This window comes from Microtus oregoni, unplaced genomic scaffold, assembly GCF_018167655.1.
Source record: "Microtus oregoni isolate MIOR12 unplaced genomic scaffold, Mior012 000063F_ref0000156, whole genome shotgun sequence".
Classification (NCBI taxonomy): Eukaryota; Metazoa; Chordata; class Mammalia; order Rodentia; family Cricetidae; genus Microtus; species Microtus oregoni.
In genome coordinates, this window is record NW_024543873.1 from 7035742 (window position 1) to 7107830 (window position 72089).

At 39.8% G+C, this 72089-nt stretch overlaps 1 protein-coding gene across 1 annotated transcript; it reads right to left on the reverse strand.

The window, feature by feature from the left end:
• Positions 1-4145: 4145 nt before the first annotated feature.
• Positions 4146-43574, reverse strand: LOC121439879 (brain mitochondrial carrier protein 1-like). The gene is given in 11 exon segments (XM_041640495.1): positions 4146-4268; positions 5852-5932; positions 10315-10450; positions 11744-11868; positions 27664-27759; positions 30576-30661; positions 33329-33423; positions 35883-36030; positions 37696-37789; positions 43444-43538; positions 43541-43574. Coding segments are annotated over 11 exon segments (1032 nt in total). The 3' UTR covers positions 4146-4226.
• Positions 43575-72089: the final 28515 nt, after the last annotated feature.

Below are 72089 nucleotides of genomic sequence, written 5' to 3' on the forward strand. Positions count from 1 at the left end.
CCACACATGAACAGACAGCACTGACATAACTATCTCAAGGAAATGAAAGCACATACATTGCTGAAAGCATAAGCCATCCCAGGAAAATTGGTTTAGGTTAGGACTGATTTGATTTACCAGAATGAAATATTTTGATACACCCTGCTATCAAGATGCTTAACCCATCTCCTGAAACACAGAAAGCTGGACTACAGAACACGGTAGTTTGAGAAAACCCTTCCCTGTGACTCCATCAATACAGCACACAGTGTGATATCTAGAGAGCTGTCAGTTTTGGTGCCATCACTCAAAGTTTTCTGAGGCAGTCTGTGTATAATATCACAAACTGCTCAGTGAGCCTGAGAGCCAAACATTTACACAGAGAACAGGGAGGTGAGACTTGGCACAGTAGAAGATGAGACGCTGGAGTCTTTAGGAAGACTGAATGAAAAGGAAAGATGTGTTCTGTCTGATGGGTCAGGCACGACAGGATAAAGTGCATGAGTGTTTAACATGCTACCCAGCCATATGGCCCCTGGGTTTACAAGCTGTTAGGATCACAATCAGTCGCTGGGCTCAAGCAGCCCTCTCAGAAGGAAGCCTGGAAACAACCAATGCAGCCGTTAACGGTCTAAGATCTCTTTTTACAAAGCACCCCCATTTCTTTAACCTGCACACCTTTATGGTGGGGCATGCAGGATTCATTTGCTCCTGAGGGCCAGAGGAAGTAAGATCACACAGGGTAGAAAGCCTGAGGAAGGCTTCACACATTTGTTCTGTTTTGATATATGCTGCCTGACAATCTCATGCTTTAATCCCATTGCCAATTCAACATAATAAATGTGCATCAGTTCCAGTTCTGTCTCAATTGTGTTGACATGAAGGCACTAAACAGCTGATAAATACACCGAGATAGCACTGTCTTAGGTCCTGTCAATGACTGTGCTGCTTTACAAAACTGGTAAATGTATTTTTACAAATGTTTTCATCGAGACAGTCAACAGATGTGAAAACTCGTCACACAGAGGAGCAATTGAAGGTCCTATCAGCTCAGCAGTAATTTGGAAAAAGGGTGAGAGCAAAAACCAATAAATTACAGCAGAATGGCTATGAGCTTATTTCAAGTGTAAAACACTGATTCAGAGTTGAGTGGCTCTTAGACTATTACACCTCTTTAAGATGACATGGTCCCCTCATAATCTTACATATAGTAATATTAAACTGTTTTTCTTACTTACTAAATGCATGATAGGGACATAGATGCATTAAAAAGTATTTATAATGTGGGGCGGGGATGGTACATGCCTTTAATCCCAGCACTCGGGAGGCAGAGCCATGAGGATCTCTCTGTAGTCCAGCGTGGTCTACAGAGTGAGTTCCAGGACAGTCAGGGCTACACAGAGAAACCCTGTCTCTAAAAACCAAATATATAATAGGTAGATAGATAGATAAATAGATAGATATAAATATATTGGAAGAGAGGGCTAGAAGTCTAGCCCCATTTCCAAATTAAAAATTTCAACACTTCATCTATACTAATAACTCCATGTTCTAAACATCTTTCTGAACCCTGCTGTGTTACTGGCTATGAACTGTGCTGGCTTTGACTGGAGGAAGAAGGGATAGAGTGACAACGAAGGTAATGGAAAAGAGAGGGCGACAAAGGAATGTAGTAGGAAGTGGAAAATAATTGGGGAATAATATACATACAGTCAAGGTCTTCAAGAAAACCATCAAAATGAAGTATTACAGTTAAGTGTCGAAGAGTTAACAACCACAAAAATACTATAAAGATTGGGGAATTCATGGAATCAGTATGTTTAGTGATCACCTGCTATAAACTTTACGTGGCTCCTAACAAGGTAAGTCAGTATACCTCTCCAATAATCATAATAAACATGAGCTCATGAGCTAGACTTTGGTTAGCATTTGCTACTTTCAATGAGCAAAGTACTTCACTTTCCTGTGTGTCAATTTATAATCTGAAAAAAATAGGACCAGTACCTGCCTCGAAGGGTGATTTTAAGGATTTCATTTTATAAAGACAAGACATTACACTTACAACAGTATCTGGTACATAATAAATCATTGAAGTCGCTCTCATGTGTGTGCACACGCACACACACACACGCACGCACACACACACACACACACAAATCTACAGTACCTATTAGACTTGATCAGAGATGTGGAGTAGGCACTGGCACTGGCACACACACACACACACACACACAAAAAAACCAAACTAGTATGCAGGCAAGGGGAAAGGCATGGGCTGAAGATGTCCATCTGGAAGTCATCAGTATATATATACATACAGTACTTAAAATAATGGCAGTACTGCCCTTCTATTGGCTCAGGTTTGAAGTAATCCTTATCTTAAATCATCTATCTGTTAATTCAATTTTTAAACAAACATATACTATAGTACCTTATGAACCTTTATTCTATTTTTAGGAATTGTATCTGATACTTTCGCTACAGATTAATTCATTTACTCATTTGACAAATATTTACAGGTCCCTTCATCTCTTTTTCCTGCTTCCTGGCTACTACAAAGCAGATAGCTTTCTTCTGTCATGGCTTCCTGCCACAATGGGCCTCATCACAGCACCAAAAGCATGGTCAGTTCACCTAATTGAGCTGAGACTTCTCCAACCATGAACCAAAATTAACCTCTCTCCCTTTAGGTTTCTCTGGTATTCTGTCACAGTGGCTTATGCTGTCTAATGTAGCACTAAACCAAAATGAAATATACAGCCATCAAAAGATCTAGAACAGGGAAAAAGAGATGGATCAGTGGTTAAGGGCATTTGTTGCTCTTGCAGATGACACAGGTTCAGATCCCAGCATCTACATGGCAGCTAACAATCATCGGAAACTCCAGTTCCGGGGATCCAACACCCTTTCTTGGCTTCCAAGGAGCACTGGTGGTACACAGACATACAGTGCAGGCAAAAACACATGCACACAAAATAAAAATAAATCTCTAAAAGACACAGAGGACAATTAAAGGACATCACTACAGGAAAGGAGCCCATGTGAAAGGCTACTGTATGATTCCAATTATGATACTCTGGAAAAGGCGTTACCATTGAGACGGTAAAAGTCATGGTGGTTGCCAAGGGTTAGGAGGATTTGTAGGGTAATAAAACCATTCTTTATGATTCTCTAATGGCAGATATATGTTGTTAAACACTTGTCAAGATATATAAGGCCTTATCCACGTGGTACCATCCCCTCGTCCTTTGGCTCAGTTTAAATGTCAACTCCACTCTGAAGCTTTGGCAGAGCCTCTAAGTAAAGCTTTCTCCTCCATCCTCCTGCAGCTCTTTGATTGTCCCTCTCATAGTACTTAGAGCCAACTATTATTGTTTACTCTCAAGCCAGTTTCTACTCTAACGTGAGCTTAAAAACCAGAGACAGGATCATTCTTCATATCCCCAGCATTCAGGAAGTAAAGGACATATGACATTTGAATAAACACATGAGCAGATGATTATGAAGACCTTAACTCAGACCACAGGGCTATTTTGTAAACCGTGGTTAGCATTTTATCTGCAGAACCTTCCAAACGATCCACTTGCTTACTTGTTTCACATTCTGGAAAGAACCACTGCCCTGATGTTTAGAAGCAGGTGGCATTCTGTGGACAAATTTGTGTTTTAAGAATCCCATCTCAGGCCGGAAGGTGGTGCTGCCGCCTTTAATGCCAGCACTTGGGAGGCAGAGGCAGCTCCCATAAATGTGTTGTAAGAGTCCAGTCTCAATTTCAATCACTTTCTCTGTTTCAGTTTCTAGAAAAGGCAACTTAGAGTTAGGAAAGAAGAGAGTAAATGAAGACAAAGTCAGAATGATTCAGCCAATAAATAGTTTAATGAGAACCAAGGTCTATAACATACATAGCAGGACCTGTGCTGGTCGCCTTCTGCTGTAACCTGTCTGGGGATAACCAACTGCATTTAACCCACATTTGAAAAGAAGGCCCTTTTGAATGTCACCCATCAGTATCCATCTTCACAGAAGACACCAATCTGGGGTCACACTCTCAATGTGAATACTTCCTCTTAGGGAAGAGGTAACACAGATGCATAAACAACCTTAAGTCATCCTACTACTCTTCAATAAGAGGACCCTCGGGAGACCACTGGTTCTGTAAACACACACGTCTTTGTCAAAATACATTAGGAACACAAAGGAGAACAGTAGAAAGGGCGGTAGTGTTGGGTCCATGGATTTTTCAGTTCTTAGATCTGAAGCCTCTTGAGCTGCTCGTATGTAATAAAAAACTGAAAAGTGAGTCATGGAAGATTTCTGAGTTGACACTGAAAGTTAAACCCATTTTGAAAATTGTACATTGCATTTTCTTAAATTAATGTACTTAGACTAAAGGGGGTTTCCTTCAAAGACTTTTCTATTTAAACTGGATTTTAAAAAATATTTATTTACTTATTTATTTAATATACAATATTCTGTCTACATGTATGCCTGCAGGCCAGAAGAGGGCACCAGACCTCATTACAAATGGTTGTGAGCCACCATGTGGTTGCTGGGAATTGAACTCAGGACCTTTGGAAGAGCAGGTAATGCTCTTAACCACTGAGCCATCTTTCCAGCCCTTCAAAGACTTTTCTTAAGATGAGATGTGTTGGGCCACGCAGTGGTAGCACACACCTTTAATCCTAGCACTTGGAAGGCAGAGGCAGGCAGATCTCTGTGAGTTCAAGACCAGCCTGGTCTACAGAGTGAGTTCCAGGACAGATAGGACTCTTACACAGAGAAGCCCTGTCCTGAAAAATCAGGAAAAAAAGATAAGATGTGTTGATTGCCTACTATTTTCCATTATGATCAATGGTACTGAGCAATGAAAATGAATTATAATATAGTTATAGTTTTCAAAAGCAAACAGAACAAACACAACACAATACAAAACCCAATTCCAAAGAGAGAAAGAGATGTACTCTCTGTTCAGTCTACAGATTCCAGAAGGGTGGGGAATTACTTTTCAACCCTGCCAAGCTCACAAGTACACAAAGTATCCAGTGCATGGCTCTACCCATACAAGGCACTAAAGCACGGCTGAAGGAGAGAAAGGCACCCACGATAATAGAGTCCTACTTGGCTGTGGTTTTGTTCACTCTACCAATGCTTTGTGTCCTGCTGGCATTTTCTAGCTATTTGGGTCTCACAGTTAAGAACTCTAGACCACAAAAGCATGGAGTTTCCAGTGAGCATCTTCTATCAGTGTCACTAAATTTTGTTTTATTAGATTTATTTGCTTACTTATTTATGTATTTGCTGGGGAGGACATGTGCCTGCCAGAGTGTGTGCATGAAGTTCACAGGACAACTGGCTGTGCTTGATATTTTGTTGTATTACATTTATTTGGTTATTTGTTTGTTTGTTTGTTTGCTGGGGAAGGTATGTACCTGCCACAGTGTGTGTGTGTGTGTGTGTGTGTGTGTGTGTGTGTGTGTGTGTGTGTGTATGTATGTATGTATGTGTGTGTATGTGTGTTTAGAGTTCAGAGGACAACTTACAGGAGCAAATTCTCTCCTTTCACCGTAAGTCCCGGAGATTAAACTCAGGTCACCAGGTATGGAGGTGAGCACCTTTACACACTGAGCCATCTTAGACATTTTGATTTAAAGAGGAACATCTGGCACATCTTTTCTGTCCCTTTAAGTATATGTATTTGCCTCCAAGGGAAAGTTATTTCTCTACTTGGTTCCATTCACACTGGTCTCCAATGGGATGCTTGAGTTTCTTACTTTTCTATAAAGGATTTAATAATCAAAATTATCTTCCCATAACCTAGAAATACCTGGGACTTTGAAGGACTGGCTTGTATTCTCAGTTTCTAAAAGGATACAATGATGTTCCAGGGTCCAAGTCGAAGCCAGTTTGGCCAAAATCCTTTATAGAGGGCAAAAAAACCCTCATGTTTCCACATCTGAGGTAAAGACATAACGGAAAATAGTGAATTTCCTTTTTTTTTATTACATTTGACAACCATTTTCCATGCCCACTCCCAGAAACTTTGGCTACTATGAATGGTCTCTTTTCCGAAGATATACTTCATAGTCTAAATAATTTGAATCTAAATGCATCAAACCATTATTCAATATTTATTTCTTGAGCACCCCACATATACAACACATACTTCTTAACTCTGGGAATATAACCATAAGTAAGAGCTGGGCATGGCAGTACATGCCTATAATCTTAGCACTCTGGAAGCAGAGAAAGTAAATCAGGAGTTCAATGCTATCCTTAGCTATACAGTGAATTTGAGACTAGCCTTGGTCTCTACATGAGACCCTGTCTCAAAACACCCTAATTAAATGTAGTGGGTCACAAACAAATAAAAACAATGAGAAATAGGAGTTGTTGGGTATTAGAAGGGAATTTTGAGGGAGCGGGACAGAAATAAGAGAGGATAATGCAAGATAATCGATTCAAGTACATTATATGAACATGTGAAATGAAATTGTGAGAAATAGTAACTTCCCAGGCAGTATGTCTGCAGTAACTAGAAATAGCTACATAAAGTGACGGCACACCTAAAGGACCCTATCCTTGTCATCCATGTCCTTGTGCAGCTCTCACATCATATCAGGACTGTTGAACAGAGCAGAAATTAACACTGCTAGATTATAAAAAAACATTTGATAGATAATGAGGTGTCTATTGCCTCCTCTCTTGAATTATTCACTCTGATGGAGACCAGCTGTCATACTATGAAACGAGGCCTACATCATAGGGAGCTGAAGCATTTAACTAACATCAATGAGTCACCTTTGAAGGAGATATGCTAGCCCCACTCAAGCCTTGATGATGGCTGAAGTCTTGGTTGACGTACGGCCTCTTAAGAGGTCTCACTCTCGAATCATTCAACAAGGCTGCTTCTTAATTCCTGATCCCCCAAAACTGGAAAAGAATACTGTACTTTTAAGACACTGAGTTTTAGAGTAATTTGCTATACAGCTATACATAGCTTATACAATCTGTGCCTCTACTGAATGTATACTCTATTGTGGTAAGCAAATACACACATCGTTTCGATAGATAGATAGATGATGGATAGATGGACAGATATTGGTAGATATTATATTGATACATATTGTATCCAGAAATGATAAAAGGGATGAAGAAAACCAAGGAAAGAAATAAGGACTTGAGAAAGTCACTTTCCTTCTCTGACTCTGTTTTCTACTTTTAAAGTTACTGTGACTCCACGGGATATTTCAGGTGAGTGTTTGGAGGACTATGGGTGACGAACAACATGAACTGCTGTGTATTGTGGTGCCCTGACTTACATAGCAGGGGGTCTCTATATGCACCAAATGGTCTCAAGAACTAGATGACTGACTTAAGGCCAAAAGCTGATGCCATATGCTGAATTCTGCCAAAAAGTAGTTTATATAATAGACAAATATCTATAAAGTAATGGCAATATGTCGGGTGTTTTGTCCGATACTGAAAAATGTTGTTCTGCCTTTCAGTGGTGAAATGAATTTTAGCACTGTTTTGAGAAATGAACACATTTTAATAAGATAATAATATGAGAAGCCAGATTTAAAAGTATCTCTTTTCTCATCCTGCAAATTAAGAACCTAGAAATAAGTGTCTTTATTAATCACTTGGGGATGGGAAAGACAAATAATAACATAGTAATAATACTATTGATAGACAGTCATAAATAATATGCTTCTACCAATGGACCTCCAGCAAATACTGAAACACTCAATCCAAAATTCATGTTTTAATTTTGAAAATTATCCAAAATAAAGTTGAGATGCAGATAACCTAAAAACATATAATTAAATGACAAGAGACCTCAGAGATTATCCAATTATCATTATCTCAATTATCACACTAAAATCCTAATTGGTTTAAGATCTCCACCTACCAACTAAAATCAACTTTTAAGAATTATAAATCAGACTATACGACAATCCTACTTCAAAGTTCTCAGGTGGCTTTCATTCTAATTCTAAATGCTTTGTAGCGACCTCTAGGATCCTACATGATTTAGACTATGTCCCTGTCTGCAAATTCACTTCCTATGACTTCTTCTTTGCTTACTGTACTCAGCCACACAATCCTTATTTTTAACTCTAATAAAGTCAAACTCATTTCAACTCAGGCCTTTTATAATCTGTTCTTTATTTATGAAATGGTTTTCTCAAGATTTGCGTGTGGTCACCTCCTTCCCATCATCCAAATTATCAAAAAAAAAAACCCAGATTTTATAGGGGACATGGTTTTTGATGCTTAGTTTGATGTGTATGAGGAAGAACTCATAGTATTTGGAGATATTAGGCTTAAATTGGTAGAATTCTGTGGTTATAGGGAAGCGTTCTTAGGATCATTAACATACAGATAGGTATATAACCAGAGAAGGTTTACAACATCTGGTCACCAAATCCAGACCCGGGAAGTCATCTTCGACACACCCTCTTCCCCACACATCTCCATATCATCTCAACAAAACTCTATTATTCCAATTATTCTCAATGATTAAATTCTTCTAACTAAATTATTCCTAATTCTGTCCCATCTTCTACATTCCCAGTCACACTGAGGCTCAGGCCTTCATCATTTCTCACTCAGATCACTACATAAAACTTTTAATCAACATTCTTATCTCCAACTCAATGGCTCTTTAAGTCAACTAGGTTAGAACCTTGCTGGAAATATAAATTCTCAGGTCCCATTTCTGACATGCTGAATTAATTCAGTTAATTCTAAAACATGTTAAACAGAGAAGACCTAGTCACTGTCCCACCCTCATCCCCTTAAATTAGTGGTCTTCAAACTTGGATGAACACACAACCACCTGTGAAATTCTAAAACTCTTAATAACCCAGGTTCTGAGTTGACTGATCTAAGAAAAACATGGGAGCTGTGAAATTAATGAGTGATTCCAATGTGTACCCAAGATTGAGACCCACTATCTTAGATACTATTTCCACAAAGACAGAGTGACGTACTTAAAATACAAATGGGACCTGTTTAAAGCTCTCAGTATTTCTAAGCATCTCAATATAATCCACTCAACCTATAGTTACTGATATCAGGAAAGTATCAAGCGTATTAGTTAAGAATGCTTCCTTAAGCCAAAAAGTCTGAGTTTATTGCAGCACGCCTATTTGCTAACTGTAAAATTCTAAAGAAGGTGATCCTTCAGTGCCAAAATATCTATCTCATGGGATAATGAGGAGAATGAAGTGACTGAATGCATGTAAATCTCATTAGAACAGCTCCTGTCATACAACAAAGCATTCAGCAAATGTGAGTTATTTAAAATTCTCAAGTATGGGCCATAATTTCCTACCATAGCGTTCTAGGTTTTATCAGTTATTATGCTATATTTATTATCTATTTGTAACTGTCAGTACTTTAGTAATACCTATAATTCCCTTTAGCTATTAAAATAGTACCTCATAAATAACAAATATATGTTCATTGAAACTGATAACAGCAGAAAAATCATATGGTCCCTTCACATTTTATCCCTGAATTGTTTTTTATAGTAATAATGTAACCAATACTTTTGTAAACATTTATGATATCCAACCCCAACAGAAATACTCAAGGCAGAATGTGATCAACAGAACAACCTGGAACCTAACCCAAGTATTGGGTTTTGAAGCTTCTTAAGTACCAGGACTTCTACTATGGAGTCTCTCCTTATTTGAGGTTGGAAAGCATGGGATATAGTAATCCTATTAAAATTTTTATTTTATGTATAGGTGTTTTGTCTGCATGCATCTCATGCAACATGTGCATGCAGTGCCTATGAAGGCCAGAAAAGGGTGTTAGATCCCCTGGCATTATAGACAGTTGTGATGTATCATGTAGGTGCTGGGACTTGAACACAAGGCCTTTGGAAGAGTAACCAGTACTCTTAAGTGCTGAGCTACCTCTCCAGCTTCCTAATTAAAAAAATAGAATTTCATACACCAGTACTCATTTATATCATTTCCATCCCTCTTGCTCCCCTTTTAACTTCCCCTTCCATGACCTGGGATATATTAAATATTGATAGTAATAATTCTACACAATGCTATTATATGTATTACTATATGTATACATATATGTATTATATGTATCCTGTATTTTCAAGCATTCAAATTGGAATAACATTAAGAAGCACTATGCATTAGCAAATTTTCTGGGAGTGGTTATTTGCCTTTGGATGATTCTCAGAGGCTACTAAAAAATACACCTAATGGTTGCTTAATGTTCAGAATATGTAGCAAGAAGAATAAAATGTTCTCAAACATCAAAGAAAACAGAAACCGTAGCCCAAACCCACAGTGCACATACCTTTAAAATACCATCCAAAGTACCCTTGTAGAGGTCCACATGTCCCACTATTGCCCTCTGATTCATCATTCGTGTTCTCACCACGTCAACCGGGTTAGATGCCAGAGCCCCAGCCAAACCACAGGTAAAGCTAGAACTAAAAGTGACAACTAATTTAAGAAGATTATCCATACTTCAATCACTTGTCCACTGAAACAGAATTTAGGCTAAATGCAAAAGCTCTAATAACTCAGATCCATTAGCTAAAACCTGATAGTCCTTCATTATACAGAGAAAGAAAATCCTTTCTAATGAAAGGCTGTCCCTTCACATGGATTGCCCTTGGAAGGGGAAATAGATGGGATCTCCTGAGTAAACTATGGGCAGGGAAGGGGGTGCTAAAGGGAAGGGGATGGGGCATGAGAACATGAGGGGATGGGATTGTCAAGTTGGGGGAGGGGTGGGGTGGAAGAGCAAGGAAAGAGATATCTCAATAGAGGGCTCCATTATGGGGGAAACTGGATGCTATGGAAATTCCCAGGAGTCCACAAGGATGATTACAGAGAAGACTCCTAGCAATAGTGGACAGAGTGCCTAAACTGGCCTTCCCCTGTAATCAGATTGATGACTACCGTCATCCAGTAACTGATGGAAGCAGAGCAGAGTTCCACATTCAAGCACCAGACCAAGCACCAGTCCAGTCAAAGAGAGGGAGGAGGGATTATATGAGCAAGGGGGTCAAGGTCATGATGGAAAAACACAGACAGATAGCTGACCTAAACTTGCAGGAGCTCAGACTGACAGCTGGGGATCTTGCATGGTACCGAACCAGGCTCTCTGTAGGTGGGCGACAGTTTTGCAGCCTGGTCTGTTTGTGGGACCCCGACAGTATGACCAGGACCTACCCCTAGTGTATGAGCTGGCTTTTTGGAGCCCATTCCAAACGGTAGGATGCCTTGCTCAGCCTTGATGTGGCCGGGGGGGGGGAGGAGGGGTAGGACAGGAGACACTTGGTCCTGCCTCAATTGAATGTGCCAGGCTTTGATGACTCCCCATGGGAGGCCTTACCCTCCTGAGGAGTGGATGGGGGTGGGCTTGGGAGAGAGGGAGGAGGGGGGAAGGGGATCTGTGGCTGGTATGTAAACTAAATAAAATGAAATAAAATGTCATACTGAAACACATAATCTTCTAAAATGAATATATACTAATTAAATAATGAGAAATGTAAATAATAGGAAATGTCACAATAAAACCCACTATTTTATATAATTAATACAGAGCAATAAATTTAAAAGTATCAAATATTCAGAAGGCTTGAAGTATTGGTGACAGGAGACAAGTATTAAGGCCGTGAATATCAGTTATAAATCTACCTGAGGACATCAGTAAAAGAGGCTTTTTATGTTCAAGCTGCTGAATCTGGAGAATGAATTAAACACTGCTCACTTACACAAAGTGTGTTAAAATGGTGTCTCCCAGCATTCCTGACAGTATCAGGTGCTTCTTGGTAATATCATAAACTGGCAACTCTACTCCCACCACGATGGCAGCACGCTGAGCAGTTGGGACCATGCCCTACAAAACCAAGGTGATATCAGACACCTGAGAAATACTGAGAGTGATATATATCTTAAAGTGAACAAAAATGAGTCGATGATGGAAATTGCCAGAAAAATAAACTCTGAAATGTATAGTTCATTCTGTCAAATAAGTGACTAATGCTGGGATGTTTCTAATTCCCAGTCCACATGCTGTACTACAAATAAAAGCATTCATAACTTCTAATGCACAAGAGACAAAAAAATTGATAAAATATGTTAAGATAAACTTCACCATAATTAAAAACTTGCAATTTAAAAGATATCATGAAGTGAGTGAGAGAATAACCCACACAAAGGAGAAATACTTGAAAATCATAAAGAATTCAGTCATTAGAAAAATGTACATCAAAACCACAATGATAGTCAGGCAGTGGTGGTGTGTGCCTTTAATCCCACACATGGGAGGCAGAGGTGGGTAGATCTCTAAATTTGAGGCCAGTCTGGTCTACAGAGTGAGTTCTGGGATAGCCAGGGCTACAAAGAGAAACCCTGTAGGAAAAAAACCACTCACAGTGACATGCCATTTCACACCTCCTGGGATGACTGTAGTCTTTTTTTTCTTTTTTTCGTAAAATAGGAAGTCTTGGTAAAGGTGTGAGGAAACTGGAGCCCTTACCACTGCTAATAAGTGGATACAATGGAGCGCCAGCATGGCAAACAATTTGTCATCTCCTCAAAGCATTAAACAGAAAATTACCAGATGACCTAGCAATTCCATTCATAGATATACACCCAAAAGAAATGAAGGAACATTTTCTTTTGTTGTTTTTGTTTTCCAAGATGGGGTTTCTCTGTGTGACCCTGGCTGTCCTGGAACTCACTCTGTAGATCAGGCTGGCCTCAAACTCACAGAGATCCGCCTGCCTCTGCTTTCCAAGTGCTGGGATTAAAGGTGTGCACTGCCACCGCCCGGCCTGAAAACTCATTTACATGCAAAAATGTACATAGCAATGTTCATAGCAATAGCTAGCATATTATTGAAAAACACAAAATAATACAAATGTTCATTATCTAATGAATAGATAAATAAAAAATATAGCATATGCCCAAAATGGAATTGCTATTTGGCCATAAAAAGAAGTGATATTCTGGGACTCAGGGCTTGGCTCAGTGACAGAATATTTGCTTCGAAAGAGAGGAGAGAAGGAAGGAGAGTGTGCATATCTACTCCCTGAAGACTGGCATCATACAATTCCACTTGGATGAAATATGTGAAGTAAGCAAGAAGAGTAGTGGCTCTATAGAGTTCTGAGGATTACCACTGATGGGAATGACTATTAAATGGTAGGGAGTTTCTTTTTGGTAGTGAAATTTCCTCAACTTAGACAATAGTGATGGTGGCATAAATCTATGAAACCACCTGATAGAACTGTATATTTTAAAGATAAAAATTTTTGGAATATGTGAATTTTCCTAAGAAAGCATTTAGGACAAAATACAATGATAAAGGAAAAGGCACTGAAGAGGGCAGAGTTCAGTGGTACAATGGCAAGTCAGATATCTCCATCCATAGGACTCCCAAATTAATGAGTCAGGGCAACAATGGGGAGCCTGTATGATGAGGACAGAAAGAGAACATGAGGAATCAAGAAAGAGGTGAAAAGACAGGCAGAAAGACACAGAAATACAGAGAAGTGAAGCAAAGAGACCAAAGGAACAGTTCGCAGCTCTAGTACCATCAAGAGGGTGGGAAATTAACAAGCAGTAACCACACATAAGCAGTAGAGTCCAGGCAGCCCAAGTAGCAGCTAAGTGGCAGTCCTGCGAGCCTTAAATCAAACATGGAGATTTGGGTTGACACTGAGTGTTCCTGGATGGCAGGCTAACATGGGAGAGGCAGTCCACTGCATCACTCCCCAAATGCTGGGGTGTAATAATCAGGTACCATCTTGAGAGGGGGCCTGTTGTTTGACTGAGCTATTCTACAGAACTGAAAAATGGGAAATCACAAGCTCAGGAATAGGGATACCTAAGACACCTAGAGATACCCTGTCACGGTGTCTGGATGGAAGATGCCCATCAGAAGAAGCCACATAGAGAGCAAATTAGACACAGACATACTGAATTTTAAGTGGAAGGAAGTGTGAGGCATGGAGGATGAGGATGGAATCTGCTCCCATCCTCCACAGTAAGCAGTGAGTCCTGTCACCCATGGATTACATCAGAGGCTGAAAACTCTAAGCTCTTACAGAGGACCTGAGTTCAGTTCCTAGCACCTACATCAGGTAGATGACAACTACCTGCCTTCCAATTCCAGAGGGATCCCCCTACCTCTACTTTGATGTGGTGAGTCCTCTCTGTGTGCTGTGATTGCCACTGATGAATAAAGAGGCTGCCTTGGCCTGTTGATAGGGCAGAACTTAGGTAGGCATGGAAGACAGAACTGAATGCTGGGAGAGAGAAGGGCAGAGTCAGGGAGATGCCGTGGATCTGCCACTGGAGATAGACGAGCTTTGCCAGTAAGCCACTACCACACGGCGATACACAGATTAATAGAAACGTGTTAAATTAAGATGTAAGAGTTAGCCAATAAGAAGCTAGAGCGAATGGGCCAAACAGTAATTTAATTAATACAGTTTCTGTGTGGTTATTTTGGGGCAAAGCTAGCCAGGTGGCCGGGACGAACAAGCAGACCCTCCTCCTACACTACTTTAACCTCCAAAGGCATCTGCACTCACGAATACATACCAATACATAAATATAAACAAGTATACATAATTAAAATAATAGAAAATATTTTAAAAATAAATAATTATGAATCCTTAGGAAAGAATAAATTTTGATAGAGCATGTAAATAAGAATTAGGAGAGAAGAATCAAACACCATTAACTTTTGAAATGAGGTAATGACTAAGATAAAGAAGGGACAGATGAGTATATATGTTTGCAATAACAATATTTTTTGAGACAAGGTTTCTCTGTGGCTTTGGAGCCTGTCCTGGAATTAGCTCTTGTAGACCAGGCTGGCCTCAAACTCACAGAGATCCGCCTGTCTCTGCCTCCTGAGTGCTGGGATTAAAGGCGTGCGCCACCACCAACCCAGCTGCAATAACAATCTTAAATGCAAATGGTATTTAGTCACTACTTTAAAAGCCAGACTGGCTATAAGAAATTAAAAGAATAACAACACTCAAGTCCTAATTGTTTGTTATCTGTAAATGACTTGCCTCACTAATAAAGACATACTGAGACTAAATGAAAAGTAACAAAAAATGAAATTCAAACAAAGAGAATCTAAAAGCAAACAGAATTAGCTATTCCCATAGGTGACAAAGCTGATTTCAAAACAAAATTATTAAGAAAAACTAAAGACGGTCCCTGAATGGGGTTATGGCTTAATAGTACACTATTTGTCTGGCATATGCAAGGCTCAGAGTTCAATCTCTAGCAAAGATAATAAAAAGATGTTTATCACACATTAATAAATAGAATAATCAACCAAAAAGCATAACAACTGTAGATATACATGCACCAAATATTGGTATAGCCAATTTCATAAAACAAACACGGCCAACATAAAGTTACAAGTAAGTACAGATACAATCATAATGAGTGACTTCAGTAACTCATTGCTACCACCAGATTTTATCTGGGCAAAATAGTAAAGAAACCAGTTAAACAACAATACAGATAAAATCGACAAAATAGACATACTCATCTACAGAATATCTTCCCAATGGCTGTATAACACAAATTCTTCTCAGTAGCCCACAGAACTTTCTACAAAATACATCATATTTTAGGCCTTTAGAAAAAGTTTAAGGGGGCCAGACATGGTAACACCACCTTTAAATCACAGCACTCGGGAGGCAGAGGCAGGCAGATCTCTTAAGTTCAAGACCAACCTCGTCTACATAGCAGGTTGCAAGCCAGCCAGGGTTATATAGTTAGAGTCCTATCTCAATTACAAACAAACAAACAAAATATCCTATGGAGCTAAAGATGGCTCAGCAGTTCAGAGTACTGGCTGCTCTTCAACAGGATTAGGTTCAATTCCATCAACTATGTGGCAACTCACAAGAATGTGTAACTCCAGTCCCAAGTATCCAATACCCTTGCCTGGTGTCTGCAGGCACCAGGCACTATGTGGCAAATAGACACACGTGCAGGGAAAATATCCATACAAATAAATATAGTTTTTTTTTATTTTAGTAGGGGCTGGAGAGATGGTTCAGTGGCTAAGAGCGTGCACTGCTGTTGCAGAGGACCTGAGTTCGATTCCCAGCACCCATGTCAGGTGGGTCAAAACTGCCTGTAACTCTAGTTCCAGGACATCCATTAGTACAGCTTCCAAGAGCACCTGCAAACACACACAGATACAAACAATTCAAAAATAGTAAAACTAATTTTTTTAAGTAAGGGGCTGGGTAAATGGCTCAATCAGTGAATTGTTTGTTATACAAGCATGAGGACCTGAATTCAACTCTCAAAATCCACTTTTTTTTAAAAAAAAAGAGGGGTGTGGTGATGCACACTTGTAATCTCAGTATTGAGGAGGAAGAGAGAAAACTCCCTCCAGTGAGGGGCCTGGTCTCAAAATAATGAAGTAGACAAAAGAATGACAGCCAAAGTGATTATTCTCTGTCATCCACAAAACACTTACACACACCACACACACACACACACACACACACACACACACACACACAAGATATTAAAGCAGAAAGGGGATAATCTGTGACAACGAAGGGAATTAGATGCAAGTACATACAACAGGGATGAACATAATCAAAGCATGCCATATGCATATATGAAAATGTCAGCACAAAACACCTTTTCTATAAGATACACTGACAAAATTTTTTTAAATGATAGGCCTGGTGATATAGCCTTGGCAATTAATCCCAGATACTCATGATGCTGAGGCAGAAGAATCCTAAATTCAAGGCTAGTGTTGATTACAGAAAGAGTTCATGGCTAGCCTTACCAACTGAGTGAGACCCCATCTCTCAAACTTCTTTGCATAGGATATACAAGGCCCTAACCTCAATCTGAAATACTAGAAGAAGAATTTCTCTAAGCAAGGTGAAACATGAGTCCACACTCATTACAATGACAAAATAATAAAAACATTGGCAGCTGGATGTGATAATGCGCACCTTTAATACCAGCACTTGGGTGGCAGAAGCAGGTAGATGATGTGGGATATCCTTCTATATGTGTGTTACTTTTATTGGTTAATAAATAAAGCTGCTTTGTCCTATAGCAGGGCAAAATATTGCTAGGCTGGAAGGGATATATAGAGAGAGCAGGTGGAATCAGGGAGATACCATGTAGCTGCCGAAGGAGGCAGATGCCATATAGCTTCCCAAGAAGCAAGAGGTATCAAACCACGAGCCTTGTGTTAAAATATAAAATAACAGAAATGAGTTAATTTAAGATGTAAAAGTTACTTAGTCAGAAGCCTGAGCTAATAGACCAAACAGTGTTGTAATTGATATAGTTTAGGTGTGATTGTTTGGGTCTGGGTGGCCAGAAATGAATGAGCACTCTCTACCTACAGGTAGATCTCTGTGATTTCGAGTCTACGTAACAAGTTCCAGGCCAGCCAGAACTACATGGTGAAATTTTGTCTCTTAAATAAAAAAAAATTTAAGAGACAAACAAAAGTCAGTTAGGAAGGGAAAGTTTCCAGTGTGACTCCCAGAATTTGAGGATGAGAAGAAAGGATGACACTAGGGTGAAAGAAGTGGAAGAAGCTGGGGAAAGGGCAAAGGAAAGCAGTTCTTCCTTTCCAGGCCCTTCTGCAGTGAGAAAGAAGTGAACCAACAGACCACAGGCTGCTGGTAATGCACGACAAGTCAGATTTTTGTTGTTATCCCAGTGATGGGAGCAAAGACAAACAGATCCCTGGGCTTTCTGGATACCCACTCTAGCCGACTTAGCGAGTTCCAGGCCAATGAGAGATACTGTCAAAAAAATGGTAGATGACACTTGAAGTTGTCCTGATGCATTTTTTAAAATGCATGATATGAAATTATATCAAGCACTCCTATTCTACTTGAGACAGGGATAGTGGTGCCACATGCAATAAATCCCTCCACTCAGGAGACAGAGATAGGTGGATCTCTGTGAGTTTGAGGTCAGCCTGGTCTACAAGAACTAAATTTAGACTAAAGGAAATATACTGTTCAGAAAAGATTAGAATGGAATATATTAAAATATTCTCTTTGTAGGATTAGAGATAAAGTAATTTCATTTGTGCTTTCCTTTTTCCATTTTTACTATATTTTAATTTTGTGTGTGCCTGTGTTTGTTATATGTGTAAGTACACATATGCATGCTACCCCTGTGGATGCCACAAAACAACTTGCAGGAATCAGGTATCTCCTTCCACCACGTGGGTCCTAGAAATTGAACTTGGATAATCAGGCTTGGAGAGAGGTATCACTGCCCAATGAAACATCTCACTGGTCCCTCATTTTTATGCCTATCATTTAAAAAACTACAGTGAATGTTTTGCCTTTATAAGTTTAATTGAACATTACTCCTTTTGTGTATGGCCAGGGGTGTGTGAACAATCCTCTGGTGCTGTCCACCTTGACTTTTGAGACTGGGTCTTTCCCCGAGACCTGGGCCTCACATATTAGGATATACTGGCTGGCTACTCCTCTCTGTCTCTCCAATATACTGGGATTGAAGCACACACAACAGTGCCTGGCTTCAGATATTTTTTTATGGGGATTATGGTAATCAAATTCAGTTCCTCATGTTTGTACATCAAACATTTTACCAACAGAAACATCCCACAACCCGCATTACTCCTTAATTATGTATAAGGGATTTGTCAAGAACACTTGCAAAATAGAGAATCAAGGAAAATCGATAAACTTTAAGAAATGAAAATAACATCTCATGTAGGTGATTGTTTTCTGAAGCAACTTTTATATTAAAGTACTTCATCATCTCTGAATTCTCAAACCCCATTTTCAGGTCATGAGACTACGCCAAGGTTGATCTTGCTGACCTAGCCTACCATTAGCTTGTTCGACGTCTCTCCCCATCTGCTTCACTCTGCTAAAAAGAATGACCATTCCCATGGAGACCAGTAAGATCCTATAATTTAGGACTATTGGCTGACATAAGTCCACAGATATTATTTATGTAGCTTATAGAACATTTCTAAAAGATTTAGTTAGTTGTCAATTAAGGGATTTCACATAGATATGCAAGTTTCTAGTTTCTCCTGAACAGTCAAATCACAGGGCTGGAGTGATGGCTCAGAGGTTAAGAGCCCTTGCTGCTTTTGCAGAGGAACCAAATTCACTTTCTAACACCAACAACTTTCCCTAACTCCAGTTCCAAGGTATTCGGTGCCCTCTTCTGGCCGCTGCTGGCACTACATGCATGTAGTACACTTACATAACATTCTGACAAAAGACACATAAATATAAATAAATAGAAAAAAGAGAAGCCAAAATTCAGCCACACGCAGATTCCCACTAATGCACGACAGAAACAGACTACAACTAAGGAGTAGCTATCCTCTTTGAACCAGTAAGGTGCACTCCAGCTCACTAGAAAAGCCTTACCACACAACTGTCTCTCCAAATCTTATATAAGTTCCATTTTGCTGCCAATTCTCCATATGGAGGAGTTAGGCACACCATGAAATATTTTCAGGACCAAATGTTACAACCAGGCAGGAATATGAGACAGACTGAAGGGATCACATATTGGGGGGTGTATTTCTTTGTTGAAATTTTTAAAAAAATATTTGAAACAAAATTGGAGTTTATTTTAAGAAAGGTTTCAATATAGATTTGTGTGCAGGCATAGCAGGGACTGGAATGTATAGATTCATGAATGCTAGGAAAAAAGTATCCACCACTAGGATATACTATTCTCAGAACTATATTTTTACAGGAATCCCAGAACTATATTTTTACATGTAAATAAAATATGCATATTGTTGTGAAATAATCTTTTTGTACACTGTGAAGATGTGTCACTCAGACTGGTTTAATAAAAAGTGAACAACTAATAGTTAGGCAGGATTTAGGGAGTAAAGATAATGCTAGGAAAAATAATGAAGAGATGCCATAAGATGGAGAGAGAACAAGATGGACATTACAGAGGTGAGGTAATAAAGCCACGAGGCAGAAAGTAAATAATAATGGGCTAATTTAAGTCATAAGAGCCAGTTAGAAACAAGCGTAAGCTATCAACCATGCCTTCATAATTAGCAGTAAGACTCCATGTCATTATTTGGGGCCTGGTTGGTGGGACAGAGAAAGACTCGCTACATATGGCACCCACCATATAAGACCTAAAAAAGCTTTAAAAAGATTATAAACACACAAAAGCAGAACCAAACACAGCTTCCTAGTCCTGTAGTCTCTTATGTGGGATGAGGCACACAGTTGTATCTCTTAATCACTGCCTGAGGGCTTGAGCCATAAGCTGTGTGGTGGTTTAATATTTTGCTATGCAAACAGAAAAGGTTACAGAAATGAAGTAAAGCAGGTTCAGACTAAAAAAAAACTCTAAACAGGTTACAGTATGTTTAACAATATGTGTAGACTTAACAAAAAAAGTATAGTCAAAAAATGAATGAATAAATATTTTTTGCATTTCATGCATTTATTTTATTTTAAAACAAAAGCCTTTATGTAGGGTTCTTTGCATTGGATAAATTCCTAAAGAAAGTATTGATTGAAAAATCACATTTCTAAAGCCCTCAGTAGTTCGGGACACTTGACTTTCCAAGACTATGGCAATTATTATTATTTATATCAGAGTATGTGCTTCGCCAAGTCTTATCCCGCACTATTGGTTTTCAGGCACATTTTTACCACTTGATCACTGAGAAATGACATCTGCTGGTTTGCACTAGTTTCTCATCTGCTGGGATTTTAGAATTTGAACATTTTCTGGGATGCTTAAGCTTGTCAGTCAGCAGCTTGTGTATGTTGGCTCTTTCTCACTTGCTCAAAATAAATTTGTTTTCCCCATAACCCTGATTTGTTTTTTTCAGGCCTTTCTGATGCCATAAACCTTTTTAAAATCACCTTTCACAATAAATATTTTAAAAATAATAGATGAAATGCTTTAAAGAAAGAGTTAAGTAATTAAAAAAATAAGCCATGTCGAGATGGGAAATACAAAATGAGTCTGGATCATATATGTTATTGTGCTGTCTTTGAAATTTTTGATTGCTGATAAGCAAATGACAGCTGCTGGGAGACACTGGACTCTGAAAGAGACTGTGGAAATAAGCCAGCCTAGAAATTTTAAGAATGCCTTAATTTTAAAATGGAACTCAAAAAATGTATTGCTTTGGGAAGCAGTTTGTTCAAGATTAGTAGACATCAGTCTCGATCAGGTAAGACCCCCGAAAATCCTGGTTACAGACATAAAGAAATAAACCTAAAATAACTACAAGACAGGTGACATATATTTTACCCACTCAAACATAAAACAAAAAAATCATCTTTGGCTGGTTTGTATACAACACACAGTCCATACTTGTGTTAATGCAGACATGTATGTTACCTTTAAAAGTTTGTGTGTTTTCAGAGCAAGGGAACCAAACACCAATGAAAATGGGTGATCCAGGTGACCTAGCCTCTCAGAGTGCCTATGTTACAATTTCCTCAGCGTTCTGCATCCACAACAGCTTCAAAGCTGCTGGTAAAGATGGTCCAGCCCTACAGACTATTCTAGTCAGGACTTGAACATTATCCTAATTTTCTCAGGGTTCCCCAAAGATCACAGTTCCCTCAGACAACAGGAAGCAGTCTAAAGAACACAACACTCGCATTCCCAAGAGATGGGGTGGAGGGTTTTTGGTCATTCAGTGGGTTATAGATGTTTATCATTGTTTAGGGAGTTACAAATTGTTATTGGGTCATGATCAAAAAAACTGAAGGGGATTAGATTCAAGGATCTCTTTTAGAAAAGTATAGAAATGATAGGATATAATGATTGTTGAGTCTACTTTTGAACAACGAGTAGTCATAAATATTTTACATCGATATGGATTTTAGTATATTGATAAAAATAGTTATTTTGTTATACTGAATATATGCTTATATTCTTGTTTGGGATATTGTGCTTATGCAGTTCATTTAAAAATCTAATGCATAATTAAGAAAAAGCTGGTTAAGCTGTGCGGTGGTGGACACGCCTTTAATCCCAGCACTCGGGAGGCAGAGGCAGGTGGATCTCTGTGAGTTCGAGGCCAGCCTGGTCTACAAGAGCTAGTTTCAGGACAGGCTCCAAAGCTACATAGAAACCCTGTCTCAAAAAAAAACAAAAAAGAGAAAAGAAAGAAAGAAAAGAAATGGAGGTTAATAGTCATTTATAATAATCAAACTTGTAGTCATATCAGGTATATTTTCAAGGTAAAACATATATTTTAGGTAGATATATGATCTTAAAACACTTCAAGAACTTAAAGAATATAGCATTTAAGATGTTTAATAACCTGAGGCTTTTCATGACAATGAAACATGTCTGCTCCTGGCAGCACCAATTTACTTCAGAAAGGATGATAGGCACTTAAGAACCTGCATATGCAGCTTGCTTTCATTGTGGCAAAAATATCCATTTGGCCAAGAAACTGCTCATGTTTTAACTGATGACAGCATGCTATACAAACTGGACAAGGAGGACACTAAGGAAAAAGACTGTTTAGTTTTGCCAAGATAAGGCAAAACTATCCTTCAAAGTTCTTGCTTCCTAAAAAAGTCTGCCAGATATTCTAGGCCTGTAGGCTGAAGACTGGGTGCCGCAACACTGCAGAGGAACTTTGAGTAACTGTCCAGGTAGACTGATGTCTATGTTGTTTCCTTATTTTTGGAAGTTGCTTACAATGCACTTTATTTATTCAGGTAATATTATATCCTTCTAAGCTCTTTGATGGAGTTGAATACTAGATATTTATAGTTAAACTTTTCCATATTTATGATAGAAAGACAATTGGGTACAAAACTTTCACCAAAATAGGATAAACAATGGAGTATTTTCTTTGAAATTGTCAAATACAAATGTACTAGATATTGTAAATGCAATTCTTACTTGATAATTATTCTTATTATATATAGTTTTACTACGTCTTTCCTTTTTATTTAGACAAAAAGGGAAAATATTGTGTGATGGAGGAAGGTCATTGGCTAATAAACTGCCTTGGCCCATTTGACAGGCCAGCCTTTAGGTGGGTGGAGTAAACAGAACAGAATGCTGGGAGGCAGAGGAAGTGAGCTGATATGCCTTAGTTCTGCTCTCTGAGGCAGACGCCATAAAGCTCCGACCCAGAATGGACGTAGGCTAGAATCTTCCTGGTAAGCACACCTTGATGCCACACACATTAATAGAAATGGGCCAAGCAGTGTTTAAATGAATACAGTTTGTGTGTTCTTATCTCGGGGCACAAGCTAGCCAGGTGGCTGGGAGCAGGGCGGTAGGAATGCAACCCACAGCTCCTTCAACAATTGTGGAAAAGTTTCTTTGTTCATTTGAAGGTGTGTCACTCAGATTTGTTTATTAAAAAGCTGAACGGCCAATAGTCATGCAGGATTTTGGGGCAGAGAGAATGTTGAAAAGAAGGAGGAAATACCAGGGGCACAGATCAAGCAACATGGGCATTGCAAAGTAAAGGTAACTGAGCCATGTAAAAGAATGTAGAATAAAAAATATGAGTTAATTTAAGTTGTAAGAACTAGTTATGAAACAAGCCTAAGCTATCATCCAAGCTTTCCTAATAATAAACCTGTGTGATTATTTGGAAACTGGAAGGTGAGACAAAAAAAATCTGCCTAATAACCTATCTCAACACATAACAAAATATACTTTTACTTCTTTTCATTATGTGCCTTAATAATGTTAAGTCATCTGGAAAATAAAGGTAGCTATTTTCAACTCCTAAAAAATTAAGCAAGATTTCCAGATAATCTGGAAAATCCACTTCTATATATGTACCCAAAAATATTAAATACAGTGTCCCCCAAAGGATATTTGTATACCCATGTTCACTGCAACATAATTCACAATAGCCCCCAAAATGAAAGACACCCAAACATCCATCAGTGGTTGGATATATAAAATGTATACGTGTTTGTACATGCATATATACAGTGTATCTGTGAAGTGTTTAAGTAATATACAAACATATATATTATCCAGTCTTTAACAGAAAGGAAATTCAAAAACATTCTATTGCATGAATAAATCTAAGGAAAACTGTGCTAAATGAAATCTCATAAAAGGACAAACTTATATGAGCCCACTTATTTGAGTTACTTGACAAATTCATAGAGACAGAAAGCAGTTTGGGGGTTGCCAGAGACTAGGGGAACTGAGAATGGCTGTTTAGTGGTTATAGAGTCTCAGTGTTGCAGGATGAAATGAATTCTGGATTCATCATATAGTACAGAAAGGCTCATGAGGCCCCAGCCCTGATTAAGAATTTAAAGGCAGTTAACAGGTGCCAGAAGGGAGGGGCCCACGAGGATCTATAGACAGCTAATGGTTGCTAGAGAAGGAAAAGACAATTTATTTCTGTGATGTAGACATTGGTAAGATATCTGTGCTCCTGTAAGTAAATCTAATTAAGACAATGGTTCACAAATAAAAACAAAAATATGGAAGTAGAGGAAAACAAACTAGGAAGATAAAAGGTTTCAGCAGGAGTGTGTGGGGGGGCAAGAGAGGGTAATAAGGGATGACTATGATAAAAATACAATCAGATAAGTGTATTAAAATATAGTGAAGGGCTGGAGAGATGGCTTAGCGGTTAAGAGCATTGCCTGTTCTTTCAAAGGTCCTGAGTTCAATTCCCAGCAACCACATGGTAACTCACAACCATCTGTAATGAGGTCTGGTGCCTTCTTCTGGCCTGCAGGCATACACACAGACAGAAAATTGTATACATAATAAATAAAATATATAATGAAACTCACCTGGCAGTGGTGGCACAAGCCTTTAATCCCAGCACTTGGGAGGCAAAGACAAGTGGATCTCTGTGAGTCTGAGGCCAGCCTGGTCTACAGCGAGAGTTTTAGGACAGGCTCCAAAGCTATAGAGAAAACCTGTTTCAAAAAACCATACATAATATTGGAACTCATTGTTTATAATTAATATATGCTAATAAAAAATAATTTTTAAAACTTCTGGATATTGGTTGCAAACAATGTGAACAGATTCAATATGACTGAAATCTATGTATACTGTATAAAAATTATCAGAAATAAAATGTGTGGGTTCCCCTAACCTAATTTATAATATCATTGTTTGGTCTTTGTCTCTTGATATCAGTTCATGAAAATGTTCTAGTGAGTTCTACTCCTGTTGTAAGATGGACTAATCAAGGAAGTACACCCTACTGTTATCAAAAAGCAAACCTCAAGGATCATTAATGGTGCTATGATCATTAAGTAAAAAGTTATGCCTATATCAAAAGAATATGTAACACAATGTACTTTGCTTCTGTACATTACCATGTGCCAGAATCATACAAGTAGCGTGGGCATAAAAGTAGTTACATTCAATTATTAGGTATTGGGATATACGCATGTTGTCAGAATTTCACCTCATAAATTACCTGCTAATTGCAAAAGGAAGAGGCATTTACCTTTTAAAACAGCAATACCTGCTGGACATCATATGAATAAGTAGGCAATCTCTGCCCTGCTTAATGTGGCATAACGAAACACGCACCTCTGGCCTTGATGCAAAAGGTTCAGAATGAATGTAATAAAGCCAATAGTCTCAAGTTTCAGGCAACAGAGGAACAAGCCAAGGACCACATGGAAATACTATATATGAAATATATGAAAACTATCCTGGTTTCATAAATAGGTGAATTTTTAATATGGTCTAGGTTTTAAGTATAGGGTTATTCAGATTTACTTATGCATATGCACGTTTTGCTTACATGTACATCTAGGCAACATGTGTGTGCCTGGGTTCATGCCAAAGTCAGAAGAGGGCTTTGATTTCCCTGGAACTAGAGTTAAGGATGGTTGTGAATTGCCATGTAGGAGCTGGCAACGCAGCTGGGCCCTCTGCAAGAGCAGCAAGTGTTCTTAACCACTGAGCCATCTCTTTCCCCACTTAAGTATTGTTAACCTTCTTACAATTGACAATAGTATTGTCAGCCCAGAAAATGTTCTTGTTCTTTTTCTAAATTTTATTTTACTTTTTATTTTTAATTATGTGTATGTCTATGAGAGGAGATGTTCACATGACTACAGCTACCTGCCATTCATTACATGTAGCCCAATCTCGGGTCTCTGCAAAAGCAGTCTGTGCTCTTATCTGGTGAGCCCTCTATACCTTCTCCTTATGAGACACATCATGAAGTGTATAGGAGACTTTCATAATGTCTATAACATCCTATTATATTGTTAAAAAAATAATGTGTGTATTTCTGTACTCAAAGAGACGGTTTAAGTAATTATGACAAACCTTTCAGTTGTCTAATACAGATCATGGGTATTCATAGTTCAATTCTTTCAGCTCTATTTTGTTTTAATTTTAAAGTAAGAAATAGCTGTAGAGAATTACAAAGGAAAAAATAATAAAGCTCTCATTTTTATTTAAAAGTCTATCAATAGACTTGCTATCCCATTCAGCTCTCTCTGCAGATTCTAATAGTCTTATTTATTCAGTGATCACAAGAGAATAAAAAGTTATTCAAGGGGCTGGAGAGATGGCTCAGAGGTTAAGAGCATTGTCTGCTCTTCCAAAGGTTCTGAGTTCAATTCCCAGCAACCACATGGTGGCTCACAACCATCTGTAATGAGGTCTGGTGCCTTCTTCTGGCCTGCATGCATACACACAGACAGAATATCATATACATAATAAATAAATAAACATTTTTAAAAAAAGTTATTCAATAGCCTAGTGTGGTGGTACATGCCTTTAATCTCAGCACTCAGGAGGCAAGGGGAACTCTGTGAGTTCAAGGCTACCCTGGACTACATAGTAAGCTCTAGGTTAGTCAAGACTACATAGTAAGATCCTATCTCAAAAGGAAAAGTTGCTGGGCAGTGGTGGCGCACGCCTTTAATCCCAGCACTCGGGAGGCAGACGCAGGCGGATCTCTGTGAGTTTGAGGCCAGCCTGGTCTACAAGAGCGAATTCCAGGACAGGTTCAAAGTTACAGAAAAATCTTGTTTCTAAAAACAACAACAACAACAACAAAAAAACAAAAAGGGAAAAGTTATATGGGTATAGTGGTACAGGTATCTATATGTACAGGTAGAGTGGAACAGACCTGACTTCTTAGCACTCAAGAGACACAGGCAGGAGGATTACAAGTTCAAGACCATACTTACTAAATTCTGTCTCAAAACAAAACAAAACCAAAGAAGTTATTGCAACAATGACAGCAAAAGGCAAAGTACAATAACGATAAAATGGTCAAAGCGATTATCTCTAAATTGTTGAACTACTGGAATTTTTCCACATATGTTTAATATTTATGGTACATCTGATGCATTATAATTATATGGTTAAAAATACTGTTATGCTCTTTGAACATAAGCACTACAGAGACCATTATAGACAAACATTACTGTGTTTAATGCAAAACTGACAGAGCTATACTGAAATACTAAATTCACTGTGAAATTTAGAAATTGTATGTATGAGACATACATACAATCCTAAACTATATGTATAGAAATAGGAACCACTGTAAATTTTGATCCTTTCATGGGTGGCAAGGAGCTTTTTACCTTGCTTGGGGTTAGTCACAATCTCATGACTTAACATGAAAATTCAAGTAAAGAATATAATACACCACCAGTAAAAGAGTACTCACTCTCCACAGACCCCTGGTACCTTCTTGCTGGTATATATCAATGAAGCTGCCAATCATGCTCCCTTGGAACAAACTTCCTTGAGCCTGCATTCGAATCTAAAATGAAAAAAGGGAACATTCTATTTTGACAGAAAAAAAACCAAAGTGAGACAATTCAGTCCTTTAAAATTAAGGAATTATTTTTAAATCTCTGCTATTATGATGAATTAAATTGTACACAAAAGCATAATTTGTGCCAAAGTATAGTCTATAAAGGTTGTATTTAGGTCTCATATTTCCCACAGTAAATCTATCTTTTCTAGACTTGTACAATAACAAGTATTCATGAAATATAGCGTAGTGGCACAGGCCTTTAATCCCAGGACTCAGGAGGCAGAGACAGGTGAATTTCTGTGAGTTCAAGGCTTGCCTGGTCTACACAGTGAGTTCCAGGGCAGTAATGGCTACATAGTAAGACCCATGTAATTAATTTAGTAAAGAATTAGGGACTACTCAAATGTCCAAAAACCAATGTCAACAACATATTGGTTACATAAATGATGAAACATTAATTTAACAGAATACAGTAGAGCCATAACATTTTCCCCTAAAGTATTTGTAGACCTTAGAAGGCATTAAAAATTAATTGTTAAACATGCCAGGTGGTGGTGGCATGTGCCTTTAATCCCAGTATTTAGGAAGCAGAGGCAAGTGGATCTCTGCAAGTTCAAGGCCAGCCTAGTCTACAAGAGCTAGTTCCTGGCCAGGTACCAAAGCTACACAGAGAAACCTTGTCTCGAAAAACCAAAAAAGAAAGAAAGAAAGAAAGAAAGAAAGGAAGGAAGAAAGATTAATTGCTAAACATAAAAGTGCTGTTTCTTACCAAAAATGTGAATTAAAAAACACAGCGAGAAGAGTAGGTGATCATATATACCTAAATATTAACAGAGGTTTACATATGAATGGGGAGTCTATAAGTGAGGATTGTTCTCTTTTGAGTTCAATTTCTAGAACTTATGGCCAAAACAGAGCTGATTCCAAAAGGTTTGACCTAACCTCCACATGTACATACACATACGCCCCCCACAAAATATAGTAACGGTAGTGATGATAAATTTATTTGGGGGCTAGAGCACTGGCTGTTATTGCCGAAGACCTGGGTTTGGTCCTCAAAACCAATATGGCAGCTCACAACTCTCCTTAACTACGGTTTCAGGGGCTCCAATGCCCTCCCTCTTCAGGTTCTATGGGCACTAGGCACACATGGTACACAGGCATACATTTAGGCAAAGTACACATACAAAAAAACTAAATATTTAAATTTTTAATTTAATTTTCTTTCTTTTTTGTTTGTTTTTTGAGACAGGGTTTCTCTGTGTAGCTTTGGCTATCTTGGAACTCATTCTGTAGACCAAGCTGGTTTCCAACTCACAGAGATCCATCTGCCTCTGCCTCCTGAGTGTTTGGGTTAAATGTGTGTGCCACCAATGCCCAGCTAATTTCATTTTTTAAAAAATAATGACAATTTATACTAGACAATCAAATTTATACCAGACAATCAAATTTATATCAGATAATCAAATAATGACCAGTTTTATATTTGTAGATTTAATCATTCACCAGTTGAAAAATATTTGGAAAAAACTGCATTTGTACTGAACACATGTAGAATTTTTCTTTGTCATTATCTCTGGAATAATATAACAACTATTTACATATGTTTACATTATATTAAACATCTTAAGTAATCTAAAGTGGACTTAAAATATCTAAGGGAATATGCACAGGTTATACATAAATACTGCTTCATTCTATGTAAGCATCTTATTGAGCATCTAAAGATTTTGTTATTCACTGGGGAAAAGTCCTGGAAGAAATCCCTACAAGATTGGGATGAACAAACTCTGCTGTAATCGCTATAAGGTGAATCTCCTATCACTTGGTTTGCATTATCCTGGATCCTGATTTATACTTTCTCTTATTATAAGCAACGAACTTGAAATTTTTTTTCCTTGTAACTCACAGCTGGAAACATGACTCAGCTGTTAAGAGAGCTTGCTGGTTTTCCAGAGGATCCAGGCTTGACTGCTGCACCCACATGGCAGCTCACAACTGTCTGTAACTCCAGTTCCAGGGATTTGGATGTTCTCACCTGGCTTCCATGAACACTGCATGCATGTGGTACATGGACATACTTGCAGGCAAAATACCCCCACATATAAAATAATATTGTTTAAACTTGAGATTCATGGTTGTAAATACCTCTATACCCAGTAAGAAGACCAGACTACATAAGATTCTCTCTCAGGAAAAAAAAAATCCTAGTTTGTGGTCCTTCACATTGTTTAATCACATATTTTGTGCTTTATTAACTAAGAAGGAATGAGGTTTTTTTTTTTCAAGACAGGGTTCTTTTGTGTAGCTTTGGAGCCTGTCCTAGAACTCACTGAGCTGACTCAAACTGACTGAGCTGGCCTCAAACTCCCAATTTTTGCTATAAGTCAACACACCATCTGAAGATTTGTAATAGGTAAAGGATATGCCTTTGTTTTGTAAAATGGGAAAAGGGCTATTAGAAACACAAATCCATTCTCACACCACTTAAGGAAAACAGAGTAAGGAATTTAGAAAACAATTCCCTAGAACTGCGGAGCTCTGAAAATATCCCATAGTTGGGTTAAAAGCCCAAGCTGAAAACCACTGGATTAATGCATATCACATTAAACTACTCCTGAACATCTACTATGAAGCATGTTATACAAGTTTACATGTATTATCACTAATTCTTACCAACTTTATGCTCTAAGCACTGAGTAGTTAGGAGATTTTCCCAAGAGTTTAGAACTAACAATGGACAGTGTAAGACTCAGAACTCGAACCTGAGTTAAAGTTGCGGTCTTTCCACTCGCATGGCAGACACCTATCTCTCTTACCTTTAGAACATCAGTGGGATTGGCTATAGTCGATGAAATCACTCCTGACACTACCCCACAGATCATATTAATTAGGAGAGTTTCATCTGTAAAAATGTAAAATAAACAAAATGAACAGATAGATAGAGAGAGATAAAGAGAGAGAGAGAGAGAGATAGAGAGAGAGAGATAAAGGTTCATTTTATTAAGTACTGTTTTCTCAGAGTACCAAGGAAAGATTTCCTGGAGAGATGACTTAAAAATTAACTTCAAGATTTATCAAAGTAAAGACTCTCAAATATTTGTAGCACATCCCAAATTTATACAAAATATAAATTATAAAATATAAACCATTATTTCCCTAAAAACATTATTTTTTTTAATTTTTATTATTTTGAAGACATCACATTCTTCAACCTAATTGTGAGTATAAGACATAAATTAGAATGTGGTATTTCCTTTTCAGCCACTTCAAACATAATAATACATCCACTTTTAAGTCTTTTAAAGTTTTCTGAGATTATAATCTATGGGGTGTTTTTTGTTTTATTTTGTTTTTCTGTTTTTCAAGACAGGGTTTCTCTATGTAGACCTGGCTATCCTGGAATTCAGTCTGTAGACCAGGCTGGCCTTACACTCAGCGATCTGTCTGCCTCTGCCACCCAAATGTTAGGGATTAAAGGTGTGTGTCACCACCGCCTGAGATTATAATTTAATTACAATATTTCTTCCTTACCTTTCCTCCCTCCAAACCCTTCCATGTACCTGTTCCTGTTCTTCAAATTTATGGCCTTCTTTTTCACTAATTGTTATTACATGTAAATATGCAAATACATACATACATATTCCTAAATATAACCTGTTCAGTCTCTATAATACTATTTGTATGTATGTTTTCAGGACTGACCATTTGGCATTGGACAAACAATTGGTGTGCTCTTCTCTGGGGAAGACCACCTCTTGCGCTCCCAGCTTTCTGTAATTGCCTATAGCTCTTTGTGTAGGGCTGAGGCCTCATGGGCTTTTCCCTGTGCAGTTTGGCATACCTTGTTCAATTTTTAAGTCTTTTTATGAAAAGTTAACTTTAAAGAATAACAAGATGCTAAAAAACTATAGTCTTATGTGTAATAAAGTTATCTAAATATTAATGCTAAATGGCTTTAGAGCTCTCCTAGCCTCCATTTATGTAAGAAGGTTTCTGTAGTCAAATATGAAAAAGCAGGAGTATAATTCCTGCTGCTGAATAATGAATGGAAAGAATTAGATATAGACCAGCACTCTGCTACCGAGTTACAAAAGAAATAATTTAGAGCTAAATTCCCTCAGCTAGAAACAAGAAAGGAACAACAGAACATAATGTTCTACAGAGAATATCTAATCTTCACCAGTTCCTACTTCTCATGAAGGGCCTATAAATAGAAAATAAGTAAACCCACATTAATAAACTATGAAAGGAAAATATTTTCAGGAGAGATGAAAGTGAATCCTTCAGGATTCCCACCTAAGAGGCTCCAGAAAATGCTGATTTAGAATAAAACAAGTCCTTCAAGAGATACTGCTAACATGAAGTCAGTCCAGCTTTCTCCATCATCCAGTAACCCCAGGCCTATGATAAAAATCCATGGTGCAAGTATCAGACTCAAATGGAAAAACCTACAACAACTCTGAATTTGGGTTAACTGGCCATAGGTACATTAGAGTTCAGACTATAACAGACTAAAATTTATCTACCTACCAAAAGCTTATCAAAATTGACCTCTAGATGCCAGGTGGTGGTGGTGCACGCCTTTAATCCCAGCACTTGGGAGGCAGAAGCAGGTGGATCTCTGTAAATTCAAAGCCAGCCTGGTCTACAGAGAGAGTTCCAGGACAGCCAGGGCTGTTACACAGAAAAATCCTGTTTTTGAAAACAACAACAACAAAGAATTGACATCTAGGAAATGCCTCTAACTGATGAAGACAGCATTCATTTTCAGGCTTCATTTCTAGGCTTCTTCAAGAATGACAACAAGTTTTTTTTTAAGAATTATTATTTTAGGAGCTGGAGAGATGGCTCAGTGGTTAAGGGCAATGACTGTTTGACCAGTTTCTATTCCCAGTACTCACATGGCAGTTCTCAACTGTCTGTAATTCCAGGTCCAGCATCCTCACACAGACATACATACATACAGGCAAAACAGCAATAAAATAAAAAAATAAACATTTTTTTTTAAAAAAGAATTATTATTTTAAGCAAGGCGATGATGGTCCATGCCTTTAATACCAGCACTTGGGAGGCAGAGGCAAATGGACTTCTGAGTTTGAAGCCAACCTGGTCTACACAGAGAGTTCCAGGACAATCAGGGCTATACAGAGAAATCCTGTCTTGAAAATCAAAAACAAAATGACAACAAAAAGAGAACTATTATTTTGGGGGTAAGACATATATCATGGCATATGTATGGAGGTCGGAGTTCAACTTTATGAACCGTGTTCACTCCTTCCACCTTTGCATGGGTTCCAGGTATCAAACTCAGGTAGTCGCACTTGCATGAATTTGCCCATCTTGCCTGCCTAAAAGTTTCTCAGTTGATAGCAAATGATAAATTTGAAGAGCAGGTGCCTCTAACCCACATATGCCCTCTGTAGGGATTTAGCTCAAGTCAACAGAAGCCCACTTATCCCTGCAGTAATTGTCTTTCATTCTCTAGCATCGTGAGATAAACATTTCACAGTAAGCATGATTTCAACAATCCCTTTGAGGATAACCTCAAAAGAGAGTTGAGCATACTGACCTTCCAAACGTTCTACAAATAATCGCTTCAAGCTTTGGTAAATACCAATTTTGATGGTGCCATATGATGCCTGTCTTAGTAAAGCAGGAGCAATTCTTCCCAAAAAGAGAGAGAGAGAGAGAAAAGTTAATTTTATATAACACACATTTGTAGATTTTACAATTCTTTTATCTATATCCTTCCAAGCAGTATAGCATGCTTTTTTTTTACTCACCCAGGAAGAAAGAAATCTCAAATCCCACGTCATAAAACAAACATCAACAAAGTAAAAAGAACTAAATTTATATAGAATATATTTCCTGTCCATAATGGAAACAAACAAGAAAATGATAAGGAGAATGCTCAAACACTTGCAAATCAAACAATACACATCTAAAACAACATGTGGGTTAGAGAAAGCTACAAAAGAAGTTTTCTCAATGTATAGATATGAGTAAAATTTCAAATACATCCTATAATATACATGGGGAAACAACAACAAAAGAAAAGGACATCATGAATATGAGAGTGAGGAAAGAGATACATGGGAATGCATGGAGGAAGAAAGGGAAAGAGGAAATAATGTAATTATAATTCCAAATTTTTAAAAATATTAATAAAAATTTTAATACATGGGATACAGCTAGGTCTGAAAGTATAGGTCTGTAACCCGAGCTACTTGTGGGCTAAGGCAAGAGTTCCAGACCTGCTTGAACTAGAGTGAGCATAAGACAAGCATGAGCAGCTTAATATGGCCCTTTCATATAAAAAGTAAAAAGAAAGTAGTTCACAGATAGAGTACTTACATAGCATTGCTAGGCTCTAGGTTCAATCACCAATATTAAAAAACAAAGAGGGGGCAGAGAATATGCAACCAAAGCATAGTTGAGAATAATTTATAGTCAAATTCTTACCCTAGCAGAGTAAACTCCCCAGAAGCCAACCTCTAGAACTATGAAAAATTAATGCCTACTATTTATAAGTGACCAGGCATATGGTACTTTGTCACAGTGGCCCAAACTAATAGTATTAAAAATTTTACAAAATAAAACTTAAGTCATAGTTTTTTAATTTTTCCGATTTTGTTTACTTTTGCTTTACATATATGGGTATTTTGCCTACAAGTATGTTGGTGCACCATGTGCATGCAATGCCCATAGGGGCCAGAGGAGGGCATAAGATCTTCTAGAACTGGAGTTACAGGCAGTAGGTTAGTTGCCACGTGGGTGCTGGAAATTGAACTCAGGTCCTACAGAAGAGGAGCCAGTGCTCCTACCTACTGAACCACCTCTCCAGTCCCAATGAATTAACAGTTTTATTAAAGTTCATAAAATAGAAATTCTCAGTCCAAACAAGTTTGCTGAGGAGCTCTATAAAACCACTGAAGAATTACCATTAATCTTATACAAGCTCTCCAGGAAATGGAAATGGGAATGTTTCCCAAATCATTTTGGCTAATATTACCTTGGTAGAAAAAAAAAACCCAGACAAAAACAGCATAAACAAAAAACAGAGCTATATCGTTCATAAACTTAGATGCAAAATCCTCTAGAAAAGATGAGTAAATTGAATGTAGCAATATACAAAAGAGTTAAAACACTAACCCATACGTCATAGGTTAAAAAAAACCTTGACCTTTATTTCCTAACAACTGCAGATACATCTTTAACTTAATCAAAAAGGAAGCCAACAGCACCAAGATTTCAGCCTACTTAAATTCTGCTCATAAACTGAAGATGTTCTCACTCATGCCTCCTTTGAGATTCATCCAAATTGCAGAACTATACTTTAGGAGATATAAATAGAAATAAAGCAACAGCTCAAATGGTTAGGATTGAAGAAAAAAACAGATGACTAAATCTGCATATTTCTGACTGTTACTTGCATTAGAAAAAGAATTCCAAGGTTATCTATGCTAATAGAGGGACAAGGTAAAAGAGATGATCAATCCATGGATAATTTAATTATGAACAAGGATCTTTTTTTTTGTTTTTTTCTTTTTGTTTTGAATTTTTTCTCCAAGAAAACTATAATTTAAATAAACCCAACCCAAATTACTAGTAAAATTGATTTCCAATCTCTCAGCAATACTGGTAGCCTAGATTTAGGATAGCCTAGGAAATCAGCAGCAGGTGAAGTACAAACTGGACAATAAACCATAAACTGATGAGTAATCAAAAGGTGATGAAAAAAGATACTCCCTTTCTTCTATTCTTCATTCCTATTTAATCTGCCAGAATATTTCTTTCACAAAGAAAATCTTAAAGGAAGCCAGTGCTTGCCAAATCAGGAAAATTCTCAGAAGAACGTACACAGCTAATTGGTGCTGCTTTTTACAACAGTCATCAGTAAATGTCAGGAAGCCAGAAAAAAAAACCTTATGCTGAAATGATATTATCCACTTTCACATTTATTCCATACAGCCTGATTAACACAAATTCCAAAGCTCAAGACTTACAAGCAAATGAAATATACAAAAGCCCACCAATACAGAATTACAAGTAAAAATGGTGACTATGAAGGATATAAACTAGCATGTAGTTGTTCATGCTCCAAGGAAAGAGGCCAGACTTACCCTGAATACAGAGCCAAAATCCCCTCTTCTTTATAGATTCGAAACAAGGCATGAAACATCCCTCTATATTTAATCTCTTTGAAGCGGACATCGATGCTCTGGCCTTGGACTTGCAGCCGTGTTTTAGTAAGGTCCACAGGGAAAGTGCCTATGAGGGAACACACTCCTGAGCATTTACAAAGAACACAGGTATGTTTTGGCTAAATATAAGGCAATGCAATAGTGGAAATCTAACACAGGGTCCTTTTCATAACACTCAGATATGCACTACACTGCCACTGACAGAAGGTAAAGGCTTTTAAGTGGAGTGAAATGCACTAGGCTCTCTAGGAAGCACGACTTGCCACACAGTATATTTGACACTTTCTGCCAGAAATGCAAAGGCGTTTGGATACTTCTTTTCCTTCGTCTGTAACATACTAATGCCAACGGCATTTATTAGTCTTTTCCTCCCACCCTTTCCCACCGCAAGTCTCCTTATCTCTCCTTCATAAAATCTCCCCACATCATCGCAAGCACAAGAACATCCAGGATTGCTGATTCAGAGGTTCTTACATGCAGTAACAATAGGGTATGAGCATGTGTATTTACGACTTCCTAATACTATGACAGAAATTGGCCAAGTCTCACTTGGTTCTACTTACCATGGTGTCTTTGATAGTTCAGGAGTAATACCAATAGAGTACTTGAGCCATTAGTTTTTTCAATTATGTGCTACTTATTTGTATGCATGTGTATGTATGTGTGTGGGTATATCCTCCACGGCTCATGCATGGAGGTCAGAGGATAGCCTGCAGGAGTTGGTTCTGTCCTTCAACCACATGGGTCCCAGGGATCAAATTCAGGTTCGTCAAGCTTGGCAGCATGCATCTTTACCTGCTGAGCCATCCTGTTGTCCCTAGCCGGATTCTTCAAAAAACAAAAACAAAACTCCCTTTTCTTATCTCAGCACATAAAAGTGGTTATTGCATGAACAAAATGGGTTTTAAGAAAGATTTTAAGATCTAAACCTAACAAGGTGTTTATATATGTAATTCTGAACTTTGGGGATCTAGATAGTGCAAGACCAGAGCATATACCAAGAAAGGCAGAAAACACTGCGGGATTGTAGATACTTAGGAAACATTCAGGGAAAAGAAAACTCTGGAAAATGAAAAGTTACAATCTAAAAGTATTTCAAAATTTAAATCAAAAGAGAGATGACTCTTGTTTGATCTTATTTACTTCTAAAATGGAAGAGAGCTTTGCAAAAAAGAAGCCTGGATAAGAAGAAAATTATAGCCTTAGCATAAATGTAAGACCATTAGTACAGGAATACACAGAAATCATTGTCATATATTTTCCTCTATGATTACACATATTTGGCTTGGAAAAATTAGCAAGTCACTAAGTTATCAAAAAAAAAGGTTCAAAATTTGACTTCTTAACCTCATTCACCTTATCATTACTAGTACCTTCTCTGTAATGCTGTTTGATAGCCATGCAAACAATAATATTATTTTTTGTTTTTTCAAGATAGAGTTTCTCTGTATAAGAGTCCTGGTTGTACTGGAACTCAGTAAGAGTCCTGATTGGACTGGAACTCTGCAGACCAGGCTGGCCTCGAACTCTTCTGAGATTGACCTGTTTCTGCCTCCCAAGTGCTGGGATTAAAGGCATGCACTACCACCGCCTGGGGCAACAACAATTTTTAAAACAAAGATGACACCTCTCTTTTGATTTGTTCTCTGTTTACTCAAGAAATAACTGGTAGCATGCATAACCATCTGTGGCACAAAACTCATATTTATCATCCTGTTTTTCAGATTCTTACCGAACTCGGCAACAATAGAGGCAAGGCCGCCATACACAAAAGGTTTCCAGTTCAGACCAGACATCTCATGGCTTAAAGTGGGACTTTTCTGATGCTAAAAATAAACACGAATTAGAACAGGGCACAAGAATGAAGAAAAGTACCAGTTAACGCTTGAGTATATGATTTGAATCAACCCAACTGGCAAACCAAAGGAACATGGAAGAAAAACTAAAAACCACCAAGTAGGATGAGACAAAACTGAGAGTCCTTCCTCAAAGTCTGGATGCTTATGAGTTTCTTCTCTAATGTCATTCTGTAGGGTAGGTGTACAATCACTTAAAAATGAACATGTGCCCTTCATGCTCTCTAATTTAATCGTCCACTCTTCCCCACCCCAAGAAGCTTCAGCCCATTCATCCAGAACTCCCATCTCTGACATTCATCTAGACAATCACAGGTCAGGGAAACTGAAACTGAAGTTACATAGGCTGAGGCATCTTATAAAAGCAGTTCATGGTATTCAGTTAGCTTGATTCAGGCACAAAACACAAGCTACCAACACTACCCCCCGAACATTCTCAGCCTGTTCAGCTCTCCACTAAAATTTAGCATCTCAGTTCTAGGAACTGAGCTAGTTTTACACCAAAGCAGCTAACTCAGTGAGACCCATGCTGAGATAAGGAGCAATGTACCTTGCTTCTGGCTCCTGGAGAAATGACAGCAGTGTGGATATATCCCATTTCTGACCCTGAACATCATCCTTCCAGTGATCTCCTTTCCCTTACCCCTGCACTGTAATAACATATCCTAGTACTATACGTTTTATGTTCTAATTCTTTATTGATGTACTTCTGTCCCCAGCCCTTTTTACTCCCCCCCCATCAAATCAATCTTGGATCTGTCATCCTAAAAATCTTCAGTTTTGTCAGGGAGGTGGTGGTGCACACCTTTAATCCTAGCACCCAGAGGCAGAGGCAAAGGCAGGCAAATCTCTTTGAGTTTGAGGCCAGTTTGTTTGACAGAGTGAGTTCTAGGACAGCCAAAGCTATACAGAGAAATCCTGTCTCAAAAAACAAAAACAAACAAAAAAAAAAACTTCAGTTTTATTTTTTCTGCCACTCTCAGCGCCTTCACTCTTGGATTTGTTTTTCCACAACTCTAGCATCTAGGCAAATATTTATCAAATTGTAGCATGCAACAGAATCATCTAAAAGGTTTTTAAAACATGGACTGCAGAGCCTCTTTCTCAGAGTTTCTTACTGTTTTAAGTCTTGCTCTGAGAATCTGCAAGGTGTCAAAGAATACTGATGCTTTAAGAAGGAACTATTGCTGTAGGTATCACCTGCTAAATCCTGGTCCTCTTGAAAACACTACTTTTTTTTAAAAAAAGAATCTCATATTTCCTTGAACTATTCCCTTCTTTTTCAGTGCTTCGATATATACTTCTGATTTCAAAAGGGTTTACAGTCAAAAAGGAACACCCTGAAATCAGATCATCTAACATTGAATCATGGCTCCAGATTCACATCTTGACTATCACTTACTAGTTGTTTGTAGGAATGTTATTCAATCTGTATCTGCCTTTATTTTCTGAAAACAATAATAATAAAAACATATTATAGGGTTGTTGTGTTGTATATAAGTAACACATTTTTAACACCTAGAAAAATCCTTGAAACTTTGCTTAATAAGTTAGATAGTTATTACTACACATTTTAATAAATACATTTATTAAACAAATAAAATAAATACTTTATTAATAAATAAATAAAATAAATACATTTTCATAGACAGCATTTGCTGTCCATCTTCCCCTTGCCAGTTTGGGTTAGTACCATTGAGCTACCTTCTGTTCTTAGAGGAAACAGGGTTTTGATTTATTTTTTACAAAAGTAATTCTCTGAAACAAAGCAACGAGCAATTTTCCAGAGAGGCTAGCAAGCATGTAGATAAATGTATTAGTTATACTACAAAAATAATTGTGGAAGCATGCTTTCAAACATTATATATATATATAAAATATGTGAGAGATACCCCTATTGGAGGAAAGTTCATTAAAACTCTAAAGGGCAAAGTAGGAATTGATAGGAAAAATAGGACTATGACATAAAAACAACAACAAAAAATCCTTTAAATCAGATGTGGTGGCCCATGCTTGTAAATCCAGCAACTAGAAAGTGGAGTCAGGAGGATCAGTAATTTAAGTCACCCTTTCCTACATAGGGAGTTTGAGACCAGCCTGAGCTACATAAGACCCTGTCTCCAAAAGAAAGCACAAAAAGGAAGGAAAAAAAATCACTCTCTGGTGTCAAATTTAGAGATTTCCCTAAATAGCCTTTGATATTTCAAATGTCTGCTGAGCTTCTCCCCCAGATTTTCCGTTCACAACTTCACGCACCCTTTCTCAGTACAGGAAAAAAAAATTCTACCACATCTTTAGTACCTACTAGTCAATGTTTCAAAAAATATTTAGTGTTTTAGCATTATTTTGTGTGTGTGTGTGTGTATGAGTGTTTGCTTACATGTATAACTCTGTACCACATGCATGCCTGATGACCACAAAGGCCAGAAGAGGGTGTTTGAATCCTTGGAACTGGTTACAGGTGGTTATGAGCTGCCATGTGGGTGTTGGGACTTGAACCTGGATCCTCTGGCAGAGCAGCTACTGCTCCGAACAGCTGAGTCTTCTCTCTAGCCCTCTACTCAGTCTCTTAATGGAAAATGTGCTCAGGATTCAGGAGCAATAACAAACCACTAAAAGTTGGGCCAGAGTCAAACTTCAGTTCCCAATGAAGTTTCCACAATTCAGAGGTGATAGGAAAACAAAACCAAACCTAGGGCTGCTTTCTTTTTTCAGTTAAATGTATGTCATTTAAATGGCTATTAAATCATATTGTTTAGCCCTAGAGCACTGGCAAATCGCCTCTCTTACATAAAATGATAATAGTAGTAGATAGTTGATAATATTTAGTGTCTTTATTTGGCAAAAGAAGCATAGTGATCTTTATCTGTCTCCTCTCCACCACATTTTCATTTCAATTTCATTAGTCTATAAAATTATACAAGCCTGGAGAAGACTAACCAAAACCAACAATGTCCCTTTACCACCTCCCCAGTCACATCTGATAGTAAAATCTTTCGCGCCAATATCAGAAATCAAAGTCATGAAAGAAATTTTTTATCTCCTTTGATTAGACTTTATACAGCCCTTCCTCACACTAGAACAACTTGGAGGCACATTGAACAAATTTATGTTTCCACAACGGAGTCCTTAATATTTAAAGGCAACTTTCATATTCCTACATTTTTCTTTTCTAAGGCTAAATAGTCCTGATCATTTTCTTCATTCTATATGTTTTACTTCAGCTACTATAGCTGAAATACCTTTGTTTCTTTTCAGAGAGGCTTATTATACAACTGAAGCATTAAAGTTCCAGCAAATACCAGAGTCTTTTACATAAAGCTGTATATATATATATATATATATATATATATATATATATGTGTGTGTGTGTGTGTGTGTGTGTGTGTGTGTGTGTGTGTGTGTATGGAAGTTATGTCTCACCTATTATTGTTCAACTATGTGATTTTTTTGAGAAAAATTTTGAGAAATTTGTTTATTCAACATCTTAAATTCAGGCATAAAATGATGACTAGGGTGAAGTATATTCTCTAGTTGTCTCGTCTCTTCTCCTCCTCTTTTAAATAGGGAAGATTCCCTAAAAGATGACACCATATTTCACAAAGCTTTTTATAAACCTCATAAAAACTTGTATAGAATGAGGACAAATGTCAAACAGTTGAGTGTCTTACATACACATCCTGTATATAAGCAGTTATAAAGCAAGCCACAAAAGTAATTTGCTGGACCTGGACAATAACACACACCTTATACAACACTCTCCTGATTCCCAGATTCTCTACCTATAAACACTTGTCTCTTGCTTTTGATGAAGAGGATTGCTCTGTAAAGCAATTCATATCCCAACTCCTCATAAAGTTATTTTGACTTGTGGAGGCTAACCTCAGTTTGGGGTGAAGGGACAGAAATAACATCTAAGTAGCAATACAGTACCCTACATATTTTATTATTTAAAAAGGCCAATAAAATTTGTCTTCACAATTTGTGCATCTATTCTTAGAATATAGCCCCTATATTTATTTCAAAGTCTGTTCAGGAAATTCTGGGTGATGACGTTCTTGGTTTCTCCTTTAAGAAAGAGTAGGTGTTAGACATGTTCATGATTGCAAGATAGCAATAGGGAACCTAAAGTTATGTGTTAAAGGCATACTAAATACTCAAACCTGAAATTGTCTATGAATATAATTGTCAAACTTTTAAAAATCACAGCCTGGTGTGGTGATGTCTTTAGATCCAGCACCTGAGAGGCAGAAGCAGGTGGATCTTTGTGCATCTGAGGTCAGCCTGGTCTATATAGTGAGACCCTGTCTCCAAAAAAATTTCACAGAAATATATTCTAACATAGACACTATTTGCCATTCCACCTATCTTTCCTGGACAATCATCTGGTGGAACAAATTAAATATTTTTGCTAGAGAAAAATTGTTAGAGACAAATTGTTACACTGCATAGAAATCTATAAAGCAGGGAAGCATGGAAAAGAAAACAACAGGCATGCGTTTGAATAATTTGGAAAAACTGTTGGAAGTGAGAGAACTTAAATTGGATCTCAACAGTGAGCAGACTGAATCCGGGTAGGAACAAATATCTGGGAAGGGTAAGCAGGGTACATAAAGACAAATGTGCAAACACACACAATTGCGTGGAGGTAGGCACCGATATAGTTTGTACTGAGACAGAAATCAAGGACCCAAGCCGAATACACAATATGCGTATTGGATGAACAAGTGAAAGGAGTAGATTCTACTGAGAGGCTTCAAAACAAGATGTTGGAGGAAGACTAGTTCTATTAATAGGGAAGTGAATTAAGGTAATGCCCTATTTTAATTAGTTACTGGGGACTACAAGCACAGTGGATTGCAAACAGAGAGGTAGGGAAATAGCTTAGGAGGGTGTGAAGTAGGCAGAAAAGAATACTTGTTAGCATTGGGGTTAATCTGTTGAAATGGAGACAAAAGACGTTTCATGATATAAATGAAGAGGAGGAAAGAGTTAACATCTACTCTAAGCATCTCTAGGGGCTGGGCAAGGAAGCACTGGTAGAAAACTATAAATGTCCTTGCTTATTATTGTCTGAGAAACAAAATCAATGTTAATAATATCTGTGATCCCGATCAAGTAACTGAACTGCATTTTAATAGATGCCTTCAATGCCTCAACCTCAGGAGTGACAGGGGTATAGAAAGTGATGGGGAGCATCTCTCAACAGCATCCCTCACACTGATACAATGGAGATGTTTGCTTACTCCGCTTGCAATCACAGCCGCCGTTGCAAACTTCACCCTTAGAAAAATTAGGATTATTCCGGGAAAGATACCCATTCACCCTGTGGGTAGCAGGATCTTGCCAATTCCTCAGCTGTCAGAGCGAGTTCGCAGAGAGAAGGGAGGCGCCTGAAGGAGGCAGCCTCCCAGGGGGGTCGAGGAAGCAGGGTTCAATCGTAGAAGTAAAGCCACCGGTGCCAGAAGAGTGAAAGACAGGGAAGGGACTCAGCTGAGGGGAGAGAGAGAGATCAAAGGACCGTTAAGCCCCTCCCAGGCCGAAAACCAGACCAGCCCGGCCCGCGAGGCCTGCCGCAGCCCAACCCCGCTCCCCAACCTGGAACTCCAGGAGCTCCCCCTCACCTGCTCAGGCTCATCAGACGACTGGAAAGCAGAGGCTCCCAAGGTAGGAAATGCCACCGCAGCACCAACCCGGAAGCATTGAAACGAACGGAATTAACAAGGCGTCGCCTTGGCAACAGTGGCGCAGCCATCCTAACTCCGCCTCCTCTTTGCCCGAAAAGGAAGGCGCGAATGAAAGGAAACCATTAGGGACGAAAGGCCTGAGTCCCAAAGGCTGTGCAAAAGGGTCAGGAGCCAGCCACCTGCCTTTCCGGAGAGGGAGCTAAGGTGGGAGAATGGGGCCGCTTCTGCAGCAGATGTGCTCTCCAGAGAGGGCAGAGGAGATGCCTTGTCACCCACCCGGAGTTTACCGGAGCAGATGGTCCGCGAAGCCTCAAAAACGCGAGGCAGTAGGAGGTGCATTGCATAGAGGGAGGTGGGACAAAGGATTTAAGATGGAAGTGGGAGAATTTCTTTTGCCTGCTTTTGGGACCCTTTTCCTACGGGGGCGGGAGACTGGGAGCAGAGGAGGGAGGGGCAAATTGCGATGGGGATGTAATATATGAGAGAAGAATAAATAAATACGTACATAATTTTTTAAGATTGGGAGAATTTAAGATAAAACTGAGAATTAGGACGTGAGCGGAATTTAGACACTGAACCCGGGCTCAGAAAGAAAAATAAAGATGAGAGAAGCAAATAAGCCTCACCCACTGAATGTCAGCAGCAGTAGCTGAAAAATACTAGCCTAGAGACAGAAACTTTGGAACAAGCTGCGAACAGAAAGGGGGCCAGGAAAAGTTAAAGCAAACGAATCTGAAGAGACTAATGGGAGAGTACCAGCTAATCCGCACCTCACAATTGGCTAGAAAAGCTTGACCACCAGCTTCAGACCCCAGTTCCCACAGCCGCTGGACGAGAAAACCAGAAACTTCTGGGTAAATCCATTAGCTAAATTAATACATGAAGGCTACCTCCATTTTTTCACTATATCACAGTTTCCACAATCACACAAGTGTTAATAATAGTGTTTTTTATTTACATAGGCATAAGTCAATGAGTTCAAGGCACACAGTCCTGAGGTTATTTGTTGAATAAGGTAATGTTTTGAATTGATTTATTCCAAAAGAATCTTCCTCATCTCGTTCACATCTACTTTTAAAAAAATTTCTTCAGGCAGCACACATGATATAATAAATGACATTATGGAGCACTTAACCATGTGCCAACGTGATGCTAACAGCTCTTTTGCTTGAAGCTGCCTTACAAGGTTGATACTTTTATTTTCACCTCCTAACAACTAAGAAAAATTAGGTCATAAAAGTGAAGCAGAGTTATGTCATAACTGGCAGAATTCGGATTTCAACTTGAGATTGACTTCAGTGCCCAAGTGTGCAACTCTAAGAATGTCTTCTTTAGCCGGGTGTTGGTGGCTCATGCCTTTAATCCCAGCACTTGGGAGGCAGAGACAGGTGGATCTCTGTGAGTTCGAGGCCGGCCTGGTCTACAGAGCAAGTTCCAGCACAGGCTCCAAAGCTGCAGAGAAGCCCTGTCTCAAAAAATAAAAAATAAATCGAATGCCTTCATTAATGTCAGAAACTTCATTACTCTAAAGATAAGAAACACGTGCATGCATTCCAAAATGAGAATTCTAGGAGACAGAAGAGATGTCTCAGCAGTTAAGAGCACAAGCTGCTCTTCTTAGAGGACAAGAATTCAATTCCCAATATTCAGTTCCCAAGGCTCAAAAGACTCCAGTCCCAAGAGATTCGGTGGCATCCACTGACACCAGGCACTCAAGTGGTGTGGAGAAATAAATGCAAATAAAACACCCATACACATAAAATAAATATTTTCATTATAAAATGTGAATTCTTTCATTTTAGACAACAGCAGAGCAACACCCTCTTAGACAAATGGGTAAAATCCTGTGTGTATAGTCCTTATAACTTGGAAGGTTTGGACTCTCTTCAGTGACACATAGTATATGTGTAGCCATTCATGTGGGAATCCTTCTGTATATGTGTTGCTTTTATTGGTTAATAAAGAAGTTGCTTTCAACCAATGGCTTAACAGACTATAGCCAGGTTGGAAGATATACAGAGAGAGAACAGTCAGAGTCAAAGAGAAGCCATGTACCAGCCACCAGAGACAGAGGGCTAGTGGAGCCTTCTGAAACTGCTGGTAGGCCACAACCTCGTGGTGATGCACAGATTAATGGAGATGGGTTAGTTTAGGATATAAGAATTAGCCAGAAATACGATTAAGCTATTGACCAAAGAGTATTGCAAATAATATAGTTCCTATGTGATTATTTCGAGTCTGGGCGGCTGGGAAATGAACGAGCAGCCTCCTCCAACAAGCTAGGGCCTGGGATTGCATTTCACATCCAATTCACTGAAACTTGTAGAATTATGGCCTGCCCCTTGGGCAAATCACCATCTTAGCTTTTGTACAAAACTGTGTTTTCCCACTCAATCACTACTTCCAACTAGTATCAACTAGGTAAATTTTTAAAGGGTTCATTGTTTTTAAATGACTCATGTTTAAAATTCTACATGTGAGCAAAAACAATAGCAATTTAGGAACATAAGCATATGCCACACTAACTCATTTGCAGTTTGGTTGCATTATTTCAGTTTTAACATTCTTTAGTGCTATAACACGAAAATCTAATCCTCCTTATCAAAATTGTATATTTCCCTTATAAATTAGCTTCTATTATCTAGTCTCTCCCATAAAGACCAGTTTTTGACCACACATATTCTGTCTAATTATATAAGCTATTCAAGAGGATAGAATCATGAATTCTAACTCTAACATAACTTGGAAGTGTTTTATAGACAATTGTTTAGACCCTGGTAAAAAAATCTCTTGCTGCTTCTAAGAGCTACTCTCTCCCTCTCCATTTACCCTTCTTATCAGTGCTGAGTTCTTTCCAGACTGCCACAAAGAAAGAAAAAAAAAGAAATTCTTTAAGACTGTGTCAACTTCGAGATACAAGCCAATTTCCTTAGATTAGCGGGGGTTTCTAAATCTTTCTTTTTCTCTTTTTTTTCCTCTTAGAGGGTCAACCTAGGACCTCATGCATGCATGCCAGACAAGTGTGCTTCCACTGAGCTCCAACCTAACCCAATATATTCAAAACACTCCTATTTCAGATTATAGTCAGTAGAAACTATTAATGAGGCAATTTCGGCTATTTGGGGCCAAATCGCTGTGTAACTTATACTTGCATTACTCCTCAGATTCAGACGAAGCACTTTTCAACTGCTTGGCAGCCACATGTGGTAGGTGGTCACCACGCAAGGTGACAGAGATCTGCCTCATTGCTCTGTCTGATGCATTGTCACATGCCTTCTCCAGAAGGCCCTCAACGGAGCATCTAGCTCCCTGTTACTCAACTGAGACTAGCTAACAATATTAGGAACACTTGGAGCTGGTAAGAAATTCTGATAGTTGGACTCCAGCCAAGTCCTATTTAAAACAGGATCAGCATTTTGCATGATGCCTATGCAATTAGTTTGCATATGAAACCTTAGGAAGACTGCTTTCACCTCTTCTTGAACACATCCAATTCATAACTGAGGCCTATATTACCCTTAAGTGGTTCGAAATTATAACAAAAACATTTATCAATCTTTTATTGAGTATCCTTCATAATCCCAGAACTATATCGTATGTAAAGAGCATTATGAGGTAGGGGCTAATTTTGGTTCCTTATCTTTTGTTACTTATTGCTTTGTGGGGAAAAAATAGAACTTTTCATAAAAATTAAATTTTTTTATCTTTTTTTCTTGTATTGTGGGAAAATGTTTTATTTTAGAATAATTTGGAGGAGGGTTGGTGTTACACGCCTTTAGTCCCAGCACTCAGGAGGCAGAGGTAGGTGGATCTCTGTGAGTTCGAGGCCAGCCTGATCTATAAATCGAGTTGAAGGACAGCCAAGCTTGTTACCCAGAAAAAGCCTGTGTCAAAAAAGAATCTAGAATAATTTGGGTTTACAGAAAAGTTATAAAGATCCTGCTCTCATCAGCTTCTCCAAGCTACCCCTAATTGCTAACATTTATGGAACTTGGCATATTAGTTAAAAAGCAAGACATTTCTGTGTTATGACACTACTAACAGAGACATTCTGAGTTCTCCAGCTTTTAACATGTATTTCCTTGAACCATTATAGCTTCCAATTAAGGATAATATGTTACATTCAACTCCCACATCAGCTCCCATAAATAACAGAGGACCGGGTATAGACCCGTACAGTGCAGAACCCTGCTGATACAGGGTTAGGGTTAGGGTTTGTTGCTTCAGTCTCTGTGAGTTCATATGAGCTTTGATAATGGTGATTTAGAGGGTCTTGTTTTCTTGGTGTCCTCCATCTTACTCTCTCTCTCTCTCTCTCTCTCTCTCTCTCTCTCCTCCTTTTATTTAAAAATAGATTTTTTTTCTCACGTAATATATCCTGATTATGGCTTCTCTACTCCCAGTTCACCCCAATTTCCCCTCCCTTTTGTCTCTCATTAGAAAACAAAAAGGCTTCTAATGTGATATAATATAATAATGCAATGAGATAAATCAAAAACTAACACAGGAATTGGACAAAATAAACAGAAGGAAAGAACAAAAGAGAAGGCATAAGAAACAGATACCCATTCCTTTGCACACTCAGGATTCCATAAAAACACTAAACTGGAAGCTATAATATTTAACAGAGGATCTGGTGCAGACCCATGCATGCCCTATACATGCTGCTTCAGTCTCTGTGAGTTCATATGAGCTTTGGTCGTGTTGATTTAGAGGGCCTTGTTTTCTTGGTGTCCTCTCTCTGCTCCTACCTTTACACTTTTTCTGCTTTATCTTTCACAGGGTTCCCTGAGTTCGGAGGGAAGGGATTTGATGGAGCCACCCCATTTAGGGCTGGATGTTCTAAGGTCTCTCACTCTCTGCATAATATCTGGCTGTGGGCCTCTGTATTTGTCCCCCTCTGCTTCAAGCTGTGTCAGGTATGGATTCCATCTCATGGAATGGTCCTTAAGTCAAATTAGGAATTGGGTGGTTACTCCCACAGCTTTGGGCCACCATTGCACTAGCACATTTTAGAGATGGGACACCATTGTAGATCAAAGGGCTTGTGGCTAGGTTGTTGGCGGTGTTTCTCTTTTGAGAGCTTGCAGAGTACCTTTGTGTATGAAATACTAGCACATAGGGGTGAAGGCTCTTTGAGGAACCAGCTCATCTTCTCCATGTTCAAGGAGTTGTGTAGATGTTGTCTTCAGCAATGGGGACTTGCTGTCAGTTTCTGGAAAACAACTTATAGTCTTGTCAACAGCCTGGGTTGTTGAGGATTCCCATGGGACCCCTTTGGCCAACAACTCAATTAATTGTAACCCAATCCCAGTACTGGAAACTTCATTTGATTTCAAGAGAGATCTAGTTGAGACTCAGTCTCATCTATTATTTGGTGATTTCATCTAGATTGCCTCTTCATATATGTGCATATTTTAGGAAGCTTCTACTCTATTAGGTTTCCATATTACCCCTCAAATGATCTTTCATTTTAGCTGTATCCTCCTGTATTCTTTCCCTCATCTCCCCTCTTCTCCCCTCACAATTTGATCCTCCTATTCCAGGCTCTCCCGCCATCCATAACTATCTATTCTAGTTCCCTTTCCTAGGAAGATCTATCTATTCACAATAGTCCCTTACTCTAGCCTATACCTAACTTCTGTGGTTCTATAGAGTTTGGTTATCATTGATGTAGCAATTTATATCTTCCATGTAAGTTAATACATACCATATTTATCTTTCTGAGTCTGAGTACCTCACTCAGGATGACTTTTTTTGTAGTCGATGCATTTACTTGAGCATTTCATTTTTTAAAATGTCTGACTAATTTTGTAAACATACCACATTTTCTTTATCCATTCTTCTGTTGAGGGGCATACAAGTTGTCTCCAATTTCTGGTTATTATGACTAGAGCATCAATGAACATGATTGAGCAAATATCTCTTGTAGTAGGATGAAGCATCCTTTATGTATATGCCCAAAGTGGTATAACTGGATTGGTTCCTATCTTCCTAATGAACCACCACACTGATTTTTGTAGTGGTTGTACAAGTCTGCATTCCTACTAGCTACAGAAGAGTGTTCCCCTCACTCCAAATCTTTGCCAGAATGAGCTGTCACTTGTTATTGATCTTAGTCATTCTGACAGGTATAAGATGAAATCTCAAAGTAGTTTTGATTTGCATTTCCCTGATGGTTAAAGATGATGAATACTTCCTTAAATGTTTCTCAGCCATTTTAGATTCCTCTATTGAGAATTTTCTGTTTATATCTATACCTCATTTTTAATTGGGTTATTTACTTTCTTGATATCTAGCTTTTTCGGGGTTCTTTTTATACTTATATTAGCTCTCTATTAGGTTTGTAGTTGGTAGAAATCTTTTCCCATTCTGTAGGCTGCCTCTTTTGTAGAAAGATGATGTCCTTCACTGAGCAGAAGTTTTTCAGTTTCATGAGGTCCCATTTAATAATTGTTGACCTTAGTGCTTGTGCTAACAGTATTCTCTTCAGAAAGTCTTTTCCTGTGCCAATGCATTCAAGGCTAGTCTCCAATTTCTCATCTATCATGTTCACTGTGTCTGGTTTTATGTTAAGATCTTTGATCTATTTAGCCTTGAGTTTTGTGCAGAGTGATAAGTATGGGTCTATTCAGATTCTTCTACATGCAGGTGTCCAGTTTGACCAGCATCATTTGATGAAGATGCTGTCTGTTTTTTAGTGTGTATTTCTGGCATTATAAAAACTCAGGTGTCCATGGATGTTGTCGATTTGTGTCTGGGTTCAATTACATTTCAGTCATCAATATTTTTGGTTTTATGTTAATACCATTATGATTTTTATTACTATAGCTTTGTATTATGATTTGAAACAAGGGATGGTGATACCTCCAGCAATTTTATTATTCAGGTTTTCTTTAGCTATCGTGAGTTGTGTGTATGTGTGTATGTTTTCATATGAAACTGAAAAGTGTCCTTTCATGAGCTGTGAAGAATTGTATTTGAATTTAATTTTGATGCGAATTGTGGATCATTTTGAATTTTTAGAGTGCTCTCAGTAGGATGGCCATTTTTAGTATATTAATCCTACTGATCCATGAGCATGGGAGGTCTTCTGATATGAGTGTTGGGGAGGGAGGAAGAAGGCTTTATCAGGTGTTCCACTACAGAGATGTGGATAAGACTGGGTGTTTGGACTTGGAGGAGTGGAGGGAGAGGTAAAATTCTGCATTTATCCTACCTGCTACCCTTGCCAGAATGAGAACTTTTCCAAAAACTTAAGCAAGGATCTGGGTTCAATTCTCAGCAATCCTTCGCCTTGCCATAGTCTAAGAAGTCTTTCATCTTGCTCAAACATACTCAAGAACTTAAAAACAGGATCCAGGGAAAATTCAAGCGTTAGACTTTTATGGGCTGGAGAGATGACTCAGCAGTTAAAAGCACTGATTTTTCTACCAGAGGTCCTGAGTTCAGTTCCCAACAACCACACAGTGGCTCACAACCATCTATGTTGGAATCCGATGCCTTCTTCTGGGATGCATAAAAACTAATACACACAAATAAATAAATCTTTAAAAAATATTTACATTTAAATTTTTTCTTACATCTATTTGTTTATTTTGTTTATTTATTTACAGGGAGTGGGTGTTAGAAGTCATTTCTTTCCTTCCACTATATGAGATACAGGGATTGAACTCAGGCAGTGCAGTTTGGGGACAAGTGATTTTACCCACTGAGCAGTCTCACTACCCCAGCATCCAAGATTTAAATAAAAAATTATCCTAAAACAAAATTGACCTGTCACTTTTCTTGGAACCATAAGTAAAAGGAAGTGAATACATACAGATTGCTTAGTATAATCCAGTTTGTGTGTGTTTGTGGGGGGGGGGTGGGTATTGGCATGTCTACCGGTGCATATGGAGACCAGAGGCTGATGAGTATTTTCACCTATCACCCTCCACCTTTTTTTGAGACAGGGTATCTCACTGAACCTTGGAGCTCCTTCACTAGGTAGGCTGGCTAGCCAGTGAGCTCCAGGAACCTACCTTCCACCACACATACCCCCACTCAACTCTGAGGTTGCAGATGCAGCACTAGCCAGCTTTTATGTGGGTACAGGGATCTGAACTCAGGTTCTCATCCTTGTATACCATAATGGTAAGCCAACTCCTTAGCCTGAAAGTTCAGATATTTTGCTGAACACTTTATAAAGTTGTCTTCACTTGATTCTCGCATGCTCCTTGTGCTTTTATTTTTCAATGGTCTTTGCTTCTGGAATGATTTTTTATTAATTAATTTTTATTCATTTATTTTTCATCCTGTCTGCAATTTCCCCTCTCCTTCTGTTCCCTCCCCTCCCCATCTACTCCTCCTCTGTCTCTATTCAGAAAGGGGCAGACCTTCCATGAGTGTCATCAAAACATGGCATGCCAAATTGAGGTAGGACTAAGATCGTCCCTTTGTACTAAGGCTGGGCAAGGCAAACCAGCATGGGAAGAAGTCCACAAAAGCCAACCAAAATGTTAGTTAGGGACAGGTCCTGATCCCACTGCTAGAAGTTCCACAAATAGACCAAGCTACACAACTGTCACACACATGCAGAGGGCTTAGGTCAGTCCCATGCAGGCTCCCTAGCTGTGGGTCCAGAGTCTGTGGGCTCTTATGAGCCCGGGATAGTTGTTTCTGTGGGTTACCTTGTGATCACCCTGCCTCCCCCTCATTCATACAATCCTTCCTCCCTCACTTCAACAGGATCCCCAGAGTTTGTCTCTGTTCTTGGCTGTGAACCTCTGCATTTGTTTCCATCAGCTACTGAATGAAGGTTCTCTGATGACAATTAGGAGAATGCCTCTTAAAATTATGGATTTTTAAAGATTTGAAAAACAAAACACAGAAATGGAACAAACACTTTAAAATGGAGTGGATTAGTCAAGTATATAAAAGTGATTTTAATGACAACATTCCTGTAGGAATAGGATTTGTCCAATTTTAGACCCTAGTAATTTGAATACAAAACAATCTAACAGGTTACATTTGAAGATCAATCTAAATTTCTATTTATTTGTACAATTTATTTCATTAATATTTTCAATAGTTGTCTACAAATAATGGACCAAAATATCAAGAAACATATTGTTTCTTAAAACTACTTTGAAAACCAGCACTCAGGAGGCAGAGGCAGGCCTCTATGAGTTTGAGGTCAGCCTGGTCAACATAGCCAGTTCCAGGATAGTCAGAGGTACAGGGAGACTTTGTCTCAAACAAACAAACACAAAGACTACCTGAAAAAAAAAAACCCGATTATGTTCTGTTCTGGAAGACCAGTAACTTACATCAAGATTCTAGAATTTGATTTGAGTAATAATTTATTTGTCTATAGTCTTCATATTGGAATGAAATAAATTCCATTAAATTTGTGTTATTTATACATAGGAAGCAAAGAAATCTGCAAGTCTATACATGACATTAAAGTTCAGATGTGCCATTTGGAAGAAGCTGGAGTACCTCTTTCTCAAAGCAGATGTGCTTTACACTACCTAATCACACTGATCCTCTCCTTTCCTGTTTGTTTGTTGTTCTTGTTTCTAAAGTTCTTCAGAATCTTCCTATTTCCCTTCAGTCCAGTGGTTGACTTGGTGACTTGTTGATCCCTAGAGCAGCCAAATGCAGCAACGGAGTCCTTTCTAGAACAGCCTGACCAAAGCCCAAAACAGTGAATAAGGACTCCCCATGGGGCGTTATAGAACAGGTAGGCGATCATGGGATCCATGGCCACTTGTAGTACTTCCCATTTTGCCATAAGGAGGTGCAGGCAAGTCGGGGGACAGCCCAGTAGGATTGGCGAAAGAGGTTTAATTAGCTCCTCTGTTCTGCCAGAAGCCAAGCAGTCTCCACAACTATTTGCCACTCTCTCAAGTGTCCGGGTCATATCTTTTGGTGAGTCCTACCCAGTGATGTGGGCGGCCAGTTTAGTTTCTGCTTAAGGGAGTGGCGGTGGTCAAGGGAAGCTTTGCCATAACCTATGCACAGCGCAAGGGTGAAATTGACCTGTTGCATAGCTGCAGATAATTTGCCCTTGACAGAGCAGGTTTAGCCACTGACACCCTAACACCAGGATATCCATGGTGTAAAGTAGGGGGTGAGAAAACGCCTCTGTGGAAGTGGGGGAGGGGAAAGCAGAGAGGACTAGGAGGGCGGCAGAGAGGGTGGGAGACAGCTAATGCTTCTCTTGTCAGTACTCCTTCCCTATTTGGCCTCATCCCACTTTTTCTACCATACTAGGACTGGCCTTCCCTAGACCTTTGACTGACTTGGAAGTCAGTCCTTAGGTGCCTCCTCTCCTGAACTTCTAGAAGCACATGAGTATGTCTGAGCCACGAGGGTGAGTGTGTGTGTGTGTGTGTGTGTGTGTGTGTGTGTGCGCGCGCACGTGTATATTCTCCCCATCTAGGCCTCCTCTGGCAAGCCTTCTCTTCCCACCCACAATGCTTCATGAATACACCGAACACACTGAGTAGTGGGAATGTTTGCCCTTAGCACAGTAGCTAACTAATCCTAGTTTCCAGGCCTGGCGTCCCCTTTTACCACTAGTGGTCCCTTTGCCCGGCATGGGCCCTTGGATGAGGAAGCTGTCTGTCCCACAGGAAAGAGGTGAGTCTTTTCTTCTCTGGGAGACATGCTCTCCCCTTCTCCTCCCAATGAAGGTGGTTTCAGCCTCAAATGCCTTTAAACCTGGGGAGAAAAGCCCAAGATTACGCGTTAGTCCCCAGTTTGCTTCTGCCACCTGCTGTAAGGAAGTGGGCTGCTGCAGAGGAGCAAGCACCAGGGAACCTTCACGGTCTCAGAGGCCCTAGTTGATGACTGGAGAACAGAGTCCTCAGGAAGGGATAAGCTTTCAGGGCTCTCTGTAAGCCAGGCAAGTAGAACTCCCCTTGAAGTGCAGGGAGCTGCAGGTAAGTAAGGCTCTCTCCCTCCCTCTCTCTCCTCTCTCTCCTAGAGCCTCGTGAAAGTGGGCCAGGAGACACTGCTGCAGAGGCATGCTGCCCATGCTAGATATGACATCATCTGCTGTCCTCAACTCTTGCAAGCTCAGACACAGGGAGGCTGAGCCGTAAGGGGCTCGGAACGGTGCTTAACTCACAGAAAGGAGGAATGGGTGTCCTTGGTAAGACTGGATGTGTGCCCAGTGTTTCAGTTTTCACAAGACAAAGTAGATTTTAAATTTTCAAACCCAGTACTCACTCAATCTGCCAGGTCTGCAATACTTTCCAACATGGAGGCTGCAGAATACCAGCGGGAAGGAAAATGGACAAAAAGCAGTCTTCTTCATTTTACCGAGTAGGAGCAACTACCATTCTGACACCAGTTCCGTATTTGGCCTGAGGAAGAAACTTAAGACAGAGCAGAAAGGAACAGATACCAATACTCTTCAATTTAGAAATGTGAGTAAGAACTTTCCAGAGATAAGCAGTCAAATGTGGGGTCTGTGGATGCAGTTTAGACTTAAAAGGCCTATGCAGAAGAGCCATTGCTGAGAAAGAAAGCATATCTAGAGTAGTAAGTAGTGAGGGAAAAGGCAAGGCTTGCAGACAAGGGCGTGGCACAAAAGAGCCCCTTGAACTCTGGGCTGGAATATAATGAAAATGATTTCTTTTTCCTTCATTTATTTATTTATTTATTTATTTACTTGCTTATTTACTTATTTAGTTTTTCGGGACAGGGTTTCTCTGTGCAACAGCCCTGACTGTCTTGGAACTCGCTCTGTATACCAGGCTGGTCTCAAACTCACAGAGATCCACCTGCCTCTGCCTCTTGAGTGCTGGGATTAAAGGAAAAAGGCATGTACCACCACTACTTAGCTCCTTTTTTTTTTTGGTTTTGATTTTTTTTTAAGAGTGTTTCTCTGTGTTGCCCTGGAACTTGCTCTGTAGACCAGCAGGCTAACCTCAAACTCACAGAGATCCACCAGCCTCTGCCTCCCAAATACTGGTATTAAAGGCTTGTGCCAGCCTGGCTAAAAGTGATTTTTTACAACCCGGAAATGTTCAGTGTGTAGTGTGTGTGTGTGTTGTGTGTGTGTGTGTAGGAGGCAATTGTAGTTAGGGATTTCTGTGATAATGCCAATATGTAAACCATGACCCAGTGTCAGACACTATCATAGCCACCCCCTGTTCATTAGTGTCACATACTTGCCTGAGTATTTAGGCTTCCAATATAAATTAATTAGCATCATCCCAGCTCAATAACTCTTAATAGTTGCATTCTATGCTATTGTTTAGCTGTGATGCAATTGAAGCCACTGAGAGTTGGTTTTAGGATAGCTTTTTGTATTTTTCTTCTGGGGGAATATGCTGGCTATTTTTAAGTCAAGTCACACAAGCTAGATAGAACCATTGGAGAGAGGGGGCATCAACTGATAAAAATGCCTCCGTAATCTCAGACTGTACACAAGCTTGTAGAGCAGTTTTTAAATTAGTGAATGATGGGGAAGGCCCATTCCATTGAGAGTGGGGTTGCTGGTCCTGGGTTCTATAAGAAAGCTGGCTGAGTAGGCCAGGTAGAATAAGCCAGTAAGCAGGACCCCACCATGGCCTCTGCATCAGCTTCTGCCTCCAGGTTCCTGCCTTGTTTAAGTTTCTGCCCTGGCTTCTTTCAGTGATGAACAGCAATGCGAAAGTGTCAGTCAGATAAACCCTTTCCTCCCCAACTTGCTTTGGTCATGGTATTCCATCGCTGCAACAGCCCTAACTTACACAAGGAGTTTTAGAAACAACTAACTCTTCTGCATGTATTCAGAGAAACAAGGGGCCCTGGGACTGTAGGCCACCATCTTCCAGCCACAAGGAAAGACAAGATAAAATTAACTAGACATCTAAAAAGGACAGGAAGAAAATCTCCTTTGATGTCCCTAATGAACTCCAAATTAAAAAAAAAAAACTTTCTGAATACAGTTCTACATTTACTGATTGTTATTAGAATTTGAGATTTCTGTTTCTTATAATACAGTGTTTCTAACTAGTACAGGGCCAAACATGAAATGAGTATATGGACTGGATAAATTTTAAGGATTCCACAATCAGGGGTATAATTCTACGGTTCAGTGGTGAGGTTACAGGGAAGACCTCATGGAGGAGGAGATATATAATCTGATCTGATAGATTAACATTTGTTTTCCAGAGGAATGAGTACCAGTTTGCCACCCTTGCCAGACAACTAATTCAGAAGAAGAAACAGTTCTTTACTCAAATCCTCAGTCATGGCAGCTCCTGTGGGGGACAAGCTGGTGAAATGTTTTCATATTTATTATGACCCATAATGGTCTCCTTTATACTTTCTTCTCCCTGTTCTACATTGGATTCCTTGAAGGTTATGGCTGTCAGGCATCGATTCTGCATCATTCAATGAACAAATGGGAAACTCAAAAGTGAGGGCTAGAATGAAAACTATCAGTTTTTTGACAGACACCCTTTTGGATGTTTTTTGTTTTATGCTCTAATGCAGAGTTTGCATGTGTCATTTCTCTGGGAAGATAAGATATTATACCCACGAATATAATTTCTATAGTAACTGCCTACTTGGTGTTAGAAGAAACCATATAATGTTAAAAAATGGTTTAATAACCATTAGATTCTTCAGTTTATGGAATACCAATCACAGCTGAATTCTGACTATTTTCCTCTATTGGGCAGCAAGAGTATACCACTTACATGGTTTTCTGTTAGAACTATTTATGTTTATAATTATTCACATTGCTAGACACAAGGAGTTCTCTAAGCTCTATTAACATTCATATTTATTTTTGAGATGAAATTCACTAAACATACAAAGAACTGTTTTACAGTGTTCAATTCAATGGCAAGCAATATTTTCATCTACCACCTCTCTAGAGTTTTAAATCCTTTCATTATCATAGGAACAATTCCTGCTCACTAAGTAATCACTCCTCATTCACCCTCCGCCCACACCCTGGCAACCACTAATCTGCTTGTCTCTATGGATACGACTGTTCTGGATGTATGATATTTTAAACATCAGACAGCATGTCACTTTTGTATCTCGCTTCTTCATTTTAGTCCTATGATTTCAAAGCTTACCTGTGTTGTATCTTTTATCCCTTAAGTTGTGTTAATCTCTATTTAAGGCTGTGTTCTATGTAGGGAAAGTCCAGCCAATCACCTTGCTTGAAGGGCGGGATCTCCTGAGGTTATTATTTACTTATAAATATTGCGGGTGTGCTCCCCGCCTTCCCTTTTTATTTCCTGCTCATCGCTGGAACCCTGGTTTTGTAAGCTCTCCCCTTCTTCCCCTTAATAAAGCTGATATTAAAGCTAGCCTGATTAATCCTATTTGCCGGTCGTTTACACCCCTTCATTTTGGCACCAATCGTGAGGCTTTTCTGATACCTGCCCTGCCTCAGAGCCTCCCGGAGGACCTCTGGGAGCCAGCGGCCCCCCTCACCAGAGGCCTCTCCATCCACACAGATTGTACCCTCTCAGCACAGCTCCCTGCCTAGATCTTTCCTGGACCTTCGAGAAAGTCAGCAACTGGAACTCAGGAAGGGCAACTTGGCCCTGCCCGCCATACTACTCGACTGCACCCCTGCCCCTCCCGGGCCGCTAGCCCGCCGCAGTTTTCTTTTTTTCTTTTTATTTATTAAAGATTTCAGCCTCCTCCCCGCCACCGCCTCCCATTTCTCTCCCCCTCCCCTATCAAGTCTCCCTCCCTCGTCAGCCCAAAGAGCAATAAGGGTTCCCTGCCCTGTGCGAAGTCCAAGGACCACCCACCTCTATCCAGGTCTAGTAAGGTGAGCATCCAAACTGCCTGGGCTCCCACAAAGCCAGTACATGCAGTAGGATCAAAAACCCATTGCCATTGTTCTTGAGTTCTCAGTAGTCCTCATTGTCCACTATGTTCAGCGAGTCTGGTTTTATCCCATGCTTTTTCAGACCCAGGCCAGCTGGCCTTGGTGAGTTCCTGATAGAACATCTGTTATGGTTTTGGTCCCTTTAAGAGACAAGCCACGCCCACTCCCTCCCGCATCCGCTTGAGGCAGGCTGATCTTCAGCTTCTGGCCTGAGCTTGTTCTCTTTTCCATCTTCCTCTCGGAGAGACAGCTTCTCTTCTGCCTCTCTCCCCACTTCTCTGCTTCCCCCTTCTCTCTCTCTCTCTCTCTCTCTCTCTCTCCCTCTCTCTCTCTCCCTCTCTCTCTCTCTCTCTCTCCCTCTCTCTGTTCCCCCTTCCCCCTCCATAACCCCCTGAATAAACATTCAACCTCACCCTGCATGTCGTGTCTATCCATGTTTCTGTCTTCTGCCTGCCCGCCATGTGTCTCCCTACCTGGGACCAGCCATCGCTCAGGGACCAGCAGCCATCTCTGCCTGGGGCCCACTGCCTGCTGCCACATGGCCCGCCACCACTGCTCTGGGACCAGCAGCTGTCTCTGCCTGGGACTGTCTGCTCCCAGGGCCCACTGCCTGCCACCACATGGCCTGCTACCACCATTTGGGACCTACAGCGTTTCTGCTGCCTACTGCCGCTGGGATCTTGCAGCATTTTTTAAAAAAGAATATTAATGGTGCCGTGACTCAGATGATTCTCCCGCCCTGGACTTCCACCCGGGGCCCGAGTTCCGGCTTTAGGTGCCATCCGGGACTCTGAGCTCCCTCCCGGGGCAGAATCAGTACCCAAGGACCTTTTCTGCCAAGACCCACGTGTTCCATCTGCCTGGACGCAGCTCCTCCAAACAACAAATCAACTAATTGTGAGTGTCCCCATCTCGGCCAGCTTAACCATCTCTTTTAACCCAACGGATTGACCGTTGAGCTCCCGGCAACCCTTTGCAGTTTCTAGGGATGGGGGAACCTCCAACCGCGGGCCTTCAGGGCCTCGGTTGTTCCCTTCGCTGGCATTCAATTCAGCTTGTCTCCTGTGCTAAGCCTGTGCCTGGGATGGCGTGGCCTTAGCCAGCCCCTCAGCTCACCGGTGCCTGGAGGCCCGGGGTCTCTAGTTTTCCCTCTTTTTCTCTTTTCATTTCTTTTCTTCCTTCTTTTCGTTGTAACTGCCGCTACTGTGTAGCATGCCAGTACAGTGCGGCCTGACCTTGGCTGAATCCTTCCTGCCTGGGAATCCCTCTCCCGTTGGAGGCTTGAGTAGATTCAGCCAGATTATAGCACCCCCCCCCCCTGTGAGCTTGGACACCTGTTCACAGGGCCTGGGTGTTCGTGCCATCTGCATCTTGCCTTAACGGGGAGCTGTTCTCGTTGTGGGCTTGAGGTGCCACGGTTTTTGTGGGTGTTTTCTCGGCCTTGACCATGGGAGCCAAGCCATCCAGACCTATCACTCCGACCTCATGCTTTAAATGCCTCACACTTATCAGTCTCTTTCAAAAATGGCCCCAACTACCTTAAAAAAAATTTAAATGGCCAGTTTTTTGGGTTCCAGCCTTTTGCCCCTCCCCTCTGCGGCTTTTGTTATGGCATGGCGGCTCACCAACAGAGCGGACAACATGTGGCAGTCGCCATCTTGGCTGAAGGCCAGATGGGTAAGGTGACCATTTCACCATCTTGGCTGAGAGCCAGGTCACGTGACCACCCTCTCCTGGTTTTACCCTGCCTTCTCACCCGGTTTTCACTAAAATTCTCCTGTTAACTCTGTTACATGTGTGTTTTTTTTAAATATTTATTTATTTATTATGTATACAATATTCTGTCTGTGTGCAGGCCTGAAGAGGCCACCAGACCTCATTACAGATGGTTGTCAGCCACCATGTGGTTGCTAGGAATTGAACTCAGGACCTTTGGAAGAGCAGGCAATGCTCTTAACCGCTGAGCCATCTCTCCAGCCCCTGTTACATGCGTTTTGAGCAATGGCATGTCTCTGATAGGGCCCATCAGAGTCATCCACATTGCCCAATTACTGTTCACTCTTTCTATGTATAATTGTTCATTACATCTCATTTCAGACTACAAAATCATGAGTCTCATATTTTAAACTGGTATGTACCTTTAAGTTTCTTAAGCTGTTTTCTACCATTGTCAGTTCTGGCATTAACTTCCAGTGCCAGCAGTTTCTTCTTTCTGCTCTTTTACAAATGTGGATCTTACCTGTTAAGAGCCAATATACTGCAGCTATATTTAATCCAGCCCTCAACTGCTCAGAGATTTGGGGAATGTGATATTTAAGTATTTAATATTTAAAAACTTTTCATAACAAAAGAGACAGGTTGACTCCTAGAAGCACACTCTTATTTCCTCCAAAAAAGACAGAAGACAAATGGACACCAGAATAACGTCCTTCTGCAGTTCGCTTTGACTGCCAAGTGCTGACCATTGGGCAAAACTGCCTTTCATCTAAACTAAAGACCTCTAGACGTGGACGGAATCACTGGAATTGACAGCCTAGCTGCTCAGGTCAAGGTAGGCCTGTCTTCCTACAGATTTCTTAGCCCACAGGATCTTCTGCAGCCTGGCAGGCCCTGGGCTAAACAGCAAAGCTCGAGTGCAACCTTCCATGACCATGGAGAACCCAAAAAAATTGTAGCTCTGGGTGCCAACCAAGTAAGTTCTCTGTCATTTTTTAATCAGTAACTCAAGTAAAATCTTATCCTTCTCAAAGATCTCTGGCAGTTTGATAGCTGAGAGGATTTCCCAGATTACCTCACCAAACAAATTTCAAACCAAATTTATCTCTTATGCTACAGTCATTATATGTCTAAAACTTCTGTTTTCATAAACCCAAGGAGTTCTTGTGAGTTCCAGAGAGCTGAATTAAAGAATCTACCTTAAACAGGTCAGATACATCCCCCTCAATTCCCTGGTCCTAAATTTTTTTTTAACCTTAATTTAACTTTGTTCTTTGTACTGCCAATACCTTAGGGACACCAGACATTCCCATGCCACAGACATTGGTCAGAAGCAAAGAGACCAGCTATGCCAGGATGTTCCCAGCACACAGCCTTCTTCAGGTACCCCCCCCCCAAAGATGACGCCCACAAATCAGCAGGAAGCAGTTTTGAGAATTCGCCGCCCCAATTCCTTCAAACTGTGGTGTCTAATCTGATTTTAATTATAAGGAAGACCTGGGAATGTTATGGTTTTGGTCCCTTTATGAGACAAGCCATGCCTACTCCCTCCCCCATCCTCTGAGGCAGGCTGATCTTCAGCTTCTGGCCTGAGCTTGCTCTCTTTTCCATCTTCCTCTTGGAGAGACAGCTTCTCTTCTGCCTCTCTCCCCACTTCTCTGCTTCCCCCTTCTCTGTCTCTTTCTCCTCTCTCTCTCTCTCTCTCTCCTTCTCTCTCTGTCCCCCCCTTCACCTTTCACCCTCCATAACCCCCTGAATAAACATTCAACCTCACCCTGCATGTTGTGTCTATCCATGTTTCTGTCTTCTGCCTGCCCGCCATGTGTCTCCCTGCCTGGGACCAAGCCATTGCTCAGGGACCAGCAGCCCTCTCTGCATGAGGCCCACTGCCTGCTGCCACATGGCCCGCCACCACTGCTCTGAGACCAGGAGCCATCTCTGCTTGGGACTGGCTGCTCCCAGGACCCACTGTCTGCTGCCACATGGCCTGCCACCACCGCTCAGCCCACCTCTCTGGAACCGGCAGCCATTTCTGCCTGGGACTGGCTGCTCCCAGAGCCTGCTGCCTGCCACCACGTGGCCTGCTACCACCATTTGGGACCTACAGCATTTCTGCTGCCTATTGTTGTGGGGATCTTGCAGCATTTTTTAAAAAATGAATATTAACATCGCCATTGTCTCAGTGTGTGGGTGCACCCCTCGTTGTCCTGAATTCCTTGCTCGTGCTCTCTCTCCATCTGCTCCTGGTTTGGACCTTGAGATTTCAGTCCGGGCTCAAATGTGGGTCTCTGTCTCTGATTCCTTTCATTGCCTGAACCCCACTCGCTTCCTTGCCGTGGCTCTCTGCCCAGGTCTAGATCCCAGCTGCATGTCCAGGTGCTGGCACCCACAGAGTGCCCAGTGCCCAGTGTGACACGCTGGTCCGCGCACAGCAAATGGAGCTCAGGCCTTACACAGTTCTTACACAGGCTGCTGGCCTTGAAGCCACTGCTGCCTTGGTAAACACCGAGGTTTACTGCCCACGCCTGCGATCACAGAAGTAAGGCAAATGGACCACAGGGTGTGTGACTTGACCCAAGCGCACCCCCGTGCCACCACGGTCACTCTATCTCCTCAAGCTGCACGTGCACTGTGAGCTTATATTTTTCAGAATTCTGTTCCAGCTCTGACTTCCTAGCCACGTGAATTCAGGTGCACCCCGCCACCTACTGGCAGGCAACAGTCATTACAAGTAAAAATATGTTTTAATCAGTCAATCAATCAATAAATAAGGATAAATAAAAATAAATACAGGTTTGATTGAAAATGTCTGAAAACGTCACCATTCAAGGTTTCCACAGCTTTTTAAAAAACCATGTGGGAGATTTTACAAGAGGTGTCTGATAACCCTTTTCTATGGATATTTCTGGGGTTGGTCGTTTTCCTTGTTTTTGGTACACTATGGTTTGATAATAGAAGAATGATAAAGTTCTTAAAGGGCAAATCCAGGATTCTTAGGGCAGAGGCTGAATGCTTAAAAATTCAGACTGACAACAACTTCCTCAAGAAAGAGGTTGAAGTTCTCAAGGAAGAGAATAGACCTTTGTCTAACATGACTCTGTCAACTGAGCAAAATTTAGAAAAGGTACAGTCTGATATTAAGGAAAGAATCACTACTATGGAGGAGGGAAAAGCTGATCTGGACCATAAACTTCAGTCCCTATCTGTAGGATCTGAAACATTAACTGAGAGAATTAAAACTGCTGAATGTGACAATTAGATTTTGTCTAAAGGATATGACAGATTGGCTGACAGATTATCAATACAAGAAGGCACAATTCATGCCATGAAAATTTTATCCAAAGATGATATATTATCTCTAATGGACAAACATCATCCCTTAGAATCTTCAATGAAGGCTTTGGAGCATAATTCTGGACAGGAGATTCAGGCCTTGCAGAAGGCAATGGTAAACAGATTTGAAAAGATTGAGGAAATTCTAAATTCTGATGAATAGGAGCAGATGGTGGAAAGGCAAATTTTAACTCCATCAGTGAGTAAAACTCTCTGGGATAATTCCCACAAAGCTCTACCTAAAGCTCTAAATGCCTTTCCAGTAATAACAACAGAGAAAGTGACTGGTTCCAGAAACCCTAGGGTCATCAAGGAACATACATGGGAACCCGTCCGTATGAATGATCTGAAAGAAATAAAACAGGCTGTTATGAGTTTTGGGCTACACTTCTCCTTCATTAAAGAGATGCTAAAAACATGGTCTTGAAGCAACAAGGTCACTCCACATGATTGGGTTCAATTGGTTTCAGCCATCCTAGAGAGTGGACCACAATTGAATTGGAAATGCTTATTCAGGCAAGAGGCTAGACTTTTAATATTTATTTATTTATTTATTATGTATACAATATTCTGTCTGTGTGTATGTCTGCAGCCCAGAAGAGGGCAGAGGCTAGACTTTTAGAACAGCAGGAAAGAGCCAAGGGAATTGAGATTTCCCTAGATCAAATTCTAGATGAAGGGTTCTTCTCTGACCCTCTGGAACAAGCAAATTATGATGAACACACCCTATCCATATGTACTAAAGCAGCCTTAAAGACTTGGGACAGGGTTCAAGACCCAGGACAGAGAATGGAATCATATATCAGAAGTAAACAGGGCCAGAGAGAACCCTTTAGTGACTTTTTACAAAGACTAACTAAAGCTGTACAAATAGGGATATCTGACCCAGAAGCAAGGCGTATAATAATTGAGTCTTTGGCTTATGAAAATGCAAATGTGGAGTGCAAAAGGATCTTGTGGCCTTTAAGGATCAGATCAGTGCCCTTGGATGAATGGGTCTTGCATACACTGAATGTTGATACATTTGACTATGGCACTGAAACATGGGTAGAAGAAGCAATTTCCAATGGTAAAAGAAGGCATCAAAATACCAAATGTTTTAATTCTGCCAAAATGGGTCATATGAAAAGGAATTGTAGACAACAGATTTCCAGAAATATCAATAATGCATCTTCTAGAAATAACAGAAATAGAAGGACTTCAGGTTTATGTAGGAGATGTGGGAAAGGCAGGCATTGGACAAATGACTGCGGGTCAACAAGAGATAGACAAGGCAACCTGTTACAGATGGGAAACCTGAGGGGCGCCTCACAGGACCCCATGGTGAATGTGATTCAGTCATTTCTTGTTACTGCAGAGAATGTGCCTCGTCAGGAAAATTAGGAAGCCCCATGCCTACAGTTGCAAGCAATAATGGCCTGAAGGATGAGTTACTTGTATTTTGGCAAACTTCTATAAGTGATCAAAGACCAAAACTAAGAGTGTGTGTAAATGGCATTTTTATTACTGGCCTTCTGGACACAGGTACAGATGTAGGTATCATCACTCCAGAATCTTGGCATCCATATTGGCCTCTTCAGGATGTAATGTTCAGTTCCTGGGAATTGGAACCCTCTCTTGAGTAAGGCAAAACACGAGATGGGTTGAATGCATAGGGCTAGAAGGACAAATAGGAAAACTAAGGCCATAATGTAGCCAATATTGCAGTGAATTTATGGGGCCGTGACCTATTACAGCAATGGAATACCCAAATTAACATGCTTCTATAGCCTATATTTTTGAGAACAATATTAAAAGATATTACAGATGGAGGAAACCATCCATTCGGGCTGTACAAGAACACGAAGCAATTGATGTCCCTTCAGAGATACCAACAGACTTGATTCTAAAATGGTTGACTGAGAAATCAATATGGGCAAAGCAATGGCCTTTAGCTGAGGCAAAGTTACAGGCTTTAGAACAGCTGGTACAAGAGCAATTAGATGCTCGCCATATAGAAGAAGCTACCAGCCCTTGGAATTCTCCTGTATTTGTGGTTAAGAAAAAATCTGGTAAATGTAGAATGGTGACAGATCTAAGGGCTATCAACAAGGTTATTCAACCTATGGGCCCTCTGCAATCTGGAATTCCTTTGCCCTCTTTATTACCAAAAGGATGGCCTCTCATAGCTATTGATTTAAAGGATTGTTCCTTCACTATACCTTAACAAGAGAAAGATAGAGAAAAGTTTGCCTTCACAGTACCTACTTATAATGAGTCTCAACCTTCTAGGAGATACCAGTGAGCCGTTCTCCCACAGGACATGTTAAACAGCCCCTCCCTGTGCCAATATTTTGTAAATCAACCACTGCTAATAATACGCAAAAAAAAATTCCCAAGTCTATAATCTATCACTATGTGGATGATATTTTGTTATCTGATTCAAACATGGATACCTTGGAAAGACTGTTTGAAGAAATGAAGATAGTTTTACCTAAATGGGGATTGCAGATTGCTCCTGAAAAGATTCAGAAAGGAGATTCTGTTGATTATTTAGATTATAAAATAGGTTGGCAAAAAATTAAGACACAGAGACACAAATTAGGAGAGATCAGCTACAGACTCCTAATGACTTTCAAAGACTGTTAGGAGACATTTCCTGCCTATGACCAGCTGTTGGGATAACACCTGATCTAATAATTCATCTGAACAAAACCTTGGATGGTGATAAAGACTTGAACAGTCCCAGAGAATTAACAGCTGAAGCAGAAAAGGAACTGACAATGATTGAGGAAAAATTACAAGAGGCACATGTGGACAGGGTGAATCCAGAGCTCAATTGTATGCTCGCCAATCTTGATATATATATATATATATATATATATATATATATATGTATTTTTGATATTGATTAAGGTATTGTGATTGTGTAGTTCATTTAAAAATGTAATGTATATAGGCTGTTAATTGATAATCATCGATAATATTCAAGCTTGTAGTTATGTTAGTTAGATTTTCTAGATGTACATAAATATATTTCAGATAGACATTTTTCATATCTTTCAAAGACTACAGAATATGACATTTAATGTTTTAATGACTTAGGACTTTTCATAACAATGAGACACTCTGCTCCTGGCAGCACCAATCTACTTCAAGAAGAAGATGGGCATCGAAGAGGATCTCCTTCTTCTACCTCTATTCTTCTTAGGTTTGGTCTTTCATGGTGTCCCCGATTTCCTGGATGTTTTGTGTTAAGAATTTGTTGGGGCTCACAACCATCTGTAATAAGATGGTTGCAGGCATCCATGCAGACTACTAAGAATACTGTATACATAATAAATAAATAAATCTTTGAAAAAAAAAAAAAAAAAAGAATTTGTTGGATTTGTTATTTTCTTTAATCAATGAGTTTATTTCCTCCATAGTATCTTATGTGTCTATGATTCTTTCTTCATTCTCTTCTATTCTCTTGGTTATGCTTGTCTCTGTAGTTCCTGTTCGTTTACCCCAATTCCATATCTAGCCTTCTCTTGGTTTGTGATTTTTCATTGCCTCCATTTGGTTTTTCAAGTCTTGAACTGTTTGATTGCTTTATCTTGGTTTTCTTGGGTATCTTTGAGAAATTTATTCATTTCTTCTACCGTTTTGTTTATCTTCTCCATTTCTTTACAGCAGTTTTCATATGCTGCTTAAGATTTTCTATTATTTTTATAATGTCATGTTTAAAGTCAATTTATTCTACTTCTTCTGGAATAGGGTGTTCAAGTCTTCTTGTTGTGTGATCCCTGGAATCTGGTGTTGGCATGTTGCCTTTTTGGTTGTTGGAGGAATTCTTGCATTGATGCCTGCCTATCTCTCCCTTCAAATATAGCCCAGAGAGTCTTGGCGTCTTGGTCTAATCTATGCTGTGACTGACTCTGAGTTGATCTCCTCAGTGCAGGAGCAAGGACTGTTCCTGGGCCAAGGACAGGTCTGGGTAGTTGTCCTCAGCACAGGGACAGGACTCCTTCTGGTTGGATAGCCTCAGTGCAAAAGTAGCCACTGTTCCTGGGCCAAGAACCTCACAGACAATAAGGCAGGCTTGGGGAAGGCAGGGTCATGTGGAAGGAAGAAGTCCCTGCAGCAGGAGCTGAAGGGGTCCAGTACTCTTTTCCTGGACATTCCGTCCCACCCCGGGATGGCACCAACTCACCAGTCTGAAAGGTTGTCTTCAGCACAGGGACGGGCTCTTAGAGGTCCAAGGACCCCACAGACGAAAGGGTGAACTTGAGGGGAGGGGAGGGTCGTGTGGAACCAAGAAGCCCTCAAGCAATTCCTTTATTAACCAGTAATATTCACCACATACATAGGGGAATTCCACATCAAGTTAAGAAAATCAAAAACAACATTTCTCTATTACTTTATACTTTAAAAGGTAACATACTGGATTCCAGATCAACCAACAAAAATATAGTTATAAATTGCAGAACTGTATTCATAGTTCCTACATATTGAGATGATATTGAACTTTATTTTAGAGAAAAACTAAATAAAAATACATCTACAAAACTGACATTTGTATAATTACATTTACATGACAAAAGATTACGAAAGTCAAGAAGATATCACTAAAAACCACATGCACTTTTCTAGCATATTATTTATTTTTTTGAACTCACATATATGTGATTTTACCAATAACATTTTTAAGAACATATACAACTCATATGTTAAAAATATTGTTTCAAATTCAGAAGATACATAGCAAAATAAAACCAAATCAGTTTGGATGAAGTATGAGAACACATGCTTTAATCCCAGGACCTGCTAGTCAGAGGCAGAGACATGCCTGTGAGTTCAAGGCTAGGCTTTTCTATCAAGTGCCAACCGTGGGTATATATTAAGACCTTGTCTCAAAAAAATTAAATAGGAAGAGAAAGATTTGATTAACTCCTAAATTCATGCTTCAATATTTTCATTAATTAATTTAATTTTTAAGAAAGGATATATTTTCTCTTTGTACATACCAATGCTAGTTTCTGCTCCCTAACCTCCTTCCACCCCCTTCAACTCTCCCACCATTCACTCCTCAGAGAATGTGAGGCTTCCCATTGAAAGGCAACAATGTCTGGCCCATTGTTTGAGATAGGACAAAGGCTCACCATACTATATCTAAATTGAGCAAAGTATCCTTCCAAAGAGAATGGGTCCAAAGAGCCAGTACACAAGCAGTAGGGATAAATCCTGGTCTCACTGACAGTGGCCCCACAGTCTGCCGCAGTCATACAACTGTCACCCACATTCAGAGGGCCTAATTCGGTCCTATGCTGGTTCCTCTACCATTAAGCCAGAAGTAGTGAACTTCCATTAGTTCAGGTATGCTGTGTCACTGGGTATCCCCATCATGGTCTTTACTCCTGTTATCATATTATCGCTCATCCCTCTCTTTGACTAGATTTTAAAACCTCAGACCAGTGCTTGCCAGTATATCTTTGCATCTGCTTCCATCAGCTGCTGGATGAAGGTTCTATAATGAGATTTAAGAGAGTTATCAATCTGATTACAGGGAAAGGCCAGTTCAGGCACTTTCTCCACAATGGCTAAGGGTGTTAGCTGGGTTCATCCTTGTGGATTCCCGGAAATTTCTCATACCAGGTTTCTTGCTAGCCCCACAATGACTCCCTCAATCTAGATATCTCTTTCCTTGCTCTCCCTCTCTGTCCTTCCCCCATCTCGATCATTCCATTCTTTCATATTCTCTTCCCACTCCCACTTCTCTGTTCCTCCTCCCCTGCTTCCCTCACTATTTCCCTCACCGCTATGTTCCCAATTTTCTCTGCTAAGTATGACAGTATAGCACAATCCCTGACAAACATATAATTAATCAACAACAGGAAGGAACCCATTCCAGGAGAAGGCAATGACAATATTGCTGACCTGATGTACAAAGTCACGGGCTTGGCCAGGATAAAGAACCTCACGGGTTCCATTGTTCTCCTTCCCCTTCCCTCTGGTTCTTCTATTTCTTCTACCTAAGCAGCCAGGAAATAAGTGAGGGATAAACAAAACCAGTGAAGTCTGGGCCTTTGACCCAAGGCTGGGTCCATCAGCGTGCAGGTGGTCATAACAGGAGCCTCAATTGAGAAAGAATAATGGAGGTGCAGAGTACAGGAAATGGAGGCAACAAACTCCACACTGATGGTGGCCTTTAAAAGTCAGTTGCAAGACTGCTGGTGTGGATCAGCAGTTAAAGCCTGCTTGGCAATTCTGAGCACGGATTCCACCCCCAGGTCTAGATAACAAAGGCCATTTTAAATCATTCCTGCCTTGGGATTTCAGTGCCTTTGCTCCTTTATTTTCTACCATGGATCTGGTCTCAAATGGATACTGCTGAATCAGACATCCATAAGGAAAACAAATAAAGCAAATATTTTACAAAAGACCTTTTTAATGGTTTTTTTTTGTCTGTGATTCTGATGGTGTGACTCCATATGCTTTTGCTGATCCTGGAGACAATGCCCTGCCCAAGGTCTAAAGATAGTAAATACTCTTTGGATTAGTGTCTTTCCCATGCAAAAATGCAGAAGCCAACTTGCCCTCCATCTCCACACACTTTATGAGTTTTTCCCTAGCCCTAGTCTCCCCAGGGCCAGTTACCAGGTAAGTCTGGACTCACCCACTGAATTCATTCAAATTAACCAGTCTTTAACCTGCTTACCTAGCCGAACACCCTTCCTACCCACACAAATCACAAGAAGCGGACTTTCCTATTACAATGTAATCCCGATGTGGCCAAATTCTTTCTTAGAACCTATAAACTATAAACTGTGTTCTCAGGAATCCCTATAATAGGATCTGATGCCCTCTTCTGGTGTGCAAGAATATATGCAGTGAGCTTGATAAATGACACGGGGTTTAAGAGCCATTGATGCTCTTCCAGAATTCCTGAGTCCAACTCCAGGGATGATATAGTGGCTCACAAACATCCGTTTTGAGGTCTGGTGCCCTCTTTTGGCCAACAGGCAGACATACAAGTAGAACATTTTATCCATAATAAATAAATGAATGATAAAGAAATATATGAGTGAATGAATGAATGAATGAATTAATGAAAGACTATATGCAGAGGACTCATAGATAAAATGTAAAATAAAATTTATTAAATTGCTATCTTGAGACTGGAGAGATGGCTCAATGGTTAAGCACACTGGCTGCCCATCTAGAAAGACCAGGTTCAATTACCAGCACTCAGGTGGCAGCTGAAAATGGTTTGCAATTTAGATACAGGTTATCCCACAGCCCCATACAAATACATATGCAGGCAAAATAAGAATGCAGAGGAAATAAAAGTAAATGAATTTAAAAATAAGTTTTTCCATGTCCTGAACTATCAGTTTCACTCTACCCCTAAAATAATAGATAATCTTAAGGCAGAGTGTGTGCTTGTAATTCCAGCAGTTTAAAGATGGAAGCAGGAAGATCAGGGTTTTGAAGTCATCACAGATTCCATAGACAGAGAGTTCAAAGCAAGCATGAACTAAGGAGATCCTGTCTAAGGGTAAAACAATAAACAACCAAACAGAAGTGGCTTTATCTGGGATTGCAATGCTGGGACTAGAAGGACCTTACACATGCTAAGCATTCTTACTAACTTGGCTGGGTAAATTTTAAATCTTTTTTAAAAAATTATTAGATTTTTTAAAAAAATATCAATTGAAATTTCCATGCCCTCCCCTCCTCCTATTCCCTCCTCCCACCCTCCCACCCCACCCCCATATAATCCTAAGAGAGGGTAAGGCATTTGTTTTGTGGAGGGTCCAAGGTCCTCCCTACTATATCTAGGCAGAGCAAGGTATACATTCAAAGAGAACAGGATCCCAAAAAGTCAGCACATGTAGTAGAGATAAATCCTGGTGCCATTGTTAGTGGCCCCTCAGTCTGCCTCAGCCATGCAACTGTCAACCACATTCAGAGGGACTAGTTTGGTCCTATGCTTGTTCCCTTGGCTGGGTATTTTTAATTCAATGAAATCATGTGGCAAATGAAAGAACAAGAGTGAAGTCCTATGACTTCTATATTTCTGGACTGTCAAATTGACCATGAGGATATTTTAATGTTACTCACTTCTGGTCAAGGAATGAAATCATGCATCCAGACCTAGTAGGCAAATACTGGTATCATTTGTTTAATTTTTAAAATGATTGGCAGTCCTGGAATGGAACCCAGAGCCTCCTGTAAGTACTCTAGCTACACCCAATACCAATTGTGGCCCTTGAAAAATTTTTGTGTGTTTATTTTTGTTTTGAGACATCTGGCTATATAGGATAAGCAGGCTTCTGCTTACTGTGCCTCTGCGGGCTGGGGTCACCAGGTCTACCTTACATAGATTTATCTACAGGACATTAATAAAAATTTAATGCACCTACACAGTGACTTGCCAACAAATAGAGTAGGAGAGTATGGACAGATGATTCAGACCAAACACCATTAGAGTAACTGAGATAAGGTCTACTTGTGTGCAAACAACACAAAATCCCACAAGGATGCACAGTGAAAGGACCAACAGCACTTTCCTGGCCAGAGGTAGAATAAGAAGCTCTCACCATGCTGCCTCGCTGAATAAGTTACCAAGCCACATGGCTAACACAGATAAGTATAATGGGTTAATATAAGTTGTAAGAGTTAATAAGAAGACTGAGATACTGGGCGAATCAGTTTATAACTAATGTAG